General features: G+C 40.5%; 3 protein-coding genes across 9 annotated transcripts; 1 reads left to right on the top strand and 2 right to left on the bottom strand.

Moving 5' to 3' along the window:
* Window positions 1-4,193: 4,193 nt before the first annotated feature.
* Window positions 4,194-13,665, bottom strand: RWDD2B (RWD domain containing 2B). Its single transcript, XM_015133063.3, has 5 exons — window positions 13,519-13,665; window positions 8,849-9,075; window positions 8,694-8,761; window positions 8,216-8,578; window positions 4,194-7,113 (listed from the first exon to the last, which is right to left on the bottom strand). Exons 2-5 carry the CDS (start codon window positions 9,053-9,055, stop codon window positions 6,879-6,881), a joined length of 873 nt encoding a protein of 290 aa, XP_014988549.1. The 5' UTR covers window positions 9,056-9,075; window positions 13,519-13,665; the 3' UTR covers window positions 4,194-6,878.
* Window positions 13,666-19,342: 5,677 nt separating this feature from the next.
* On the top strand, window positions 19,343-49,811 carry USP16 (ubiquitin specific peptidase 16). 6 transcript variants are annotated; one of them, XM_077995035.1, is made up of 19 exons: window positions 19,343-19,426; window positions 20,363-20,425; window positions 22,493-22,594; window positions 24,903-25,081; window positions 29,439-29,542; window positions 30,861-30,964; window positions 31,853-32,037; window positions 32,897-32,992; window positions 33,582-33,712; window positions 34,344-34,431; window positions 35,476-35,554; window positions 36,880-36,971; window positions 37,331-37,387; window positions 38,274-38,450; window positions 41,522-42,185; window positions 43,647-43,741; window positions 44,968-45,054; window positions 49,124-49,280; window positions 49,388-49,811. In XM_077995035.1, exons 3-19 carry the CDS (start codon window positions 22,534-22,536, stop codon window positions 49,507-49,509), a joined length of 2,478 nt encoding a protein of 825 aa, XP_077851161.1. In that variant the 5' UTR covers window positions 19,343-19,426; window positions 20,363-20,425; window positions 22,493-22,533; the 3' UTR covers window positions 49,510-49,811.
* A 1,454-nt stretch (window positions 49,812-51,265) lies between these two features.
* On the bottom strand, window positions 51,266-68,947 carry CCT8 (chaperonin containing TCP1 subunit 8). 2 transcript variants are annotated; one of them, XM_015133050.3, is made up of 15 exons: window positions 68,788-68,947; window positions 65,327-65,417; window positions 64,511-64,590; window positions 62,658-62,807; window positions 61,980-62,160; window positions 61,806-61,867; window positions 60,048-60,185; window positions 58,503-58,681; window positions 57,324-57,390; window positions 57,162-57,249; window positions 56,962-57,077; window positions 56,332-56,403; window positions 56,089-56,253; window positions 55,382-55,501; window positions 51,266-51,493 (listed from the first exon to the last, which is right to left on the bottom strand). In XM_015133050.3, exons 3-15 carry the CDS (start codon window positions 64,586-64,588, stop codon window positions 51,416-51,418), a joined length of 1,494 nt encoding a protein of 497 aa, XP_014988536.1. In that variant the 5' UTR covers window positions 64,589-64,590; window positions 65,327-65,417; window positions 68,788-68,947; the 3' UTR covers window positions 51,266-51,415.
* Between the last annotated feature and the right edge of the window lie 2,116 nt (window positions 68,948-71,063).

Below are 71,063 nucleotides of genomic sequence, written 5' to 3'. Positions count from 1 at the left end.
CACTTTGGGAGGCCGAGACGGGCGGATCACGAGGTCAGGAGATCAAGACCATCCTGGCGAACACAGTGAAACCCCGTCTCTACTAAAAAATACAAAAAACCAGCCAGGCGAAGTGGCGGGTGCCTGTAGTCCCAGCTACTCGGGGGGCTGAGGCAGGAGAATGGCGTAAACCCGGAAGGCGGAGCTTGCAGTGAGCTGAGATCCGGCCACTGCACTCCAGCCTGGGCGACAGAGCGAGACTCCGTCTCAAAAAAAAAAAAAAAAAAGAAAGAAAAAAAAGAGAAAATAACCATAATAGTACTAGAGGAATATATAGGTGGATTTCCAGTTCAAAATAGCATCTGCTAGCAGCCTCTCCCAAATTCACACACACGCACAAACACACACACACACACACAAATTGATGAAAACATTGAAGAAGACAGAAACAGCATGACTAAAACTAAAACTGATGAAAAACAGATTTTCAGAATCTAGAAGGAAACTGTAATACTGAGTCTGGACTCAGGAAGTCAAGAAGGCAGGAAGGAGATACAGGTACATGTATATATATTTCCCTACCACATAAAACTGTGTCCCTTCTTGCTGGTCTAACCCCTACTCCCATCTGCCCTACAAAGCCCTTCCTTCCCACATATTCTTTGGAATTGTAGCTCTGTGATTAGCCAGTATTCACCCTCAACACTTGTTCACAGGTTGGCTAATGACAGTGCTTCCACAGCAGCATCTCATGAGTGCTGTTTATCATTTAAAATCCCACCTACCTCAGGGGTCTGCAGATAAGAATAGGATCCTCTTTGCTTCTACTTTCCTTAAAACAATAAATAATTCTTTTCAGGCTGCTGTCAACAGAATACACCTTCTGACATCTGTCCTCTTACCAGCCTCCTGGTCATACCCTTGTAGTCTCTAAACACTTAACACTTGGCTCTCCACCCTCATTCCAAACATCATCCTGGACGGTCTTTTTAAAGTCCTGATTAGGTTCATGTGGCATATCTGTCCACTGCTTGGCCTCTCAGTTATAAAAATCTTCATCTCTCATATCCTTTTCCTCTATTCAACTTCATCTGCCACTCCACAGTCACATCCTGATATTACTACTTACATTTTCCCAATTTCACCCCACTCTTGGGTCACGATCCCCTCTTGCCAGATTCCTCATTTAACTGTTTCCACCTAGACATTCTTCAAGGAAATCTTGACCTTGCATTGGCCCTTATATTTTCTCCTTAACACTAAGGACTCTTTTCTCTTTACTCCCTTCATTGTTCACTTTAGATTTCATGATCTTTTGTATCAGTCACTCTCTTGCCAATACCACAAAGTCTCTTGTACATCTGCTCCTTCAGCCTATTCATCTGGAGAAACCAAACACTACACAAAGCCAATTATTTGTTTTCAGCTTTTTTTTTTTTCCAGAGAAAAGTTTAACACTGCCTGGAAAACTAACAATGTAGTCAACAGAAGCTTTAGACCACTAAGAATTAATGATCCCATGCCTTAGTTGTGTCTTCATTACAGCCCAACAAATGTACCACACTTCTGTAATTTTCTAGGACTCCCAGTAATTATTTGAACACTTCTTCAAAACTCTGACCATTCTACCTTCCTCCTTGACTTAAACAGATGAGTTTTCCTCCAATTTCACAGGACAAGATAATCAGATTATAATCCTTATCTTTCCAACAGCAAACATATAAATTGGACTGATGATTATTATACACCGTTTAACTTAAATGGTTGTTAAAATAGTAAAATTCTCTGATACCCTCTGAAATGTTTTCATTGCCCTTGCCATTTCCCTAGGACTTCTCTGACCTTCCCCTGATTCCTGGCTAAAGTGTTAATTGTTGATTTATCAGTCTTCCAAAACCCCATTCCAGCCCTAGACATGTGGCTAGTCCAATGGATGGTGATCAGGTCATGTTGGTTGTTAACTACGTTGAATATCATCCCTTCCCATGAACTTTCCTTGCATCTTCAACTATAGTCCTCCATAATTCTGCTAAAAAAAGAAGTACTAAAAGACGGGGGCACGGGGGGGAATGAATGCACAAGGCTAGTCATTGCTGCACCATTTCTTTTCTTTTTCTTTCTTTCTTTTTTTTTTTTTTGACAAGGAGTCTCGCTCTGTCACCCGGGCTTCAGTTCAGTGGTGTGATCTCAGCTCACTGCAACCTCCGCCTTCCGGGTTCAAGCGATTCTCCTGCCTCAGCCTCCTGAGTAGCTGGGATTACAGGCGCCTGCCACCACACCTGGCTAATTTTTTGTATTTTTAGTAGAGGCAGGGTTTCACCATGTTGGCCAGGCTGGTCTCGAACTCCTGACCTCAGGTGATCCACCCATCTTGGCCTCCCAAAATGGTGCGATTACAGGCGTGAGCCACCACACCCGGCCTAATTTTTTTATTTTTAAAATTTTAATTAATTAATTATTATTATTATTATTTGAGATGGATTCTAGTTCTGTCGCGCAGGCTGGAGTGCAGCGGCACGATCTCGGCTCACGGCTCCGCCTCCCGGATTCACACCATTCTCCTGCCTCAGCCTCCCGAGTAGCTGGGATTACAGGCGTGAGCCACCACGCCCGGCCCTAATTTTTTTTTTTTTCTTTTTAAAGAAAACCCTACATATACACACATGCAAAAATAGGATACTAGAAAATAAAATGTAAAACCAAAATTTAATATTGTCTTTTTGGACATGGGATTGTGGGTGACTTTAAAATCCAGCTATTTCTACTCTTCCTATAATGATATATATTATGTGTAATCATATATGTAATACATATGTTTAATACGTTATATATAACATATAAATAATATATATAATTTGTTGGCGGGAGAAACGAGGGAGAGCAGGTTTTCAAAATCCGAAAAGCCAAATGCCCCCCAGTGGGGAAAAAAGCCTCGATTTCCGTAATTCCCTGGTTAAAATGGAGGAACACCTTGGACTTTGAAGGCACTACCTGGGTCCCAGGGTGCACCATTCCTCTAATCCCCCAGTTGCAGCAACATCTGGGAAGTCCCGAGAATGGGAATCGATGCCTCTTTTTCCGAAGACAGTAACCGTCAACAACAAAAAATAAACAAAAAGTCCAACTCGGCTCCAAAGCAGCATCTGGCTGGCCTGCGAGATGCCCACTCAGCAGGCGAGTCCGCAGCTTAGGACTCAAGCCCGTGTTCGGAAGCTATAGCCCAGATCCGAAAGGCAGCGCTCGCAGCTGCAGTGACCCGCCCCGCCCATAAGTCCTGGTGCTCACAGCATCCCGGAAACCCACGCCTAGTGCTTCCGGGCCACGTCGGCCCAGGAAGCGCACGCGCGAAGTATGGCGAGCTTCACTCCGCGCTCTTAGGCTTCCTGTGGGGCCTGCGAGTGCTCGGGAGCTGCCGGGGTCACAAGAGAAAGCCTAGCTGTCGATGACAGCCCCAGAGCGCCTGGGAGCCTTGCGATACCCGGGTGTCTGTAGGCAGCCAGCAGACACTTCCACGCTGATCTGGAATCTTCCCTCGCCCGGCTCTGCCCCTCACAGGGATGGCAAAGGACTTTACGACCTACATCCCTTCCCCGATCTGATGGCTTCAGATGGGCAGATTGTGTTTAAGTGGAATGCTTGTGGTGCCCCTTTGCTGAGTTTTTATGGACTCAGTTTTCTCAAGTAGTTCTAATAATCGCTGGGGGTAGGGGGGTGGGGCGGGAACGTAATTTCTGCATCTGCCCTTAAATACCTTTAAACCTTGGCTGCATTGTCGCTTTTATGGAATTTCACCAATGGTCTGTTATTTTTTAGTTTCCCTGATACACATCTTTCTTAATAACAAAATAAATAGCACTTTGGGAGGCCAACGCGGACGGATTACCTGAGGTCCGGAGTTCAAGACCAGCCTGGCTAACATGGTGAAACCCCCATCTCTACTAAAAATACAAAAAATTAGCCGGGTGCAGTGGCGCGCGCCTGTAATCCCATCTACTCGGGAGGCTGAGGCAGAATTGCTTGAACCTGGGAGGCAGAGGTTGCCGTGAGCCGAGATCACGCCACTGCACTCACTCCAGCCTGGGCTACAGAGCGAGACTTCCTCTTCAAACAAACAAACAAAAACAAAATAAAACAAAGCATGTGGCCAATATTCCCTGCCAGTACTTGTTTTCTTTAGAAAATGTAACTTTTAAACATAATTCGACTTGAAACGGTTTTTCAGGATTTATCATTTTTTATAGGTGATTCCAGTTCAAAATAGTTATTACATTAATATGTTGATAAATCGTCATTGCTGAACAAATTTTTTTATGTGCAATCATACAGAACATTTTATATTTAAGGATGTTTATATATCAAGTATATAATCATTGGTAGAAACTGGGCAGGGCGCGGTGGCTCACGCCTGTAATTCCAGCACTTTGAGAGGCTGAGGCAGGTGGATCATCTGAGGTCAAGAGTTCAAGACCAGCATGGCCAACATAGTCAATCCCCGTCTCTACTAAAAATCCAAAAAGTAGCGAGTGTGGTAACACGCACCTGTAATCTCGGCTACTTGGGAGAATGAGGTGGGAGAATCACTTGAACCCCAGGTGGCAGAGGTTGCAGTAAGCCAGGATTGCACTACTGCACTCCAGCCAGGGTGACAGATCCAGACAGAGTCTGTCTCCAGAAAAAAAAAAAAAAGAAACCTAAGAAAGCTATATTGCTTATACTCTTAACATTTCTAACATTTCACTACATTTATCCATTCTCAAAGGAACTTTCTCATCACAAGATTGGAAAATCTGTACTTCCCTGGCTTAGTATGACTTAATCATAAACGTCTAAATTTGACTGATGTCCCAGGAAATAAAACTTGTAAAACTACTCTGTTGCATTCTATGTGTTTATGTGACATTTGAGATCTGCATATTATGCATAGCAATCTGGTTTTTAATATGATGTACAGAAACTGAAAAAGTTTTAGCGGTTTAGTTGCCACTTTAGCTGCTTAAAGTAATATATGCATCATCTGCCCCCTTTGGTGGTAGGAATGTCAGATTCCATTCTCTGTAGGGTATTTCATACAAATCTGTTAGTCACTGGAGGAATCAGAAACTAGACACACAACTGGTCCATCTGGCTGTCTGGTGGCAGCAGAGGAACTGGGATTTCCAGGGCAACTGACAGGGCAATAGGAATGGGCAGCAGGGAGGAAATCTGGGGAGGTACATAAGGTTTAGGTCCAATACAAGCACTGTGCTTTAAATACCATTCTGACCCTCATTTATGTTTAATAACCTTTATATTTAAGATCTATCCACATTGCCTTCTTCCATTTTATTCCTTCAGATTTCTACATTGTATTACATAATATATGCTATCTTTCACTTACTGATTCATTTTGTGATAAGCATAGTTTGCCTCCAACTTTTTACTAACTTAATGCATTGTTTCTCACCCCAACTCCATTCCTCAACCAAGTCTGACTGGTCAAGAAATATGCAACACCTGGTATCAACCTGCGTGCTAGCAAATTAATAAATAATAAATGCTTTTGGAACCAATTTATGGAGGTCCTTAAAAACTGAGTGGTGTGTTTAATGGTAGGTCAAAATTTGGCAAAAAGAAGTATACGGAAAGCCATTTCCAGAACAAAAAAATGTCAGAATACAATTTGCCAAATAAATCTTCTAAATTACTAATTTGATGAATTGTTGACGCTTGTTAAAAAAGTTTAAGCCCTACTCGTGCCTCAGCCTTGTCTGAGGCAAGCCCAGGAACAGGGGCAGAGCGTGAGTATACAAAACGAGACGAACTGCAAACTCCACTTCAGAAAAACTTCACCTATTTATGTATCAAAAGGCTGGGGTAAATGCAAAACTAAAGCTCTGAAAAACTCTATTTGACAAACTAGCTTTCAACTGCTAGTAAAAAGCCTAGAAATTGGCTGGGCGTGGTGGCTCATGCCTGTAATCCCAGCACATTGGGAGGCCGAGGCGGGCGATCACCTGAGGTCAGGAGTTCGAGACCAGCCTGGCCAACATGGGGAAACCCCGTCTCTACTAAAAACACAAAAATTAGCCAGGCATGGTGGCAGGCCCCTGTAATCTCAGCTACTCGGGAGGCCGAGGCAGGAGAATCGCTTGAACTTGGGAGGCGGAGGTTGCAGTGAGCCGAGATCGCACCATTGCACTCCAGCCTGGGTGACAGAGCAAGACTCCGTCTATTAAAAAAAAAAAAAAAAAGCCTAGAAATTAAACAAAACTGGTTTTATTTCATAAGACGTCTAGAGATAGGCAGTGGCTGGTGTTGGGTCAGCAGCTCAACAACATGGCAACTGGCATCTTCGTGGTTCTCTTAGTCCTTCCTTCTATCATAGTTCAAATAACTCCTCCAGCTCCAGCCATCACTTTGGCGTTTATAAAAGAGGGGGAGGAGGTGGCCTAGCTGCATATGTTTCTTTAATCAGGAAGCAAAAGTTTTCCCAGAATTCCCAAGGCCAAAGCTGTGTCCTGAGGCCACTGAGAGTTGTTAGTTGCAACAGAGGCTGAAAGGGAAACAATTAGCTTTTCTGGGTTCTTTAGTGAAGGCAGGTAAGGGAGAAGGGGGTTGGGAATGGCTGGCAAATTGGAGCACCAACATCACCTTTGTGGATCATTTCTTTTTCAAAATGGGCAGCTGATATGTGAAGAAATATCTAACAATTTTAAGGTTGTAATTTAAAACTCAGTTCTGCTTTCAATCATGACATTTTTAACAGATGCATTTCAGCTATACTATTTTTTCTTGTCCCCCACTCCCCAACGTTCTAGAATGGAACTAAAATAAAATTACTTACTTAATCTTTCAAGAAAAAGTGGGAAAAAAAAATCAAAAGACTAACAGTGACAAGATACTTTCAACTACTCTTACTGTCATTGTCCTTCTACACCAAAAAACATCTGGAAAACATCCCCACATCCTTTGGCATTTAAGAACTGATAGAGCTGACCAAAGTCCATGTGGTTTCCCCTGGCTCCATTAACACTGAACACTTTTTCTTCAAAAATGGAAAATTTCCTTTGTCTTTCCATTTCATCATTTGTACCATCAAAAGGAATGTCTTCTCGATGGCGGATTAAAATTCTCTTCCAGTTTAATTTTCTGAGTCTGAAAAGAAATTTCCAAAGTAAACATTTTCAAAATGTATAGAGCACATAAAACAGAAGTTATAAAACAGACTTATCAATGCCTTTTCCTAGAAGTAGTCTACTTTTTAAAATTTTTATAACTTTTGTTTATTTAGTAGAGACAGGTCTTGCTATGTTGCTCATGTTGGTTTCAAACTCCTGGCTGCAATTGATATGCTGCCTCAGCCACCCACAGTGCTGGGATTACAGGTGTGAGTCATCACACCCCACCCAAGAAACCTACTTTTATCTCAGAGGGATTTATTTTAATCAAATATGATTCTGGTCATAATCCCATCCCCAAACTCATTTGTTGCCCTTACTACGGCCTTGTATCAGTAGTTTAGAAATGTAGGAATTACTGAATCCCAAACTATTAATGGATATTCTCAGAAATTCATTTAGGATATCAGTAGAGAAATGAGAAGACTAGTGGCAACTCTAGTGCTTCTAAAAAGCCCCTTACTTCATAGGGTATACAGTTTGCAGCATCACTAAGATAAGGGAAGGATCAGATCCATGGAAGTGGATGGGGTCATAGTGTCTTGGGCAGGAGCTCAATTCATTCAGCGTATATTTACAGAATGTCTCCTATATGTACTTGTCAGGTGAGGGGGAAAATGCTGACTACATGCGATTTCTGCCGTATCTATCAACTTGAGATTGAATCCCCATAAAGATACAACCCCCGGGACATACTTATCTCCAAATCTCTAATAGTCATGTGTTGCTCAACAATGGGGATACATTCTGAGAAATGTATCTTCAGGTTATTTTGTCATTGTACCACCACGATAGAGTGTACTTACACAAACCTAGATGGTACTTTTTTTGTATTTATATTTTTTCATATAGAAAAGCAAATGTCCCAGCACGATTATTGAATATCACTCTGATATTCAATAGTGGGAAGATCAAGTGCCATGTATCAGGTTTCTATATGTGCTCCATTATAATCCTATGGCACCACTGTTTTATGTGTGGTCCACTGTTGAGCAAAACATTACTAGGCAGCACATGACTGTATCTTGTTTACTATTAAAATTTTTGACATGACTTCACATACATATGTGAAAGCAAACCTTGACCAGAATTCTTCACAGGCACTTTGTGGGCCTTCCACACAAACAACACCAGGTTTTCCAGGCATGCTAAACCCAGACAGGGAAAGCTCCTTTGCCCACTCTAGAATATTCTTTCTTTTGCATTTGTTGTAGATATGATGGCTGTAGATCCAGAGTCTTGTGAAGATGAGGTCAACTGACTGGACTGTGCTTCCTGTGGGGGGTGAAGATGAAGTATCTCTGCTGACATAGCCAGACGCGTGTTCTCTAACCCACTCCGTGGCATTCAGTATACAAACATCTCCATGACAATGTTTTTGCAGGAATGCAGTCAGATCTGTGTTCAGCTGAGTCTGCTGGGATCTACTCAATATTACTGATCTAACAGAAAAGATATAAGAAAACAATTGTCTGGGAACAGAAAACAAATTCAAGAGTTGCTTTTATTCTCAGATTAATTTGACCTCCAAAGTTGGCCAGAACTTCTGTAACGTACCTGACAGTAATTTCAGGCAGAACTGCTGGGTATTTAAAAGGAAGAATACAGGCCAGAGAAAACATCGCCTGATTAAAGAGAAGAAGAAAAAGTGCACTAACCAATGTTTTAAGTCTCAACATGTTTCAATCCTTCCAAAAGCAAAACTGAATTACCATTGCTTCCTCAGATACATCCAGGTTCATATTGATAGTAAAGTAAACTTTTGAAGATCGCCCCTCCATTGTCTTCTTTTCAATACAATCTTTCAGTTCTGCTACAGCCAGTTGGTCATTTACTATGAGCTCATTCTCACCAGGGAACATACTGGCTAGCAGGTCTAACTCAGCAAGCTGGGCCTCCGCCTGCTCTATCTCAATCATTTTTGGACATGTGTAAGTTTCTAAGGAGGTAAAGACAAGAGAGACAATTTACATATGCAATCTTAGAAGAAATGAATACATCAACAAGGGTACTTACTAAAATTGTATTTGATTTCTTCGTAAATTGTACAATTTAATTAGTCTCTTCCCCATCACTCTACTTTCAGATATAATATACTAAGTCCTATGCTAAGACCAGCCTGGGCAACATACTGAGACCATCTATAAAAAAACAAACACAAAAAACTTTTAATAGTAAGTAGACACCACATTCTTCTGTGTCTAGATAGTTGAGCGGACATTTTGAGCTACCATAAATGGGCAATTTCATCATAGTAAACCAATTATGTAGTCAAAAAGCTGTATCAATAATGTAGCCAGAAGAGAGGACATAACTGGTTACACTGGAAACCTAGAATGTACAGAATAAGTCAGAGAGTTTGATTATCTGAACGGTCAGTTTCTTAAGTAAATATTGTTTATTAGTTTTTTTTGAGACAAGGTCTAGCTCTGTTACCCCAGCTGGAGTGCAGTGGCATGATCCCCGCTCACTGCAACCTCAACCTCCCACGCCCAAGCAATCCTCCCACCTCAGACTTCTGAGTAGCTAGGACCACAGGTACGCACTGCCACGCCTGGCTTCATTTTTTATTTGTAGAAACAAGGTCTTGCTATGTTGCTCAGCCTGGTGTCAACCTCCTGGGCTCAAGCAATCCTCCTGTCTTGGCCTCCCCAAGTGCTAGCATTACAGGTATGAGCCAATGAGCCACTGTGCATGGCATTTATGAGTTTTTCTTTTTTTTTTTTTCTTTTTTTTTTGAGACAGAGTCTCGCTCTGTCGCCCAGGCTGGAGTTTAGTGGCACGATCTCGGCTCACTGCAAGCTCCGCCTCCCGGGTTCATGCCATTCTCCTGCCTCAGCCTCCGGAGTAGCTGGGACTACAGGTGCCCACCACCACGCCCAGCTAATTTTTTGTATTTAATAGAGATGGAGTTTCACCATGGTGGTCGGGCTGGTCTCAAACACCCGACCTCAGGTGATTCACCTGCCCCCTCGGCCTCCGAAAGTGCTGGGATTATAGGTGTGAGCCACCTCACCTGGCCTCATGACAATGTTTTCTTTGCTAACCACTGACTTCGTATAATGTTATATCCCACTTTTGTAACTTGATATCGTAACAAACATTTGGTGGTGGTGTTTTTTTTGTTTTTGTTTTTTTTTGAGACAGAGTCTCGCTCTGTCGCCTAAGCTGGAGTGCAGTGGCACCATATCCGCTCACTGCAAATTCTGCGTCCCAGGTACACGCCATTCTCCTGCCTCAGCCTCCCGAGTAGCTGGGACTACAGGTGCCCGCCACCACGCCCAGCTATTTTTTTTTTTAATTTTTTGTAGAGACGGGGTTTCACCATGTTAGCCAGGATGGTTGAGATCTCCTGACTTCGTGATCCACCCGCCTCCACCTCCCAAAGTGCTGGAATTACAGGCGTGAGCCACCACACCCAGCCCCCCCCCCTTTTTTTTTTTTTAACAAAATCCTCATACATACTTAAAATCCCTGGACTTATTGGAATTCCATAGACGTATTTGCTAGTCTGTTTTGGAGTTGAGAAACACAGAAAACAACTTCTTGGGTGGTTATTAGAGGAAGCGCATTTACTTTGTTTTTTGTTGGAGTGGCTCTGTTACCAGTGTTTGGATTCTATTACCAGATTGCCAAGGTGCAACTCCAGGCTCTGCCACTTACCAACTGCACGACCTTAGGCAAGTGGCTTAATTTATCTGTGCTTTAGTCTCCCCAACTCCGTAACTGGGATGAGAGGGTTGCTGTGATGATTAGATGAGAATTTGTGGAAAGTGCCTGGCAACAAAGTAAATTTTATGTGTGCTTGCTGCTATTATTATTAATTTAAAAACCTTTTTTTTTTTTTGAGACAAGGTCTAGCTCTGTCACCCAGGCCAGAGTGCAGAGTTGGTTCACTACAACCTCTGCTTTCTGGGTTTTTTAGTAGAGATGGGGTTTTACCACATTGGCCAGGCTGGTCTTGAACTCTTGCCCTTGTGATCCACCCGCCTTGGCCTCCCAAAGTGCTGGGATTACAGGCATGAGCCACGGTGTCGGGCCGCTTATTACTATTATTATTATTGGTCATCATTTCTTTTTTTGTTTGTTTTTGAGACGTAGTCTTGCTCTGTCACCCAGGCCGGAGTGCAGTGGCACGATCTCGGCTCACTGCAAGCTCTGCCTCCTGGGTTCACGCCATTCTCCTGGCTCAGCCTCCCAAGTAGCTAGAACTACAGGTGCCCGCTACCATGCCCGGCTAATTTTTTGTAGTTTTGGTAGAGATGGGGTTTCACTGTGTTAGCCAGGATGGTCTCGATCTCCTTTATCTTGTGATCCACCCGTCTCGGCCTCCCAAAGTGCTGGGATTACAGGCGTGAGCCACCAAGCCCGGCCTGGTCATCATTTCAACAAATGTTTCTAAAGCACTTACGTTCAAGCATTGGCACTAAGATAACAATGAATGAAAGTAATAAAACAACTCTACTGGTGGGAGGATACCATGACATCAAAAACAAATTTATATGCCCAGCCCAGGTGCGGTGGCTCACGCCTGTAATCACAGCACTTTGGGAGGATGAGATGGGCGGATTACCTGAGGTCAGGAGTTTGAGACCAGCCTGGCCAACATGATGAAACCCCATCTCTACTAAAAATACAAAAATTAGCCAGGTGTGGTCGCACACGCCTGTAGTCCCAGCTACTAGGGAGGCTGAGGCAGGAGAATCACTTGAACTGGGGAGGCAGAGGTTGCAGTGAGCTAAGATCATACTACTGCACTCCAGCCTGGGCAACATGTGAGACTGTTTCAAAAAAAACAAAAAAGAATTTTTATATCCAGTAAATAACTGCTGTGAAGAAACCTGAAGAAAACAAGGACAAGGGAAACAATAAGGCAGCAGGGGGGTGAGACTGCACAAGGGGTCGTCAGGAAAGGCCTTTCTCCTAAGGTGACTGTAGGGAAGAGACTTTAAGGAACTGAAAAGGAGGCCATGTGTTTTTCTTGGCCAAGAGTGTTCGAGGGAAAGTGAACAGCATGTTCAAATGCCTTGAGGTAGGAGGGTGCTAGAGCAGCTGGCCAGCGCACAGTGAGCTGGGGACAGGGGGAATGAAAGAGTTTAGTAAGGAAAGGTGGGGCAGTTTATGTTGGGACTAGTAAAGCATGGCCAGAATTTTGAATTTTATCCCGACTGATACGTAAGAGCTACAAGAGAGGTTTGACTTACGAAGATCCCCACACTTGCTGCTACGGAGAAAAGTGAAAGGAAAAGTGGGGTAACCAGATAGACACCGCAATAACTAGGGAGAGAGGATGGTGGCTTGGATAGGATTATAGTGGTCAAGTTGGTAAACTTCAGGTTCTGGATACATGGAGAGAAAAGAGGCAACAGGATTTACAGATGAATTACATGAGACACGGAAGAATGACTCCAAGGCGTTAAGCTACTGAAAGTATGGATGTGCCATTTATTTGGACGGTGTGGTCATGGAGAGCTTCAGGAGAGCTTCATGGAGAGCTGAAGTAATGAAGCGCCTACTAAGACACTGTTAGTTAAATAGAGATGCCTAGCATGCAGTTAGATATACAGTTTTGGAGTCTACGAGAGACTGAGCTACAGATATAATTTTGGGAGTCAACACTTATTTGGAGCTATATATTTGTTTAAAGTCTCCCAGGGAGTGAGCAAAGTCGGGAGAGGGTCCTATCGAATTGTAGGTAGCAAAGATGAAATGGAATAGCGAAGAAGTACGGGACGGAGGGACTCTTGATTGGATAACTACGGGAGTGATGTCACAGGTCATTTATCTGCCAAACTATTTTCGCTTAAGAGATTTCAGTCCTTCCAAAAAACCCTCAAGATAATTTTATGACTCAAGATTTCAGCGAATGCTGTAAGGAAATAGACTGTAGCCGGGCGCGGTGGCTCACGCTTGTAATCCCAGCACTTTGGGAGAAAGGGGGATTGCTTAAGCCCAATTGTTCAAGACCAGCCTGGCTAACACAGGGAGACCTCGCCTTTACTATTATTTAAAATATATATATATATTTAAGAGAACGTAGACTGAAACTTGCTATTTCTGAGTGGAATAATATCTTTTCCTTGCAGATTTTTTTTTTTTGAAAAACGGAGCACGGTACCCCGCGACCCAAGCCACGAAGCTCTCAGGAAGAATGCCCAGCACGCAGCCACCCTCGCACCCTGATTGCCCTCGGGGCGAGGTCGCCGGCTGGAGCGGGGCTGCTGAAGCCGGGAAGCAACGCCGAGGTCCAAACCGACCGATGGGCGCCTGCAGTGAGGGGAGGCGGGCAGCCATGCCGGGAACGTTCCCAAAGTGTTGCGCCCGGCGCTGCAGCGTGGGAAACCCCCGTGACGCTCGCCACTGGCGCTGAGGCGAGACTAACCTTGAGTCGCGGCCCCCTCACTGCTGTAACCCGGGTTCCATGGCTGCACGGACAGCTCAATTTTCACCGGAAGGAAACCTCAAAATTCTAGTATACTGCGACCCAAAACTCACAAACCGCCTCACCTAGCGGCCTATCAGAAAAAACAAGGCGCACGGCGCATGCGCGCGCAGGGCCGCGGCCGGAAGCTAGAGCTGGCCGGTCGGGCGCCGGGTCCGCCAGTGTTTGTGTACGCAGCTGGAACGACTAAGGGAATGCTTTGTCCCTGCTAGGTACTTCTCAGTCGCAGAGTTTTCTTCTTCTTCTTCTTTTTTTTTTTCTTTTTTTTTTGAGACGGAGTCTCGCTCTGTCCCCCAAGCTGGAGTGCAGTGGCGCGATCTCGGCTCACAGCAGCCTTCGCCTCCCGGGTTCGGGTTCAAGCGATTCTCCTGCCTCGGCCTCCCGAGTAGCAAGGATTACAGGCGCCCACCACCATGCCCAGATAATTTTTGTATTTTTTAGTAGAGACGGGGGTTTCACCATGTTGGCCAGGCTGGTCTCGAACTCCTGACCTCAGGCGATCCGCCACCCCTGGCCTCCCAAAGTGCTGGGATTACAGGCCTGAGCCACCGCTCCCGGCTGGAGTTTTTCTTCTTAATAACTCTCCATGCCAACCCCGTTGTCATTTCCCAGCGGCTGCCACTGTCAGTCTATATAGTGGGCTCTTTTCAGGGACAAATAATCGGTCCGTTAATGCTCCTCAAACTCGAACGTGCCTAGGAATAGTTCGGGAATCCTGTTGAAATGCAGATCAAGATTCGGTAGGTAGGGGCGGGGGTCCAAATTTTGCATTTCTAGTATCTTCCCACACAGTCGTGATCCTCCTTGTCCCTGAACCATGGAGGAGGAGGGCAATTAGGGAGATCTGAGCCTGGATGCATGGTGGCCTTAGCTATCTTAGGTGTTCTCGCCCATTAACCAAGCTGGGAGGAACCGTGTGAATGCATATTTTTCCCTCTTAATAAAAGGGTAGTTTGAAGGAGATGCTGACAGGAGGGTAATTGGAAATGTTTTTCTTCCCAATCCAACTATATGGAATACACCTTATAATATTTATTTTAGAAGTGTCATGGATACGATTTGTAAACACTGACATTTAGCAATACTAAATATCACTGCTAGCTCTCCCCCCCCACCCCTGCCGCTTTTTTTTTAAACAAAAAGACGACAGTATGTATTGTAGGTGTTCATAAACTACATCTTCTGCATGGTGTTTCATGAGCATTTTTCAATGTAATAATTTATTTTTTCCTCCAACATTTATTATGAAAAAATTCAAGTGTAAAGCAAAGTCGAGAGAATTTTACAGTGGAGCAGATCTCAAAAGAAGGGGAAGGACGGATTTCCCCTCTATTTAGCAGTGTCTGAAGACATTTTGGGTTGTCACAACTGGAAGGATGCTATTGGCATGGAGTAGGTAGAGCCCAGGGATGCTCCTCAACTTCCTACAATGAACAGGACATCCCGTGACGATAACAAATTTGCTGGTTCAAAATGCTGATAAGTGTTGAGGTTGAAAAACACTGACCTGGAGAGTATAGAATTTTACTCTACCAGCTTTGTCACATATCTCATCAATCCATCTGTTTTCATACATTTCAAAGTAAACTGCAGACAGTACCTTCTAAGTATCTCTAATGTACATCATTCAAATTAGTTTTTGTTTTGTTTTGTTTTGTTTTTGAGACGGAGTCTCACTCTGTCGCCCAGGCTGGAGTGCAGTGGCGCCATCCCAGCTCACTGCAACCTCTGCCTCCTGGGTTCACGCCATTCTCCTGCCTCAGCCTCCCAAGTAGCTGGGACTACAGGCGCCCGCCACCACGCCCAGCTAATTTTTTGTATTTTTAGTAGAGACAGGTTTCACGGTGTTAGCCAAGATGGTCTCGATCTCCTGACCTCATGATCCACCCACCTTGGCCTCCCAAAGTGCTGAGATTACAGGCATGAGCCACCGCCCCGGCCCAAATTAAGGGTTTTAAAGGTAAAAATGAAATGTATACCTTAAATACACGAGTTTTTAAATGCATACACCTATGGAACTCAAGCCATATTAACGTATAGAACATTACCATCACCCCATAAAGTTCTTTCATGCCCTTTCTTAGTCCCCATCCAGTTCTCCCCAAAGGTAACCACTGTTCTGATTTTTTTTCCCCACCATACTTATTTTTCTTGTTCTAGAACTTCATATGGTTGGAGTCATGCAATAGATATTTTTGTGTAAGGGTTCTTTCACTCAGGGAAATATTTTCATCTGTTATCATGTGTATCAGTTTCTTTTGATTGCTCAGTAGTATTCCATCATATGAATATACCAGTTCCATTCTTGTTTTGATAGAAACCTGGGCTATCTTCAGTTTTTTGGCTATTATAAATAAAGCAGCTGCGAACATTCTTGTACAGCATTTTATTTCTCATGACTATTTCTTTTCAATAAATATTTATCGAGCACTTACTATATTCCAGGCACTTGCAGGTACTAATTATAGCCATGAACAACACAAAGATGTTGCATCTCTCAAAGACCTTATATTTGCACATTTCTGTGTATGGATGAAGAGGGCTAAACATAAAGGTAAAAATAAAAGAAAATTATGGGCCGGGCACAGTGGCTCACACCTGTAATCCCAGCACTTTGGGAGGCCAAGGCAGGCAGCTCACTTGAGGTTGGGAGTTCGAGACCAGCCTGACCAACATGGAGAAACCCGGTCTCTACTAAAAATACAAAACTTAGCTGGACATGGTGGCACATGCCTGTAATCCCAACTACTGGGGAGGCTGAAGCAGGAGAGTCGCTTGAACCCGGGACGCAGAGTTTGCTGTGAGCTGAGATCACGCCATTGCACTCCAGCCTGGGCAACAAGAGCAAAACTCAGTCTCAAAAAAAAAAAAAAAAAGAAAAGAAAATTATGGCCAGGCATAATAGCTCATGCCTATAATCCCAGCACTTTGGGAGACCAAGGAGGATCACTTGAGCCCAGGGTTTGAGACCAGTTTGGGCAACAGAGACCCCTGTCTCTACAAAAAATACAAAAATTAGCCAGATGTGGGGTCCTGTGCCTGTAGGCCTGTAGTCCCAGCTACTCAGGAGGCTGAGGTAGGAGAATTGCTTGAGCCTGGGAGACTGAGGCTGCAGTGAGCTGTAACTGCACTACTGCACTCCAGCCTGGGCAACAGAGTGAGACTCTGTTTCAAAAAAAAAAAAAAAAAAAAAAGAAAATTACCAGATAGTGGATAATTGCTGGACAGAGAAGTAAGGTGATGTGAGTGATCAGATGACTGTGTTACCTAGATTGCCCTGTAACTGGAAGGAAGTGACTTTTAAGGCATGTATAGAGGCTGGATGCGGTGACTCACACCTGGAATCCTAGTGCTTTGGGAGACTGAGGCTGGAGTATCGCTTGAGGTCAGGAGTTTGAGACCAGCCTGGGCAGCAAGCTTTTGCAGAGACACGGTGACTTCAAAAAATCAAAAAGTTAGCTGATGGGGTGGCACACACTTGCAGTACCAGCTACAGGAGGCTGAGGTGTGAGGATCACTTGAGCGCAGGAATTCAAGGTTACAGTGAACTATGATTGCACTTTAGTCTGGGCTACAAAGCCAGACCCTGTCTCTAAAATAAGTAAATTAAAAATAAGGTATGAACAGAATGACAATAAGATACCAACCCCGGAAGATGAAGGGGAAGAGCCTTTCAGACAGGAAGCACATGGTACAATGACCTTAAGGCTCTGTTTTAAAATGGGTGGGGGCAAAAAGCCTGCATTTCTGGAGCTTGGAGAATAAAGCTTTAAAAAATTATCTCATCCCACTCCTGTTCTTTCTTGCATGAGAGCTGGAGCCTATGCCCTACCACACATCCGTGGATATGCCCAGGATTTGACTTGAGCCTTGGAACTTTGCATAATAGCTGCTACTAACTTTTTGAGATAATATATTCGTGGGGGCTCAGTCCTGCCTCATCTAAATCACCAGAGACCAAACAAGGACGAGCCCAATATCTCTTGGACTTTAATGTCATAATGTTGTCAGAATAAAGTGAAAGATGAAACTAAGCTGGGCGCGGTGGCTTACACCTGTAATTCAGCACTTTGGGAGGCTGAGGCAGGTGGATCACTTGAGGCCAGGAGTTCAAGACCAGCCTGGCCAACATGCTGAAACCCCACCTCTACCAAAAACTACAAACGTTAGCTGGGTGTGGTGGGGTGGCATGTGCCTATAATCCCAGCCACTCAGGAGGCAGAGGCAGGAGAATGGCTTCAACTCGGAAGGTGGAGGTTGCAGTGAGCTGAGATCGTGCCACTGTACTCCAGCCTGGGCAGCAGAGTGCAAGCCAGTCTCAAAACAAAAGAAAACAAACAAACAAAAAAATTTATCTCAGCAGTAAAAAGCAAGAGAGCTAGTTTTCCCCCAAATTTAACCAAATGTTACTCTGGTGGTTAGTATGCCACCATCTTAAACTCCTTTCATCTGATTAGTAACAATAGACATTTATTTTATGACCAATTTTTTTTTATGGTGAATTACCTGTTTACATTCTTTGACTATTTTTCTATAGATATCTGCAACCCCCCCACCCTCGCACCCTTGGTAGGGATTACTATTTTCTCTACTAAACTAAGACTCCAGGGCAGAGAGGCCTATGTTTAATTCATTTGAGGGAAGGCTTGGCACAAAGTGTACCCTTACATATTTTCTTTTTTTGAGACAGAGTTTCACTCTTGTTGCCCAGGCTAGAGTGCAATGGAGTGATCTTGGCTCACTGCAACCTCTGCCTCCAGAGTTCAAGCGACTCTCCTCCCTTAGCCTCCCGAGTAGCTGGGATTACAGGCGCTCGCCGCCATGCCCGACTAATTTTTTGTATTTTTAGTAGAGACGGGACTTCACCATGTTGGCCAGGCTGGTCTCGAACTCCTGACCTCAGGTCATCCACCCGCCTCGGCCTCCCAGTGTTGGGATTACAGGCATGAGCCACCGCGCCCGGCCTCGCACTTACAAATTTTCAAAGAATGAACAGTAAATATTTGAAAATCCCCTCCTCTCCCGCAATTTATGTTTGACACCGTCTTTCAGTTCTGCTTTAAAAATTCACTCTCGCGGCCGGGCGCGGTGGCTCACGCCTGTAATCCCAGCACTTTGGGAGGCCGAGAAGGGCGGATCACAAGGTCAGGAGTTCCAGACCAGCCTGGCCAATATGACGAAACCCAGTCTCTACTAAAAATACAAAAGTTAGCCGGGTGTAGTGGCGTGCGCCTGTAGTCCCAGCTACTCGGAAGGCTGAGGCAGAAGAATGCCCTCCAGCCTGGGCGACAGACGGATATTCCGTCTCAAAAAAAAAAAAAAATTAACTCGCTGCGTTTTTTATTCTGACATGGCGCAGGAAGGTAAATTCAAGACAACTCACGTACTCAGTTTTAGAAGTCGAGAGGACAGAATTATGGAAACAGAAATTTAAGCGCTCCCCGTTAGTCTCCAAATGTAATGTGTTCCAGAAAGGTAACCATCTGGGGAACTCCAAGGCTCAGACCACCACCAGATGCCCACACTTCAGAGGCATTTATATAACTTCATGGTTATGTCAGAGACCAGAAAACCCATTGACAACCAAACCCCTAAGCCCGAACTTCCGGCGCAAGCCGCACGCAGGCGCAGATTTACTAGCGTCAGAGCCTATGGTCACGGGAGGTGGGGGTGGGGAGGTGGTGACCTAGCCACTTCCCATAATGCCGCGTTCCGGAAGTTGTTGCTTTCCAGGGGTCACTCTGGCTTCTGCTCCGTCGCTCTCAATTCGTCACCAGGAGGAAGACGGAGCTGGCTGCCCAGCCCAAAGGCCCATGAGGGGATGCAGTTATGGGCTCTGTCGCCGTGGGTGAGTTCTGGTCGCACTGCCTGGCAGTCGTCGCTCGCCTGACTTCCTGCGCTGGGAGAGCCCCTGTTTTCCGCCCCAACTTCGTTCTCTTCTTGAAGGCCCCACTCTTTAAGCACGTAACCCGGCTACTTCCGGTACTGCGATCTCATTGGCTGCGTGTCTTGTCAGTTCCAGAAGCTGGCCAATGAGATGCTGCTGCTGGCGCCCTTCTCGACCCCGTGGACCCCGGGGTTCCCCGGTGGGATCGGAGCAGTTAGAAGAGGAGGAGAGGGGAGGTGTGGCAGGCGCCGAGCAAGTGGGTGGGTGGCGCGTGGCAGGGACTACCCTATGGGTTGGGGCTGGGTTTGCAGCCGTGTTCTTACTGCTGGTAGGAAAAGCAGGATCTGTCACCTATCCAGTTGACTTCACCTAGGAGAGGACTGATCTACGCAAAACTTGAAAGCCACGTTAAGACCTGCTGACAAAGTTTTCCACACGCTTACATTTTTAATGGAACCGAGTAGGCAGGGGACGACTGGGAGGGCAGAGAGAGAAGAGACTTGGAAAAATATGAGAGCCGGCAACACTATCTTTGATTTAGATTTTGTACGGAGTCCTGCAAAGAGTCATTTCACTAGGACGCTAATACTCATCCGATGACACTACTTGAAAAGTGTAGTAAGCTTATTGATGTTTTAGAGCTGATGGAAGTCACAGTATTCTCTCCTCGTGAGTCATTAGTTGCCTTTACAGTTGTCAGAAATTTACTGGGGCTCTTTCCGCAGCACTGGAGTGACGCCTCTATGTCCTCTGCCTGCAGCAATTAACAATTCGTCTTTCAAGTTTCCTATGGAGTCTTGAGCTGCTGCAATCCTAAAACCGGATTTACTAGTGCTGTCTGTCTTCACTGCTGCAGACTTCTGACTTCTTATTCTTCACTCTTTTCTTTTTCACCAGAACTTGTTTGCTTCATTCTTATGTACCTACCTTTGCACCTTGTAATCATCCTTTATGCCTCAGGTACTATTCTATTTTTCTATTTAAATGCAAGAAGTATTTCTTCAGGACCTACTATGTACTAACATTATGCTAGATATTATAGGCAGTTCCAAAGCTATGCCTGAAACCGTTTATTTTTCTAAGAACTTTAGGTTCTGCTTAGAGAAATAAGATAAACCCAGATAAAAATTTAAGAAATTCACTAGAATATCTGATAAGGGGACAAGATGACTGGAGCATACCATAAATACTGGAGAAGTTCAGTGGAGAGGTTAATTTAGAGTAGAATGATTGTCTAAGTCTTCCTTGAAATGGAGAGCTTGCAAGATTGGTAAGATTTAGATAGATAGAACATTACGGCTAGAAATCAAAGACATCAAGGCGCGGAGGGTACAAAGTGTTTTGGAGTGGAGTACAAGAGACAGACTTGGCCAGGCACGGTGGCTCACGTCTTTAATCCCAGCACTTCGGGAGGCCGAGGCGGGCAGATCACGAGGTCAGGAGTTCAGACCAGCCTGGCCCAGAGTTCAAACCCCCGTCTCTACTAAAAATACAAAAATTAGGCGGGCGTGGTGGTGGGCTCTGTAATCGTAGCTATTCGGGAGTCTGAGGTAGAAGCAGCATTTGAACCTGGGCAGCAGAGCAAGACTCTGTCTCAAAAAAAACCAAAAAGAGACTGACTTGATTGGCAGGTAAAAAGTGGTGGTCTTGAAAACCCAAACATCTGCGTTTTACCTTTTTTTTTTTGTAGAGATAGAGTGTCGCTTTTTTGTTGCCCAGGCTAGTCATGAACTTCTGGCCTCAAGCGATCCTCCCACCTCGACCTCCGAAAGTGTTGGGATTATAGGCGCGAGCCACCGCATCCGGACAACACCTGCCTTTTAGCTCATTTTTGTTACCCTGTGTGATCTTTCACCATTTTTTTTCCTGAGTTTTCTCCTTGAGTGAAATGTCTCTGTTTAAAGTGTTGTTATCGAAATCCGATGTGATAATGTTTGTGAAAGGACTTTGAAGATCAAAAGTACTATATAATTATAATTTTAGTGGGTTTTTTGTTGTTGTTTTTGTTGTCGAGGCATAATAGAGAGTCAGAATTAGCTGAGCATTGGGGCCAAATTTATAAAGGCCTATGGTCCCTATTTATAAAGGCTAAAGTTTAGGGAGTGTGGTCTGGGAAACTGTTAAATGCTTTCAATCAAGAGAATGATATAATAAAAATAGCATAACTGGAAGATGAATGTAGTACTGAACTCCCACCCCGATTAGAGTGAGTTGGATTGGAAGCAAGAACTTGGGTGCTATATTTTGTATTTATTTCTAAAATCTATAATTCTAGATAGGTAGACCTGTATGTACTTTTAGCACTTTTCTTGTTTTCTAAGTTTGAATTGTTGACTAAGAAGGTGAAGATGTGATGTGCAGCTAGATTTGTCATAGCCTTCCAAAGTGGTTTTGTCAATAATGTAATAATGTGAATAGTCAAGAATGCAGTTGTAATCAATTTCCATTTAGCTGATATGCATAGGAAATCTTGGTGTGGAAAATGCACAACAGTGTATCACTTTTTGTATTTAGCTTTGAAGCTGTTTTGGAAAATTTCTAACTCCCTTCAGGAGGTTGTTGTCCGAATTATTTTTAATTTTTATTAGAGAAATTATCCATTTAATTTGCATAGACTGCAGAGCTAAGAAAGATAGCTTAGAAGGAAAGGAAATCAGTTTTCTGATTAAAGTGCCACCATTATTTCACATGTACGTAGTGAGGAGTCAGCTTCCTAAGAGTATCAAGTTCTGAGACTGTTCAAGACCTGTGTAAGAAGACCAGGGTTCTCTCCTGACCTTTTACATGTATTGAAAACCTCTTAAGCTTGCTAAGAATCAGTTTCCTATGATGTGAAAAACAGGGGAGATAACTATTCTATCTACTTGAGTTCCTATTGAAAATTAGATGATTATATGTGATTGGTCTTTATAAATTACAGTGTGATAGACACGCATAATATATGTGGCTTCATTATTTTACTGTCTCCTAGAGAAATATAAGACATACTTTCTTTTTTGTTCAAGCTAACTTTATCTTGTTTTCTAGATTATTATTTTGTGTCAGTAAGTAATCCATAAAGTGCCAACATGGGAAAGAAACGGACAAAGGGAAAAACTGTTGCAATCGATGATTCCTCTGAAACTTTAGGTATATTTCATTGACTGAATCTTTAATGTTTATATCTCTAAATGAATATGTTTTAAAATATGAAAATGGTATAAAACTGTACATTATTGTTATCTACATTTTAATGTAATGTTTATAATCTATATGTCATTTAACAGTCTTCTACTTTTTTTTTTTTTTTTTTTTTTTGAGAAAGAGTCTCGCTCTGTCACCCAGGCTGGAGTGCAGTGGTGCAATCTCAGCTCACTGCAACCTCCGCCTCCCAGGTTCAAACGATTCTCTTGTGCCTCAGCCTCCGAGTAACTGGGATTACAGACATATCCCACCACAGCCAGCTAATTTTTTTTTTTTTTAAATAGAGACAATGTTTCCCTATGTTGGTCAGGCTGGTCTTGAACTCCTGGCCTCAAGTGATCCGCCTGCCTCGGCCTCCAAAAGTGCTGGGACTACACATGAGAGTCACTGTGCCCAACCTTCTACAACATTTTTTTTTTTTTTTTCTGAGATGGAGTCTGGCTCTGTTGCCCAGACTGGAGTGCGGTAGCATGATCTCAGCTCACTGCAGCCTCTGCCTCGCGGGTTCAAGCGATTCTCCTGTCTCAGCCTCATGAGTAGTTGGGATTACTGGTGTGTTCCACCACACCCAGCTAATTTTTGTATTTTTAGTAGAGATGGGGTTTCACCATGTTAGCCAGGCTGGTCTTGAACTCCTGACCTCAAGTGATCCACTTGCCTCAGCCTCTCAAAGTTCTGGAATTACGGGCATGAGCCACCGTACCGGACCTTCAACAACATTTTTAATGGCATATTATTGCATTGACCAAAGATCATGGGTATTTCATAATTTATTTAGATAATTTTCTACTGTTACAGATTTAGGTAATCTTTAACTTTTTAGTATTATGAATGGCTCAGTAGTAAACAACTTTATAGCTAAATCTCTGTGTATATTTAAATATTTTCCTAATACACATATATAATTTTTTAATAGAAGGGTATCAACATTTTCAAGGCTCTTTTGATTCTGTTGCTAAATTGCCATCCAGGAATGTTTTACTAATTTCCAGGCCCCCTGGCAGCATAGAAAAGTGCCCATTTCCCTGAACCTTCATCAGCACTGGTTAGTATCATCTGTAAAAATCTGTGCTGATTGGATAGTTGAAAAAGGGTACCTTCTTTTTCCAGTTTGTATTTCTTTGAGGACTGAGATTTGGTAGTTTTTCCACATGATCTCAGTTGCATTTATATTTCTTTTCTTGGTGCAAGATCATTGGACATAAAGCTAATTATGCCACTTGACTAGTTTCTAAACCTCCAATGTTCCTGAAACAACTCAGCACTTTAGAGTGATTTGCAAAGCTCTTTACTTATCTTGGCCCCAACAGAGTTTTCAGCCTCAGGTTCAACTGCTCATTTTTACACATTGTGTAACTCCATCATCTGGGGAGACAGCATGCACTTTTACATGTTTTTGTTCTTGGCATTGGCATTTTCAGATTGCCCTTCACTCCCTGAGGTCACAGTTTAAAGTGTGAGCCGTGAAGTCAGAAAGATTTGAGTCTAAATTCTGGCATAGATACTCAGTAGTTATGAGGGCAATAAATCTTAGTTTTCTCATTTGTCATTGGGAATAATACTGTCTTCTAGGGTGATTGTAAGGATTAAATGAGATAATGTATGCAAAACATTTAACAAAGTTCATAGAACATATTTAATTAATATCAGCAATTTTTATTACTATTATTATCTTCTAGGATTGCACAGATATTACCTCCCCTGTGACACTTTTGGTGACTTTAGCCTTCTCTTCTTTTGCTGCTACACCATGTTTCAGAGATTTTTATACATTAATTTATTTAGCTGCCTTTCCTTCCGGAATGTGAGCTACTCAAAGGAAAGAGCTGTGACTTGGTCAATTTTGGGCTCCTGAGCGTCTAGCACAGTGCCTGCCCTGTAGTAGGTGTACCATTGACTGAATGAAGGATGTTTTCTACAAATCTTTAAAGATAAAGAGAATCATAAATATGATAAAGGTCCTTAATTTAAAGGGAATAGCCAAATAAATTGAAATGAATTTGTAGTGGGGGCAGTGGTGGTTATATTTAGGACTTTAAGAAAGCAAAACTTCACAAATTTGTATCAAATCTGTTTCTCACATATTCATCTCGTATTATTCAAACATCAAACAATTTTAAGTTCAGAATATCTAACAGTTACTTTACAGAGTAAATTTCATTTTTGAAATGTGAATCAAGGTTAAGTTTTGAGATTAACTGAAGAAAGTGATTTTTGACCTTATATATTCCTTCTCTATTATTTGTTTTAATAGAACCTATGTGCAGACACATTAGAAAAGGATTGGAACAAGGTAACTTGAAAAAGGCTTTAGTGAATGTGGAATGGAATATTTGCCAAGACTGTAAGACTGACAATAAAGTGAAAGATAAAGCTGAAGAAGAAACAGAAGAAAAGCCTTCAGTTTGGTTATGTCTTAAATGTGGCCATCAGGTATGCTTACTTTTAAGATTAATATGAGATTTTAGAAAACTCTTTGAACTTACTTCAGAAGGTATTACTTGGAAGTACAGTATGGGTAAAAGGGTACTAGTAACATAGATCGTGTTCTCTGGGGAACCAGTTCTGAGTCTAAAGTGTGCGTATAGGTGGTAGAATGTTCTCTGGTACCACACCAGTAGAAGTAAGGGAAGCAAGATTAAGCACAGGGAGAAGTTGAATGAAGAGGCAGTGGCAATGGCGTCTCAGCCAATCCCACAGTGATCTCTGCCTGAATTGAGGCAAGGAGCTAGACCTTTCTATCTGTGTATAGACCAGTCACTGGATATGGCCTGTCCCTAGAGCAGGAAGTAACGTTGGGCGAGGCAGCTCCCTTTTGTTGAGACCAATTCCTGGGGATGGATGGACTAGACTGTGAGCTCTCAGCCAGCCACATTCTCAGCACCTGGGGGAATGAGTAGTACCTTGATCTTTGGGAGTGAGGGCATGTCTGGCTGGCACATCATAGTGTCTGCTCTGGCAGCTCACAGTTACTACCGGGGTACTAAAGTCAGGGCCTCTCAGTTACCCTTAGTGGTGGCAAGTTAAGCTTATATGTTAGGAAATTGGGCTACTAGGCAGTAGTCATGAAGTCATGAGGCTTCAAGATGAGGCAGATAGCCAGTTGTTTTGTGTTTTTTTTTTTTTTTGAGATGGGGTCTTACTCTGTCACCCAGGCTGGAGTGCAGTGGTGCAATCTTGGCTCATGGCAGCCTCTACCTCCCAGGTTCAAGCAGCTTTCCTGCCTCAGTCTCCAGGTAGCTGGAATTACAGGTGTGCGCCACCACTCCCGGCTGATTTTTGTATTTTTAGTAGAGACGGGGTTTTGCCGTGTTGGCCAGGCTGGTCTCAAACTCCTGATTTCAAGTGATCCACTAACCTTGGCTTGCTCAAAGTGCTAGGAATACAGGCGTGAGCCACTGCGCCCAGTCAGGATTTTTTTTTTTTCATTACATGTTTTCGAGTTGAAAATCTTATTGAGGTTGTTATAGATCCATGTGCAGATCTAATAAATAATTCAGAGAAATCCCTATGCATTTTGCTCAGATGGTAACATTTTACAAAATGAGTATAATATCACAACCAGGATATTGAGATTGATACAACACACCAATCTCAATCAGATCTCCTGAGTTTGACTTCTCTTTTGTGCATGTGTATGTGTACATGTGTATTACATTCTGTACACTTTTGTCACCTGTGTAGATTATTCACCACCACAGTCATGATACTAAATAGTTGAACATCACAGGGATCGCTCATACCCACCTCCCTACTGCCACCACTCTCTCCAGCCCCTGGCAACCACCATTCTATTCTGTATTTCTAAATTTAGTCACTTCATCAGAAAGGTTATGTAAATGGAGTCATACAGTGTGCAACATTTTGGGATTGGCTTTTTCTTTTTTCTTTTTTCGAGACAGGGCCTCACTCTCTCACCCAGGCTGGAGTTCAGTGATATAATCATGGCTCACGGCAGCCTTCACCTCCCAGGCTCAAGTGATCCTCCCATCTCAGCCTCCCGAGTGCAGGGACTACACCTGCATGCCACTACTCATGGCTAATTTTTGTAGTTTTTGTAGAGATGTGGTTTTGGTATACTGCCCAGGCTGGTCTTAAACTCCTGGACTCAAGTGATCCGCCCACCCGGGCCTCCCAAAGTGCTAAGATGATAGGTGTGAGCCACAATGCCCAGCCAGGATTGGCTTTTTCACTCAGCATAATCACCTGAAGATTTATCAAAGCTGTGTCTATCAAGTTTATTCTTTTTTTAATCACCAAATGTATTTTATGGTATATATGTACCACAGCTTGTTTTTACTGTTTACCTGTCGAATGACAACATCTGGGCTGATCCCATTTTTTGGTGATTAAATAAAGCCGCTATTAACATTTGTGTACAGGTTTTTGTGTGAACTTAGATTTCATTTCTCTAGGATAAATGTGCAAGAGTGCACTTGCTGGGTCCTATGGCAATTTAATGTTTAGTTTTTTAAGAAACTGCCAAACTATTTTTTCACAGTGACACTACTTTTTGTATTCTTACTAGCACTGTATGAATGATTCACTTTTTCTTCATTTTTGCCAGCATTTACAATTGTCACAGTTTTTTATTTTAGCCGTTGTGAGAGTTGTATACCGATATCTCATTGTGGTCAGTTAAAAAAATCTATATGTTAGAAAAGAATGTTGTTTACTTATATTTGAAAGGTTTAATTGTAACCTTTTAAATACATATGGTGAGTATGAATATACTTTGCTATTTCAATTTTTCGGAATATATTTTGTGTTACAAAGTTTACTTGCTACCTTTTTAATTCATAAGAGTAAGACAAGTCAGTATTAACTTTTTTCCCACGAGATACTTTTGGCACTGTTAGCTAATGATTCTTAACTCTTGTGTCAAGACAACTGTATGTTTCAGATGTTCTCAAATGATGTTGTAATTTTCAAAAATAATATCAAATGTTAATTCATTTATTTTGGAATTAAATATTGAGTGGGATAAATTAAGCCAATAGTGTTTGGTATCATAGTTAAGGAATTAGAAACTACCAATGTATATTCCTTCTCCAGAGTATATATCTCGCTGCAGTGGAAACAGGACCGGTTGTTGTACTGTGGTCCAAAAGTTGATAGATTGGTTCCAGTAGATACACAGTGAAGGTATGTTTCTTAGCAGTGATCTGACTAGCTGGAAGCAGGAGTTTTGGTCATGTTCTTTCATGAATAAGCCTATACATCTTCTAGGTAAAAGTCTCCCATTTGCTTGTTTAAATAGTGCTTTTTGACCACCTCCTGTGTTCTAGAATATTTGATAATATATTAAGTCTATTGCTTTGAGCCTTTGGGATTTATAGTTCAGGGGCGAATGGATATAAATATCAGTAACGTTAGTACAAGGTAGAAAATAAGGAATGCCACTAGGAATTTACACCATGTTTTATATAATTTGTTTAAAGGAAGGAGACAGTATTTTCTCATCTGGAAGATAAGTATAGGCTTCTGGGAGGAGGTGGCTTTTGAGCAGGATCTTCAAGAGTCGGTGGGATTTTGTTAGGTAGGAGTGTTCATAAAGGATTCTGGATAAATAGAATAATGTGAACAAAATTGCATAGTTGTGAAAAGTGCTGAGTGTGTTTTTAGCTAGTCATTGGTATGTGAATAAGAGAATGTGGGAGTTAACACTGGAGAGATATGTTGGGGTCAGAGAATGTCAGGTTTGTTTATTAGGGGTTTAAGAGAGCAATTCATAATTTTTGAATTGTGTATGAACAGAGCTTTGTTTAAGGAACATTAAACTGAAAAAATATGCGTGTGAAGGAGGAGGCTAAGGTTAGGGGAATGTTTAGGAGACTGTTAAGGAATCCAAACCAGACTTCATGAGTGACTGCATTAGTGTGGTTTAATTTGGGTCGGAAAGTTGGAGAGGAAGAGTACTTTGAATGCATGGTTTTCTTTTTTTTTTTTTTTTTTATTTTGAGATGGTGTTTTCGCTCTTGTTGCCCAGGCTGGAGTGCAATGGTATGATATTGGCTCACTGCAACCTCTGCCTCCTAGGTTCAAGCAATTCTCCTGTCTCAGCCTCCTAATTAGCTGGGATTACAGATGTGTGCCACCATGCCTGGCTAATTTTTTTTTTTTTTTTTTTTTTTTTTTTTTTTTTGAGACGGAGTCTCGCTCTGTCACCCAGGCTGGAGTGCGGTGGCCGGATCTCAGCTCACTGCAAGCTCCGCCTCCCGGGTTCACGCCATTCTCCTGCCTTAGCCTCCCGAGTAGCTGGGACTACAGGCGCCCGCCACCTCGCCCGGCTAGTTTTTTGTATTTTTTAGTAGAGACGGGGTTTCACCGTGTTAGCCAGGATGGTCTCGATCTCCTGACCTCGTGATCCGCCCGTCTCGGCCTCCCAAAGTGCTGGGATTACAGGCGTGAGCCACCGCGCCCGGCCCCTGGCTAATTTTTGTATTTTTAGTAGAGACAGGGTTTCACCATGTTGGTCAGGCTGGTCTCGAACTCCTGACCTCAGGTGATCCCCCGACCTCAGCCCCCCAAAATACTGGGATTACAGGTATGAGCCACCGCGCCCAGCAAGTGCATGGTTTTCTAAATACTTTTTGATTTAAATGTTCTCAGTTGCCTGTGCATATTTAAGTTTTAACAAAATACTGATTCTGGAGTCTAACATTTTCTTTTCAAGATTGTTAAGAGTGGCAGAGTTTCATGAGCCACTTCCTTGTTTATGATAGATTTTGCATTCTCCCCTCCTGCTGAATTTTTATGGCCTTGAGGTTTATAATTATGATTTTTTTAGGGCTGTGGCAGAAATTCTCAGGAGCAGCATGCCTTGAAGCACTATCTCACACCAAGATCTGAACCTCACTGTCTGGTTCTTAGTTTGGACAACTGGAGTGTATGGTGAGTTTCAGTTCCTCTGCCGGTTGGGTGGAAATTATTTGAAATATTGGAGAACAGAAATGTTTAAATATGTTTAAGAAGAAAACAATTTAAAATTTTTGTAGTATGTTTTAAAATACCATCACTTTCACAAAGCTAAGAATGTGGTGTTATCAGAAGCTTCTACTTGGACGTTTGCACAAACAGAAAAATTGTAACATAGAAGACTTAAGAATCTTTACCCCTTTGTTTTTCTCGCTTGTGATATTATAAGGCATATAGTGGAGATAGGGACGCTAAGAACAAATTTCAGATAAACAAGATTGTAATAAAATTTTGGCTATGAATTTGCGTGAAAATAAATATCAGGCTTGTATGTTACAGATGCTGCATCGTAACATCATTAAAACAGATTTTTACCTCTTAAAAATCATTTTCACAGTAGTCTTCACTGAATGACATCTTTTTTTTTTTTTGGGATGGAATCTTTCTGTCGCCCAGGCTGGAGTGCAGTGGCGCCATCTCGGCTCACCGCAACCTCCGCCTCCCGGGTTCAAGCAATTCTCCTGCCTCAGCCTCCCGAGTAGCTGGGACTATAGGCATGTACCACCATGCCCAGCTAATTTTTGTATTTTTAGTAGAGACAGGGTTTCACCATGTTGGTCAGGCTGGTCTCAAACTCCTAACCTTGTGATCCTCCCGTGATTCGCATGCCTCGGCCTCCCAAAGTGCTGGAATTACAGGCATGAGCCACTGTGCCTGGCTTGAATGACATCTTGCAGTTGTAAATATTGTTACTTTTGTCTGGCTAACACAGTGAAACCCCATCTCTACTAAAAATATCAAAAAAAAATTAGCCGAGCGTGGTGGTGGGCACCTGTAGTCCCAGCTATTCAGGAGACTGAAGCAGGAGGGTGGCATGAACCCGGGAGGCAGAGCTTGCAGTGAGTGTAGATGGTGCCACTGCACCCCAGCCTGGGCGACAGAGCGAGACTCTGTCTCAAAAAACAAAAAAGAAGTTGTTATTTTTGTTAGTGTAGTTCTGTATTTTAAAATATATGTAGAAAAATCTTTTGACTTCAATGTTATAACCAGTAAAGTAAAATATTTGGGGTATTTCATCGTACTACTTACATGCAGCTGTAATTCTGGCAAATGTTGTTAATAATAAACCAGAGTAAATATGCACTGTCTTCTTCAGGAAAACAGAATTTTTATGTTCAGTTTCTTTAATAGAATAAGTTGGCATTACACACTTTGGATTCCAGGAATTATTATTTATCTCCCCCTTTTTAGTTGTCAGTTTGTCATTTTTCTTTCTGTGATTTTTGGGACACAGGTGTTACATATGTGATAATGAGGTCCAGTATTGTAGTTCAAACCAATTGGGTCAAGTGGTTGATTATGTTAGAAAACAAGCCGGCATTACAACTCCAAAGCCAGGTAAAATAATTTGTTTCTTTAATATATACCAAATGTTGATTTGTGTATCTGCTGATACTTAGATTTGTTATACTACCTAGTGTTACATACAGCTGAGTAACATTAGTTATGGTTGATTTCAAACTATGAAACTTTTTAGTTTCAGGTATTAGAAGGGATGTAATAAATGGTCTAGTCAGATGTGATGAAGGCCATAGACTAAGGTAATGACCAATAAGCCTGTTCCCATAACCCTAGCCAGGCTTACTATAGACCTGCCTTACACTGTTCTTACTGTCGTAATTTTGTAATAGCAAGATTTCTGTCTGTTTGCTGGGATAACATAAAAGTAAAGCATTTGTGATTCCTTTTAATGGTCAGATATTTCTTAGGTTCTTTCCATGCATAATTAAATTAATTGATATACAGCATTTGCTTTAAGCATGTTTTTTAAGTTTTTAATTGTCACAAGTATCTTTGTCAGAGCCAGAATTACTTGTTTTTTACTTTAGGATTGATTTTTGACCCAAGGAATTCATTAAAAAATTTATTTTATGTCCACGTTCTTGATTGTTTTATATTCTTAATTTCACAAGGTAAGATGTGTTCCATTTGTAAAGAATTTTTATGCAGTAAAAAAGGGAGATTTATACCAAAGCACATACTGTTTGGTTTCATTTGTCAAACTACTGCTTACTTTAGGTCTGAGTATTTGTTGTTTATTGGTTTTTTTTTTTTTGCATGGCAATTTACCTGTATTTATTTAAAATCAAATGGGTGGGTGGGTAGGAAATAATGTCTTTAGGTAAACTCACAGACTCTAATACTGTTTCCCAAGTATACGTCTGTATTTGATATGACCGTATTACACATTTTGCTAAATGTTTTCTTCTTCTTTTTTTAAAGCAGAGAAAGATAATGGAAATATTGAACTTGAAAATAAAAAATTAGAAAAAGAGAGTAAAAATGAACAAGAGAGAGAAAAGAAGGAAAACATGGCTAAAGAGAATCCTCCCATGAATTCTCCTTCCCAGATAACTGTGAAAGGACTCAGTAATTTGGGAAACACGTGTTTCTTCAATGCAGTTATGCAGGTACATTGTCATTTTTTTCCCTTTAAAAAAAAAAAACACGTCCTTTTCCTTATAGAATCTGCTACTTAATTCCCCCCTAAGTAATTTATTTTTATGTATCCAAAGAAAACTTTTTTTTTTTTTTTTTGAGACAGGGTCTCACTCTGTCACTCAGCTGGAGTGCAGTGGCACGATCTCGGTTCACTGCAGCCTCTGCCTCTTGGGCCCAAGCAATCCTCCTACCTCAGCCTCCAGAGTAACTAGGACTATAGGCATGCGCCACCACTCCCAGCTAGTTTTTGTATCTTGTAGAGATGGGGTTTCGCCATGTTGCCTAGGCTGGTCTTGAACTTCTGGGCTCAAGCAGTCCACCCACTTTGGCCACCCAAAATGTTTAGATTACAGGCATGGGCCAACTTGCCTGGCCAAAGAAAACTTAAGGAAAGTTTTATTACAGTAAGACAGTTTGGTGAGCGCTTGGGTACAGTGGGTTTGAAACAAATATTGCTGCTTCTTTCATGGAGCTTGCACTTGGGTGGTGGAAACACAGGATAACCTCGTACAGAAGCAAATATGTAGCTACAGGTGGTGGTAAGTGGTTGTGAGAGAATCATGGTAGAGGATTGGGGATAGCTACTTCTGATTGGGTGGTGGGAGAATGCCCCACCGAGGTGATGAATAAGTTCAGAAATGAAGTAGTTATGACCCAAATAGAGTTGGGAGAGAAGAGTCTGTAACTTTTCATTTTCCGAGTACAGATACAATAGAGATTTTAGTGTTGGTCATGATTTTCTTTTTTGATAGAATAGATACTTACGAAGTGTTTAAGTTGATTTGCCTTTAAATAATTTTTCTCTTTTTTTTTCACCCTACATGCTAGAACTTGTCACAAACACCAGTGCTTAGAGAACTATTAAAAGAAGTGAAAATGTCTGGAACAATTGTAAAAATTGAACCACCTGATTTGGCATTAACAGTATGTTCTTTAAACTTTTCTAATCTGTAACTTTCCTCTCTGAATGTCTGTTTTCTAAATTATTTTAAATAATTGGCACTCATGTCCACCGTTTTCGTTTTGTTTTACTTTAGGCTACTAAGTTAAACAGTTTCAGGCTAATAGAAGTTTTAAGGAGCCTTTGTATCTGTTTGCTCTGTGTGTGCTCTGATTTTCTGAGCTCGAGTGTTAAGCTTCCTTCTTGGGAACGTGTATATGTTTGTGAAGCCTTAGGCTTACCTTATTATTTTTAACATCTTTAAGGTGACTTAAGAGCTGTGTAATCAAATAAATATTGCCTTATCCATTTTTATTATTTACATTTTGCTTTGGCTCTTTCAATTCTTAGGTAGTAAGTGTTCCGGATAATCTAAAACTAAAATAGTAGAGCTGAATTCTGCATAAGGCAGTCTGTGACCAAACAGTTTCTGTATCTTTTGATGTACATTTTAAACTTAAATGGGGCAGTTCTGTCAGGAACATTGACACTGTATGTTAACTAATTAGATTTTAGTAAAGTCAATGATTCCAAAATTTGACTGAAGAAAGTAATTTCTTTTCCCATATTCAGGAACCGTTAGAAATAAACCTTGAGCCTCCAGGCCCTCTTACTTTAGCCATGAGCCAGTTTCTTAATGAGATGCAAGAGACCAAAAAGGGGATTGTGACACCTAAAGAACTCTTTTCTCAGGTCTGTAAAAAGTGAGTATCCACTTTGATTGTGCTTTCAGTGCCTCAGATGCTGAGAAATCATATTAATATAAAAATATAAAAATATTAATAGCATTACATTTAGTCAACCCTCTGTATACAAAATGCATAGTTTTTTTTCATTTGGATTTTAAAATATATTTTATGTGATAGTTATATCTCCCAAGGGTGTTAATGGACTAAACAGAAATTTGTAGAAACTAGAACTCTCTGGCCAGTTGCGGTGGCTCACGCCTGTAATCCCAGCATTTTGGGAGGGTGAGGCGGGCGGATCACAAGGTCAGGAGATCAAGACCATCCTGGCTAACACAGTGAAACCCTGTCTCTACTAAAAATACAAAAAATTATCTGAGTGTGGTGGTGGGTGCCTGTAGTCCTAGCTACTCGGGAAGCTGAGGCGGGAGAATGGCGTGAACCCGGGAGTTGGAACTTGCAGTGAGCTGAGATTGCCCCACTGCACTCCAGCCTGGGCAACAGAGCGAGACTCCGTCTCAAAAAAAAAAAAAAAAGAAAAGAAACTAGAACTCTCTGAGATTTGGAATATGATCCTAAGATTTTCTAAAAATAGCTTCAGATCTTAGTAGACTGAAGATTGCTTTTCTTTCTTTTTGTTTTTCTCCAGAGCAGTGCGGTTTAAAGGCTATCAGCAGCAAGACAGCCAGGAGCTGCTTCGCTATTTATTGGATGGGATGAGAGCAGAAGAACACCAAGTTAGCATGTTATAACCGTTGTATTTTATAATCTTATCTTCATAAGCTGTCTGTCTCATTTGATATCTTATGAGTTAAAACAATGAAAGCTAGATATTAAGGCCATCATACTTTTAAATTTTTTCTTACACCAGCTTTTTCAACTAGTATGTTTTCACCATTAGAATGAATCCAGAGAATTAGCAGTGATTCTCTTTCTCATGATGGCTTAAGTTTAGTTGATGTTTACAGCATTAATGTTCTTTAAAGGTTTTTTGTACTAACCAATGAGAAGAGCTGCCAAATATTGGAAAATGTTTCTCCCAAAATAGTTCCCAGGTGCAGCATACCCTTACTCTTATTCTGAGTCTGATTTAACACTGTTTTTTGAATCTAGAAAGTATTTTCATTTTGTAGGAGTCAGGGAACATTTGTTGCATTTTAAAATTTTTGTTATTTGCCAGGATATAAAATAATGTATTTGGGGATATGAATTAATGGGTACTCATAATAGTGATAATAACTAATATTTATTTTGCACTTATTTTATGCCAATCACTGTTTTCAGTGTTTTGTATTAATTCCCTTACTTTGTTCTCACAAAGTTTCTGCGAGGTGGATACTGTGATTTTTTTCCTATTCCATAGATAGAGAATCTAGGCTATGAAGAAGTTCAGTACATAGTTTAAGGTCCCCCAGAAATAATGGAGCTGGGCTTTAAGCACTGGAATCAGCCCCTGTGGCCCTCACGTAATCATTCTGCTTGTAGGACAAGCTATTTCAGTTTCTTTTCAAAGGAGGCGGGCATGTTCTGATAAGCTGTGGTTTGAAAAGGTTTAAGATCTTGAAATGATAAGATAATACCTTTATTCAATGGTTAGTGATTGCTTTGCGGCATAATTCCTTTTTAGGTCCTTGAATTAATTTTGAAAATGTGATTCTGGAATTATTTAGTAAAAATGGGGAGCTGTATCCTGATCACTTTCTTGACTTGATTACATATTTTCTAAGGAAAATAAAATTTAAAATTTAATAGTATATATATATTCATTTTATTACTTTTAGAGAGTGAGTAAAGGAATACTTAAAGCATTTGGTAATTCTACTGAAAAATTGGATGAAGAACTAAAAAATAAAGTTAAAGGTAATGTCTGACTTTTTGAACTAAAACACTATAGTTGAAATCTGTATCTTAGGACAAGATTGCTGGCACATGTATTTCCAAGTCCACAATTATTAATGTATAATTTCTCTTTATCAACATTGATTAGTAAAAATTATTCAGTATTCCAAAAGTGGACAATTTTAACCTATGGTGTATTCTTTTTATGTATTAAAGATAGAGCTAAGATGAATTACAGTTTTACTTTTCAAAAGCTTAAAATTATAATTAGCAGTAATACATGAATTGTATTTGTTACTGTGAGTTGTCAGTAGTTGGTATTAATCATGGAGCCAACTTAGTTCTTATTATGTGGCATGTAAAGATTTAGGACAGATCTGCCCAGTAGAACTTCCTGTGTTGATGGAACTCTTCTGTATCTTTGCTGTCCCGTATAGAAGCAACTAGGCACGTGTGTCGCCTGAAATGTGACTGGTGAAACTGAGGAACTACATTTTTATTTTTATTTAATTGTAATTAAATTTACATAGCCACAAGTGACTAAGGGCTACTGTATTATAAAGCAAAGATTTGAATCAACTCATAGCAACTCTTTGCCTCCCTGGTGCCCTTTAGAGCCTGGCCAGTAATGAAGAGAATTATCCCCGCTGGCATTTTCTGTCGTAAAAGTGTGGTTCTGCATAAATTGTCATTTGAATAATGCTTATAGGCTTCACGTATTTGGAAAATTGGCTGACCAAGTAGTAAAATTAGGGCTTTTAGTTAGATTAAACTTATCAAGATTATTTCTAGAAACATAGGAAAATAAAAGGAAGATTTTGTTTGAAACATTTTCCTGAGGTTTTTCTTTTGTTTTTAAAATATCAAAGGAGTTCGGTCTTAAGAGTTCACAAAACAAGTTACATGCATTTTCTCTCCCAGTTTGCTACTGTGGTATCTTTTATCAGTCTTGAATGTTAGAATGTTAGAGCTAAAACTAAGGAGCTAGACTGTCATTCAGCTTAGTCCGAGCTGTTCATTTTATACTAACAGAGAGAGAGACATAGAAGTCTCACTGACTTGCAGAGTTTACTGCCCACTGACTAGGTCTTGGATAAGGACTTTTTTGTCTTATTCCTAAAAGGTGATTGTGTTCAATTATGTTATGCTCAGAGGTGGAATTTATAATACTGACTTCTATCGCATAAAAATGAAATAATGGTGATTATGAATGGAGGAAGAAGTCTGTGGGACAGGAAATTTAAAATAAAATTTTAGAGTTAGATAGGTAAGTAGTTTTAGTTTTTCTTATTTAATTAATTATATAAAGGTAATTGGTAATTGATAAATTTTTTTTTTCTCCTTAGACTATGAGAAGAAAAAATCAATACCAAGTTTTGTTGACCGCATCTTTGGTGGTGAACTAACTAGTACGATCATGTGTGATCAATGCAGAACTGTAAGTAGATTGATGTGTACTGGGTTTATTCACTAATATTCATAGAGTAGTTTATCTATTGTTTATTTCAAAAACAGAAATCTCTACCTTCATAGGATATCTTTTTAAACTATTCAGATGTGCATGGTTCTTTGTGGGAAATGTCAGCACTCCTTAATTCTTGAAGAAGTTAAACATTTTGATTTATTTTCCCCAACCCAAAGTCCTCAGTGTTGTGTAATTTTTCATTTCAAATTTTCTTAAGCCTTTGTTTATTTTAAAACCCTCCCCCTACCCCCCATCCCACAGGGCAGGGAGTAGCTTACTATGTAACATTTACAGTATTTACATTTTTACATTGTCTTTTTTGATTGGTTAAGGTCTCCTTGGTTCATGAATCTTTCCTTGATTTGTCTCTCCCAGTTTTAGATGATCAGGTAAGACTATTGAGTTTATTTTATTCAAGTAGATTTATTTTCCTGTAAGATTTTACTGGGGGAAGCCCTGTTACTCTTTTTAAGTTTGTATATTACTGGCACATGCAGAAATTTTTCTTAATTTGAGGTAGAATAATTTTTAGGATTTGAATAAAGAACAGGGTAACTACTTTTAAAAACAAGGATGAGGAAAAGACGATGTATTCAGAATTCTGTACAAGTAATTACTTTGATTGGTTTCCATACAGGGAAGTGTTTTCCTTATATTAAAATTAATACTTATTTTTGTTATTTAAGACTAACCACGAATCCCTTGCACACCTAAGTTCATAAATGTTAAAGAGTATTATTTCATTTTAATTTGGTTCCTTTTAAGTAGTAGTAGGAAAAAAGAGATGTTATGAGTATTGGATAAATCATTATTCAACTTCGTATGAATTATGAGACCTTTGGCTTGTTACTTGGCAATTAGTCTCACCAAACTTTATTTTCTCTTTTTCTAAAACTGTCATATGCATGCAAAGAAAGAAAAGAATAAAAAAGAATACACTGTGGTGACTTATGTAAGTCACTTAGAAAATGTATTTGGAAATGGACATATTTACAGTGTGACACAGCATGTATCTAATAAAATTCGTTGTATTTCTATTACACTTGCATGTGGCATTGCCTTTTGCTGTTTTGTTGGTTTGCTTGTTTTCTGATTATGTGAAGATTGCTTTCTAGTATATGAGATAAATGAATTTTGTCTCGTCTATTTTCAAATATTGTGGAAAATAAAACCAGTATATAATAGAAGTAGAAAAATATTTACATAGCACGGATTTTTTTCACCGAACAGTAGTTGTAAAATTTTGTTTTTGACCTATGTTATCTGTATTTTAAGAGTGGTAAGAAAAGTGTCAATGACAAAAATCTGAAAAAGACAATGGAGGATGAAGATCAAGATAGCGAGGAAGAAAAAGATAACGACAGTTACATAAAAGAGAGAAGTGATATTCCTTCTGGAACAAGTAAGCACTTACAGAAAAAAGCAAAGAAACAAGCCAAAAAGCAAGCCAAGGTGGGTAATTAGTAGGAAAATCATATGCTTCTAATTTTATATTTTGAACTATTGAGTGTGTAGTCTGAATGACGTTGGTTAGACATGTCTGTTATTTTAGATACAGCACTTTCATTTGGCAGTTGCAGAATTTAGCTCATTTAGTATTCTCTGCAGGGAAATTGCTTTGAGTATATGTGAAGAAAACATGCTTTTTTAAAAAAATCCTGCATTGCTTGTAACAAGTATTTGTAGTAAATTTAATTAACTTAATTTTTTGAGTTAGTATATTGATGCTCACAAATTTAAAAATATATAAAGATAAACAATAAATCCCCCTTCCACCAGTGTTTTTTTTCCCCCCTGCCACCAAGACGGAGTCTTGCTATCACCCAGGCCAGAGTGCAGTGGCACGATCTGTGCTCACTGCAACCTCTATCTCCCAGGTTCAAGCAATTCTCGTGCCTCAGCCTCCTGAGCAGTCAGGACTACAGGCACATGCCACCAATCATAGCTAATTTTTATATTTTTAGTAGAGACAGGGTTTCACCATTATTGGCCAGGCTGGTCTCAAACTCCTGACCTCAAGTGATCCGCCCGCCTCGGCCTCCCAAAGTGCTGGGATTACAGGCATGAGCCACTGTGCCCGGCCGACCACCACTTTCCTTTTGTGACAAAGATAAACATTTTCGTTTCTTCTTACGTATCCTTCTGGAGTTTCTTTTGGAAAATATGAGCAAATACAAATATGCAGTCTTGGTTTTTTCCCCCCTTTCTTACCATACACACCATTCTGGATTGTATTGTTTGTTTATACTTAGATTCTTGGAGTCCTTTCCATTTTAGTATATAAAACTTGTTCATTTTTTTTTTTTTCTTTTTTGAGATGGAGTCTCACTTTGTCTCGCTTTGTCGCCCAGGCTGGAGTGCACATGGCGAGATCTTGAACTGCCTCCCGGGTTCAAGTAATTCTCCTGCCTCAGCCTCTCAAGTAGCTGGGATTACAGGCATGTGCCACCATGCCTGGCTAATTTTTGTATTTTTAGAAAAGACAGGTTTCGCCATGTTCGTCAGGCTGGTCTCTAACTCCTGACCTCAGATAACCTGCCCACTTCAGCCTCCCAAAATGCTGGGATTACAGATGTGAGACTCCGTTCCTGGCCCATTCTTTCTTTCTTTCTTTCTTTCTTTTTTTTTCCCACAGTTACATGATTCTGTTTTATGGATGTGCCATAATTCATTTAGCCATTTCTCTATTGATTTAGGTTGTTTCTAGTCTTTTGCTGTAATAGTCAATGCTCTAGTGAATAACCCTACACATATGTCATCTGTAGGGTAAATTTTGAGAAGAGAGATTGCATTTGTAGTTTTGGTTGATACTAATTGTCCTTCACAAAGGTTGCTCCTGACCCTTGACAGCTGTGTGTTATCAAACTTCCAGATTTTGATTGGTGTGTTAGATGGGAAATACTATCTCAATGCAGTTTTATTTTGCATTTATTTTAATATAAATTAAGCATATTTTTATATTTCAGAGCCATTTGTGTTTCATTTTCTTTGAAGTTTTTGCTTATATTCCTTTCTCATTTTTTATTCATGTGTTCCTCTGTTTTTACGGAAACATCAGAAAATGTTTGGGTCCCATCCTTTTGGCTGCCCTTCATTCTTCTGGTATTACAGAGTAGCCTCACGCGGGTTGTTCTTTCAGTTACAACCAGAAATGCTAACCCCTTTGGGTTTTTAGGCATTTCAGTAACAGGAATCTTGATGAAATGCCTTCTTTTCTTCTCTGTTTGGAAGTAGGTTGCAAGTGGCAAGAGTGATTTAAAGGGAAAAGTTCTTTACTCTCTTCTGTAAGTGCGGCTACCTTGCTTCTTTGTTAACTTCAGGCCATTTTTTTCTCAGAATACTTTTGTCCATTCCTCTGACCAATCTGCCCTGTACTTGTACATCCTTGAGTTTTCTTTCAGTTTGTTTTTTTTTTTTAATCTCAGTGAAACCTTGACCCAATAACTCATATGGATACGTTTATTTCTGTTAGGTGTGTAGTCAGACCCACCATATGGTATAACATTTGACTGCCTGGGTTTAACAGTCTTATTACTCTGCCTGGATTACTTCTCTTAGCACAGAGACCATGTCTTGCATATTTTATTTCTGTAATGGGGTGCTTTTTTGATGGTTGGTGATGGTTTATACCTGATTTCATTTAAATAACTTTTTCTTTCTTTTTTTTTGGGAAGAGTCACTCTGTTGCCCAGGCTGGAGTGCAGTGGTGTGGTCTCGGCTCACTGCAACCCCACCTCCCATGTTTGAGCGATTCTCTTTTCTCAGTCTCCTGAGTAGCTGGGACAACAGGCACGCACCACCCATGCATGCATTACAGGCACACCTGGCTAATTTTTGTATTTTTAGTAGAGATGGGGTTTCACCATGTAGGCCAGGCTGGTTTCAAATTCCTCACCTCAAGTGAGACGCCCTCTTCAGCCTCCCAAAGTGTTGGGATTACAGGTGTGAGCCACTGCACCTGGCCTAAATAACTTTTCTTCATAATTTATTTATTTATTTTTTTTGAGACAGAGTCTTGCTCTGCCACCCAGGCTGGAGTATGGTGTGCATGATCATAGCTCACAGTAATCTTGAACTCCTGGGCTCAAGTGATCCTCCCGCCTCAACCTGCTGAGTAGCTGGGACTACAGGTGCACACCAACGTGCCCAGCTAATTTTTATTTTTATTTTTTTTTAGAGATGGGGTCTCAGTATGTTGCCCAGGCTTGTCCCACACTCTTCAAGTGGTCTCTTGTGATCCTTTTGCTTTGGCCTTCCACAGTGCTAGGATTACAGGTGTTAGCCACCATGCCCAGCCAATTTCTTCACAATTTATTCGATCCTTGGTAGTAAAGGGAACTTTTTAGGATCAGATTGTGAGAGTGAACTCTTCCTTAGGAAATTATTTTTGATCGACAAGCAACAAAACTGGATATAGTACATGTGTGTGCTTTCTCTTTCTTCCTTTGTCTCTCTTCTTCCTTTTCTCCCTCTCTTTCTTTTTTTTTTTCTTTCTTTTTTAATACCTTATACTTTTTACCCAGAACCAACGAAGACAACAAAAAATTCAAGGAAAAGTTCTTCATTTAAATGATATTTGTACTATTGACCATCCTGAAGATAACGAATATGAAGCTGAAATGTCACTTCAAGGAGAAGTAAATATTAAATCCAACCATATTTCACAAGAGGGTGTTATGCATAAAGAATATTGTGTCAACCAGAAAGATTTGAATGGCCAAGAAAAAATGATAGAAAGTGTAACTGACAATCAAAAATCCACAGAGGAAGTCGATATGAAAAATATCAACATGGATAATGATCTGGAGGTTTTAACATCTTCTCCCACTGAATGTACTAGGAATTTAAATGGTGCCTACCTAACGGAAGCGAGCAATGGAGAAGTGGACATTTCCAATGGTTTCAAAAACCTAAATTTGAATGCTGCTCTTCATCCTGATGAAATAAATATAGAGATTCTGAATGACAGTCATACTCCTGGAACAAAGGTGTATGAGGTTGTAAATGAAGATCCAGAAACTGCTTTCTGTACTCTTGCAAACAGGGAAGTTTTCAATACTGATGAGTGTTCAATCCAACATTGTTTATATCAGTTCACCCGTAACGAGAAACTTCGAGATGCGAATAAACTGCTTTGTGAAGTATGCACACGGAGACAGTGTAATGGACCAAAGGCAAATATGAAAGGTACGTTAATGCTCTCACTGTAAGTAAAATTAATATTCAGGGACAGATTTTGCCCTGCATAGGTAGAGTGCTCCTATTCTAATTGTATCGGGATTTGGATGGCATGAATAAGTGTCCTCTTCTGTGTAAATATTTTAATAGAAGGATGGAAGAAGTAAGACTTTATTGAAGTGGCTAATACACTATGACATCCCAGCAGCAGTTAAATGGGACAGTTTTCTCCCTGACATCTCTCCCTGTGGGTAAATTATCCCCTTGGAATACAGTCACCACAGCATCCTGACACACAGTGGCTATTTTTTACCACCCTTACCTCCTTTGCACCCAGTATGCCACATTTGAATTTATCAGTGAACTAATGTGACATGCCCAGTGCAAAGCACTGGGAAGACAGTGCTTTCTTACAGTCTTCCTCAAATGGGAAAAAGAAACATACTGACAATTTCCATTATCTCCCCACTGCCTTTTTTTTTTTTTGAGTTTGGGTAAATAGGATGTGGAGGGGCCATGGATTCCTAAGGATTTTTACTAGAATTATTGAAACATTTTAAAATTGTAAGTAAAATTTTATTTATTTATATGTAGAGACAAAAAGGCTGTTTGTGTGTGTGTGTGTATGTGTATATATAAATCTTATATGTGTGTATATGTATATATATAGATATATATCAGCTCAGAGACCATACAAGAATAGGCTTACTTTTTGTGTGTGTGTGTATATATATATATCAGCTCAGAGACCATACATATATATGTGTGTGTGTGTGTGTATATATATATATGTATTTTTTTTTTTTGAGACAGAGTCTTGCCCTGTCTCCCAGGCTAAAGTGCAGTGGCCAATCTCAGCTCACTGCAGTCTCTGCCTCCTGGGTTCAAGAGATTCTCCTGCCTCAGCCTCCCAAGTAGCTGGAACTACAGGCGCCCACCACCATACCTGGCTAATTTTTGTATTTTTAGTAGAGATAGGGTTTCGCCACATTGGCCAGCCTGGTCTCGAACTCCTAACCTCAAGTGATTTGCCCGCCTAGGTCTCCCAAAGTCTTGGGATTACAGGCGTGAGCCATCGCACCAAGTCTAAAAAATATTTTTTATAGGCGAACATTTGCAAATTATTTGATATGATGGAATATACTAAACTTTGAACCTCATTAACCAAAATATTGTGTCTCTCCACAGTAATTCCACTTTTTTCTTTGATTGTAATCATTCTCAGTTATTACAGTATTTTGATTTCATCAGTCAGAATTTATGGACATTTTTATCTCGTATAAGTACTTATGAAATATCTTTGATTTTGCTTCTTACTCCACAAATTCTACAGTGTTTGTTATCTGGTCCTTCATAGAAAAAGTTTACTGATCCTTGCTTTGGATGTTTGAAATGATTTTATAGTAAACCTGAATGCTGTAGGGGTCCAAAATGATTTTCACCCTGTTAAAAATTTCTTCTTTTCTTTAGGTGAAAGGAAGCATGTTTATACCAATGCCAAAAAGCAGATGCTAATTTCTCTTGCTCCTCCTGTTCTTACTCTTCATTTAAAGAGATTTCAGCAGGTACTCCTTGTTACCCAAAATTTGTTTTAAATATGTAACACCTATTTTGTTTATTACCTATTTTATTCATTACTGTCTCAACATATTACTATGTTTCTTTGGTTTTCTGTTGTTTCTCAACTCTAATGTCAATGAAGTCAGAAAGGGAAAAAAATAGGGGCTAGGCAGAGGCGCATGTGAAGGTGGAGGCACAGTCTCCTCAGATTTCCTAGAATTCATGTTCTTCTTTTTAGTAAGATTGGCATCTTACTTTTATTTCAGGTTAAATAAAATAAAAGACTGGTGTATTACATATATCTCATGCTTAGGAATATTAGCTTATCTTTTCTGTTTTGTGTGTGGCATCTTATTTTTATGGACCCTTGATGAAAAGACAGTGGTGCCTCGGATTGTCATCATTTTGGTGACCTTGTCTTTTCTGGAAAACTTTTGCTATAGCTGTATAACTTCTAAACTGTGTTCCAGATTCCGAAAGTACTTTCAGTATCTTCAGAACGTTTTTCCCCTTGTGGTTGGTATGGGCTTGAGTAATTGGGTGGGCCTTTATTAGCAATTCACTAAGCTTGGTTCGAGCATGAGGCTGAGAGTGCATGTTTCACAGAAAAGTATTATGCTATCGCTGAGTTTTAAGCACTCAGAACCTCTGCTCTAATCTGGCATTTCTGGATGGCTGAAGCAGAAACATTGAGAATTTTCTCACAAGAACAGTTTTTTTTCTTCTTTTTGAAACAGTCTTGTTCTGTCATCCAGGCTGATATGCAATGACACGATCATGGCTCACTGAAGCTTTGACCTGGAGGGTCTCAAGCAATCCTCCCACCTCAGCCTCTATCGTAGGTGGCTACCACCATGTCCAGCTAATTTTTTAATTTTCTTGTAGAGACAGAGTCTCACTGTGTTGCTCAGGCTGGTCTCGAACTCTGGGGCTCAAGTGATCCTCCTGCCTCAGCTTCCCAAAGTGCTGGGATTACAGGCATGTGCCATCGTGCCCAGCTGGGAATAGCTTTCTTAATGTGTTGGTATGTGTTTTTTGTGTGATACATGTGCACTTAGCAAAAGCAAACCAACTTGGAACCAGTTAGTGGTCAGAAAGAATTGAGTCTCCAAAGAAAATTGAACTAGGACTTAATGTTGATATTCTTTTGGACATCAGAGGGGACTTTGGTTTACTTAACCTGTATTGCTTTTCCAGGAAAATAAGTCAATCTGTTATATTTCTCTTTTAGGCTGGCTTTAACCTACGCAAAGTTAACAAACACATAAAGTTTCCGGAAATCTTAGATTTGGCTCCTTTTTGCACCCTTAAATGTAAGGTAAGTGAAAGTGGTCTTTTTCAGGAAAGTCCTTTAAAGTCACATCATAGCTTACTTACCTAATGCTCCAGTAGCAACTCACTTAAGTATGAAGTTGATAACAATTACTGAGTAGAGTGGGTCTTTGATCATTGTACCTTTATAATTTGAAGATTAGTGATGAATCATTTTGAAGAATGGGTTATTTCAGTTAAACGTTTAGAATCCCCTTTATTATGGCACACATTGTCTTGTGAGCTGAAGGCATAAAACTAAAGGTGGGCACATCTATTAATGAATAATCTCAGTTTAATGTGGTTGAATATTAAGGCTGGTGAACATAGATCAGGGGTGGTATACACTTAACCCAGCATGTTGGTGGTTCAGGAATGGCTTTTTAAAGTAAACCGTGCCTCAACTATATTTAAAGAAGGAGTGAAAGTATGATGAATCAAGATGAAATGAGTTTTGCAGGCAGAAAGAACAGCAGGAGTAGAGGCAACAGGGTAAAATAGGATGGTGAGTGCCAGAGACTGGTAATGTATGTAGTTCTAGAGTTTACAGTACAAGGTATGGGGGAGTTGAGAAATGAAGCCAGAGAAGTGAGATAGGAATGAAGGTTTGGAGGGTTCCCATGGTGTAGAACTTGGACTTCATTAGGTATACAGTGGGGAGCCCTGAGGAGTTTAAAGCATTGGGTGGCATGGTCAGATCTGCATATGACATAGGTTACTTATTGACATATGGAGGCTGGATTTTAGGAGGGAAAGACTAGAGGTGGGGAAATGAGTTAGGTGGCTGTTGCATTAATTCAGCCAGTAGTTGATGAGGGCTTAAAGTTGGGCAGGAGATGGGGAGATAGAAAGACTACTTCAGGAGGTAGAATTAACCAGACTTAATGACTGATTGGCACTGGAAGGTGAGGCAGATGCCTTTTGTAAATGGATGCTGAGGGTGTCAGAGAAAGGGTTGAGGATGATTCCTGAGGCCTGGCTTGACGGATGGGAGTGCTGTAAATTGAGGTAGGAAATATAGGGAGAAAAGCAGGTTGAGAAAAGCAGGTAGAAAAAGGATAATAACTTGAGTGTTAGATACATTTGAGTGTCAGATATCTTTGAGAAATTAATGTGCTTAGTCTAGAAAACATTTGGATATACATATCTGAGACCTACAGCAGAGAGGTTAGGACGGGCCCAGGGCAAAGATTTAGAAATCAGTACATATGTGGTGGTTTAAAATATGAGAAGATGGGATCCCTTGTGTATAGTGTCTGAAGAGAGAAAGAGGAGATGGCCAATGACAGGACCCTCCTAAGTATCTGAGTGGAATAGGCAGGGGTAGAAAGTGAGGACGCCACAAACGATCTCAAAGAATCTCCATGTTGAAGAATTTGGGGCTGGGCGTGATGGCGCACGCCTGTAATGCCAACACTTTGGGAGGCCAAGGCAGTTGACTCACTTGAGGTCAGGAGTTCGAGACCAGCCTGGCCAACATGGTGAAACCCTGTCTCTACTGAAAATGCAAAAATTAGCCAGGCATGGTGGTGTGCACCTGTAATCCCAGCTACTCGGGAGGCTGAGGCAGGAGAATCGCTGGAACCCGGGAGGCAGAGCTGCAGTGAGCTGAGATTGCGTCACTGCACTCCTGCCTAGGTGACAGAGCAAGAAACTCTCAAAAAAAAAAAAAAAAAAAAGCTGGGCCAGTAGCTGTGAAGGGCATAATGGAAGAGGCAGCTAAGGACAATTTATAAGATTATAGTCACATTGAGGACTATGACAACGTACATGATCATATGTTATAGTTTTGTTTCTTAGCAGTAGCGGCTGTCTGGGTTTGGGGCATGGCAGGTACATTATAGGATTCAGGGTGAGGTTTTGTGATGAATTGGATATGGTGGCAAAGCTGGTGGTGAGTATTGGGAGGATATCATTTGTAAGTGATACATGTGGTTGAAGTTCCCAAATTTTAATGTGTATGTAGGAATCATACCTACAAATTTTGATCTGTAGGTCTGGCATGGGATCAAAAATTCTGCTTTTTTATTTTATTTTTTTCTGAGACGGAGTCTCGCTCTGTCGCCCAGGCTGGAGTGCAGTGGCCGGATCTCAGCTCACTGCAAGCTCTGCCTCCCGGGTTCACGCCATTCTCCTGCCTCAGCCTCCCAAGCAGCTGGGACTACAGGCGCCCGCCACCTCGCCTGGCTAGTTTTTTTGTATTTTTTAGTGGAGACGGGGTTTCACCGGGTTAGCCAGGATGGTCTCGATCTCCTGACCTCGTGATCCGCCCGTCTCGGCCTCCCAAAGTGCTGGGATTACAGGCGTGAGCCACCGCGCCCGGCCTAAATTCTGCATCTTTAATATAAACTCTCAGGTGATGCTGATACTAGCTGTTCATGGACCACAGTTTGAATAGTGATGGTCTAGACTACATATGGGGAATTGCATTAGTTAGTTTCCATGCTGCTGATAAAGATATACCCAAGACTGGGCAATTTACAAAAGAAAGAGGTTTATTGGACTTACAGTTCCACATGGCTGGGGAGGCCTCACAATCATGACGGAAGGCAAGGAGGAGCAAGTCACTCTTACATGGATGGCAGCAGGCAAAGCAAGAGCATGTGCAGGGAAACTCCCTCTTATGAAACCATCAGATCTTGTGAGGCTTATTCATTATCAAGAATAAGCATGGGGAAGACCTGCTCCCATGATTCAGTTACCTCCCAACAGGTCCCCCCCTACATGTGGGAATTATGGGAGCTACAACTGAAGATGAGATTTAGGTGGGGACACAGCCAAACCATATCAGGAATGAAGCCAGAAGTCTTCATAAGCAAGGAGAATATGAGCATTGGAGATCCTGTTAGGTTAAACAGTACAGAATAGGTGAGATGAGAGTTGAATAAATGGAAGACTTGTAGACTAAGACTAAAAATAAGATATATGTCCCTTGCGCTTAGGACTTTGAGACCAACCTGGGCAATATGCTGAAACCCCGTCTCTACAAAAAATTAATTTAGCAGGTCATGGTGGTGTGCACCTGTAGTCCCAGCTATTCCAGAGGCTGAGGCGGGAGGATCACTTGAGCCCAGGAGGCAGAGGTTGCATTGAGCCGAGATCACACCACTGCACTACAGCCTGCGTGATAGAGGGAGACCCTGTCTCAAAAAGGATTTTATGAAGTTGAAGGATCACTTGAGCCCAGGAGTCAGAGGTTGCATTGAGCCGATATCATACCACTGCACTCCAGTCTGGGTGACAGAGTGAGACCCTGTCTCAAAAAAAATTTTATGAAGTTGAACAATTCTGAGTGATGACAAGCCTAGACTTTAGTCCTGGTTGTGGCTGGCTAAAATGGAATGGCATTTAAAGTCCTGTGAGGATCATAGATGGATGGAGAAGTACTAAGTTCTTCAGTGAATATGGAGGCACAGATTGGGAAGCTGAGTATAGAGACAGTACTACTGAAGGGCAGCGATGCATGTTACGAACTTTTTACATGAGAACATAAATAGTTGTCTGAAAAGTGGCTCCTGGCCCAGAGAATGCCTGTTCCTATTGCCAGCCCTATGGCATATGGAGTCCTGAAAGAATAAGCAGACTGCACTCTCTAGTGGGGAAAGTGAACACTTGAGAGGTTGAATGTGCTTCTCACCAACTCCCTTGGGGACATTTAAAGATGTAAGGGGTAATTTTTGGCACAACCTAAAATGCTGTCCTGTTCCTGTTCAGGGCTTGTCTTTTAAACAGGGTATTCAGGGTTGTTAATAGCTAGGGTTGTTAAGGTATTTTGGAATTATCCTCAGGCTCCTAAAGAAACTGGCAAGTTGAATTAACTTATTTGGTATCTGAGCCAGGTAACTGCATCAAGTGGCCTATGGCTTACGGCTTTTCTAGCAGGGGAACGATGGTAAATTTATAAAACCAGAAGTGTCTCAGGCTGAGAAGAGGTATGGAGAAGACTAGACTCAGGAGTGATTTCTGCACTCTCAAAGTAATGGTTAAAGACCTTTGCATGGTGTAAACTTGCCTTGCCAATGACATCTGTGTAAACGGAACTAGAACTAACTTTTGGATTCTACTCATTTTTAAAGAATGTTGCAGAAGAAAATACAAGGGTACTCTATTCCTTATATGGAGTTGTTGAACACAGTGGTACTATGAGGTCGGGGCATTACACTGCCTATGCCAAGGCAAGAACTGCAAATAGTCATCTCTCTAATCTTGTTCTTCACGGTGATATTCCACAAGGTAAGATGTCTTGGAAAATTCAGGCACTCAGCAGATTATGGCAAAACCAAAAAGTAACCAACTTGAATCTTTCCATTTACGTTTGATTTTTCATTTCCTCTTGACAGATTTTGAAATGGAATCAAAAGGGCAGTGGTTTCACATCAGCGACACACATGTGCAAGCTGTGCCTACAACTAAAGTACTAAACTCACAAGCATACCTCCTATTTTATGAGAGAATACTGTAATAGTATCAAAAGTACTTTTTCTGGAAACACGTTTATGACTTTTATAATGGCTGAAATAACAATAAAAAAGTAAAGACTAATTAAAATCATGTTCACTTAACATTAAATACATGCCAGAAGAAATCATGTTTATTTAAATATTGAAGGGAAAAATACCTAAAAATTTACAAAGGTTTTGTATTGTCATGGTGGTTTTAATTCCTGCTTCGTTTCTGGAAAGCAAATCCTGAATTACTTAAGTCCTCTGTGTTTAATGTCTGGGTGATGGATCACAATACATCAATAAACTGACTTACCTAAAATCTTGTTTTATTACTGAGGAGATTTTAACTTCTACTGACTCACCCTACTAGGTAACACTTTAAAAAATGTTTCATCAGATGGGCTAATGAAGCTTCATTACAAGTCTGTTCATTTTATAAGAATCTATACTGACAGCAGAATATAAATGGGAGGAATGTTTCTTTGTAATCCTGATGCCAGTGTGCATAAGCTGGGGTACATAAGGCCTTACTCTGTATTTGCTCTGTGCTAGTGGTCAGCTGATCTGGGACAGATGTAAGACAAACTAGTCTCACTCCTATGAGTGTAATTGGGTACCAAACCCCTTAATACCAGCATACCAGAGAAAGCCTGCGAACTGTCCCAAGTCAGCCAGTGTTTGAGTTACATGCAATGCAAAGAGCTTAGGGACACCAAGCCTCTCTTAACTTCTTGAAAGGTTCTATATGAGGATGACTTCGACATACAATGAACACTTCTAACCTGCTGTGGCAGTAATGAGAGTTGTATCATTCCTAGCACCTGTTGAGTTTATGTAAGACCCAATCAGTCATATTGCTTCTAAAATCTCTTGGAAAGAATACTAAAAACAGGCTGGCATGGTGGCTTATGCTTGTAATAGCACTCTGGGAGGTCAAGGCAGTAGAAACCTGGAGCCGGGAGTTTTGAGACCAGCCTGGGTAACACACACAGTGAGACCCTTTTCAGGAGGCTGAGATGGGTGGATTGCCTGAGCCCAAGAGCGGAGGTTGCAGTCAGCTGAGCTTTCACCACTGCACTCCAGCCTGTGCGACAGAGCAACACCCTGTCTCAAGGAAAAATACATACACACACAATTTCAAACAGTATTGAGGACCTTATATAACCAACATGTATAGTAGCACATGTCCTATAAAATTCAGTATAATTATTTATAATTATTTATTTATAATGTTCTTGGCTTTTTCAACACTCCTTACTGATTGTAACAAAGTAGGATCTGCTTTATGAAAACTGACTTAATTTTGTACATGTCAGGAGATCTATTTTCAGTTATAAGCATTTTTTGGTACTTTGCTAAGTAGAGTGTCTTCCATTCAACAAATTATTGCTATTGAAACAAGTCATCTTGAGTAAGGCATTCCAGAGCTGTGACAAAAACACTCTGGAAATCTAGTCCAGGTGTTGACAGACCTTTCCTGTAGAGGGCCAGATAGTAAATATTTTAGGCTTTGTAGGCCCATTTGGTCTCTGTTAAAAATACTTAACTCTGCCACTCCCTTGTTAGAAAGCAACTGCAGACAATATGTAATGGTATGAGCATGGCTGTTTTCCAATAACTTACTTACACAGGCAGTGGACCAGATATACATGGGTAATAGGCCTCTACTTATATAAGTGACTTGCCTTAAGTCCCACAGCTGATGTGATTAACAAGGTTGAGAGGAACACAAGTCATTTAGAGCCAATAACCGTGGTCATTAGACAATAAGGCTTTGACAGTAACAATATGTTTATTATAACATCCAGCCAAGAATACAAACACAAAATACCTCTTAATTTAAGGAGAATAAGAAAACATCAGGCGATTCTTAGAGTACTACTACAAATACAGCCTTCACCTACAGTAAAAATTAAGCCAATTTCAATCATTTTGGTCATCATCCCAGTCTTTCTTCCCACTTGGAGGCTTGGGCCCACCAGCTGGTTTTGCCATGATGATCTGCATAAAAAAGAATCACACAAAAGTATGCTTATAAACTCAACCTTTAGAATGAAAAGAATGCTTCTACTAGCATGATTTAAGATTAAGCAGTCTTCTTGATATAATTATGTACTGCGTATAAAACACTATAGCAGTTTGCTAGCTCCCTTGTTAGAAATTCAATTGTAAACTTTCAGCAGCATGAGGTTTACTGCTTTTGTGGATAACTGCAACAAGATCCACACAGATTAGTGAATATTCCAAGACATGCACTTCAATAACTCAAAAAGCTGAAAGTGAAAATATGTGCATGCATCACTAGTATAAGTCGGTCAGTCAGTTTGGCACCTGATTTGCTATTTATATGTGAGATTCATCTTGCCAACCATCTCTGTCCCAATTTCCTTGCAGTTTAGGAGCTTTAGGTCCACCTGCCAGCTTTGCCATTATAATCTATAGTAGTTGATACATAAATATAAACAAAGTTTAACATTGAAATTTTCTAAAACCTGTAAATGAGAACCATTCAAGCATCCAGTTTTCATAAACAAAAATCTAAGCCCTTAGTTCCCAACTTAAAAAAAAGTGCCACAAACCTCACCTTACTTAATCTAAAATAAATGGGTTTTAGTTTTTTTTTTTTTTTTTTTTTTTTGAGACAAGAGGACAGAGTCTTGCTCTGTTGCCCAGGCTAGAGAGTGCAGTGGCGCAATCTCACCTCAATGCAACCTCTGCCTCCTGGGTTCAAGCAATTCTCCTGCCTCAGCCTCCCAAGTAACTGAGATTACAGGTGCCTGCCACCATGCCCGGCTAATTTTTTATTTTTAATACAGATGGGGTTTCACCATGTTGGCCAGGCTGGTCTCAAACTCCTGCATGATCCACCCGCCTTGGCCTCCCAAAGTATTGGGATTACAGGCCTGAGTCACTGTGCTCGGCCAGAAAACATCTTAATTACCATCTGCAAACATAAGCTGTGCACAGTGGCTCAGGCCTGTAATCCTAACACTTTGGGAGGCCAAGGTTTGAGGCCAGGAGTTTGAGACCAGCCTCGGCAACAAAGAGACCTAGTCTACAAAAACTAAAAATATATATATAAAATATATACACATATATATACACATATAAAATCAGCCAACCGTGACAGCACCTGCCTACAGTCCCAGCTATTCAGGATGCTAAGGCAGGAGAATCAATGGAACTCAGGATTTTGAGGTTGTGGTAAGCTTATTATGATTGTGCCACTGTACTCCAACCTGGGTGATAGAGTAAGACCTTATCACAACAACAACAACAACAAAGATACCTAAACCTGAAATTCTCAAAGTAACATGTTACTGATTGAGGGTAATTTCAGAAATTTCAGATTGAATTAAAGGCATTAAGCGTAATTTTAGAACCTAAGTGCACCATGATTTTAAAAAGTAACTAAAAGCCAGGTGTGGTGGCTTACACCTGTAATCCCAGCACTTTGGGCAGCTGAGGTGGGCGGATCACGAGGTCAAGAGATCGACACCATCCTGGCCAACATGGTGAAACCCCATCTCTACTAAAATTACAAAAAAAATTAGGTGGGCGTGGTGGCATGCGCCTGTAGTCCCAGCTACTTGGGAGGCTGAGGCAGGAGAATCGCTTGAACCAGGGAGGCGGAGGTTGCAGTGAGCTGAGATCACGCCACTGCACTCCAGCCTGGCAACAGAGCGAGACTCCATCTCAAAATAATAAATAAAAAATAAATAAATAAAATAACGAAAACAAGTAGTTCACAGATTTTAGTGGGCACCATAATCAGACAGAGTGCTCATTAAAACAGACTGCTAGGCCTCTTCCAGCATTTCTGATATCAGTGGGTCTGTAGTGACATCCGAGAATCTGTATTTCTTCTTTTTTTGAGACGGAGTCTTGCTCTGTTGCCCAGGCTGGAGTGCAGTGGTGCCATCTATGCTTACTGCAAGCTTTGCCTCCCAGGTTCACGCCATTCTCCTGCCTCAGTCTCCCAAGTAGCTGGGACTACAAGCATCTGCCACCACACCCAGCTAATTTTTTGTTTTTTTAGTAGAGATGGGGTTTCACCATGTTAGCCAGGATGGTCTCGATCTCCTGACCTCGTGATCCGACTGCCTCGGCCTCCCAAAGTGCTGGGATTACAGGCGTCAGCCATCGCGCCCGGCCTCCGAGAATCTATATTTATTTATTTTTAGTTTTTTAAAAGATGGAGTATCACTCTGTCAACCAGGCTGGAGTGCCATGATCTGATCATAGCTCATTGCAGCCTTTAACTCCCAGGCTCAAGTGATCCTCCCACCTCAGCCTCCTGCATAACTGGGATTACAGGTGTGAGCCACCATACCTGGCTGAGAATCTGTCATTCTAACAAGTTCTCAGGTGATGTTGATGCTATTTTGGGACCATACTTTGAGAACTAGTGAAATAGACATTCGCACAAAGATTAATCCAGCCCGTACTACATTATCCAATGCTTAAAGCTTGATGTGCAATTCCTTTTCTAGAATATATACTATACAAATTGAGGTTGATTATACTATACACTATATACACAAACTGGTTAGTATAGTTGGATGGGTTCTTTAGATACATACTTTACACCGAGTGCAAAGACTGGGGGAACAGATCAACCAACAACTTCCCCTACCATAAGATAAAGCAGAGTTCCTAGTTTAAAGCCAAAATTCAAAGTGCCTTTGTGACCAAGGGTGGTTGTTATTGTCTTGTTTGGATAATTGACATTCAGTTCCTAACTAACACAGTTGGAATTTTTGCGTACCTTATGCTGCAGTCTACTTAGCTTCTTCCGTCCCTGCTATTTTTGGTTTCCCCTTTTATTCTTAGCCACATTCTAATTTCTAGAAAATATTTCCTTAGATCTCTATTTATTTAAAAACTCAAACATATTCTTCCATTGAAAACCACCTAATAAGCTGATAGAAAAAACCCTGTTAATCTGGTACCCAAACATCTAGTTTCTGCTTATTTCCAGTGACTTGAAACTAAATATCCAGTTCTTTTTGGTCATCTCTTCCTATCATAGTTCCTCTAATAAATCTGTTACAATTAAAACCAACTGGTCCTTACTGTACTTAAAAGTTGAATTGTCTTTCCACTGATTTCTACTTAGGACTTACTCCAACTTTAATATGACATGACTTTTACCTAATGGATTTATACTGTCCCTCTAGCAAATTAAAATTTTCTATTAAGTACTTATAAATAGTCATTGCTTATTAATTACTTCTGGAATTTTGTGGGGGAAATGTATTAAGTTTGCCAGAAAATGCCTTTTGGAAAAATAATTATGATTTCGGGTTTACTTCTATATATGGAACAGTTTACCACAGTTCAAAAAAAAAAAAGTAGAAATATGATTTTTAAACACCTTTAACATCTTTTAGTACCTCAAGCTATAATTTGTCATAGCAGAAAAAATTTTCAATGCCCAGTCCTCTTATCTGCAGACAGCTAGAGACTCCATTTTCCTTCAAGCTGGTGGTCTGCAATGTCTGCTCGAGGGCTTTATGGTCCTTCCAAATTCCATGTTAGTACTATACATTAAATTTACTCTCTAAATTATTTGTACAAAGGGGTTCTAAGGCTAAAAAGTTTGAAAGTTATATTTAAATTACATTTATTCCACTGATTCCAACTTAAAATGGCAAAGGATTCTTTCAGTGGAAAGATGTCCATTTTAAATTAGTTGTAATATATTCAATACAATTTATAATAGAAGAAAAAAAATCGGAGGGGGGCACATAGTGTCTCTAATATGTGAGGAGTGAGGACTAAGAATCCTTTGAATTAGAACTATGCTATGTTCTAGTTCTAGGAAAATATACTATTAAATCATATGCAAATGAGTATTTTTAAAGATCAAAATTTCACTTTGCTCACCTGATCCACTCTAAGTACAGTGACTGCAGCATTAGTAGCGAGTTTGATAGCCCAATATTTTCCCAGGTAAGTATCTAGAATACCAGCTTCCAACATGTCCTTTACAGCAGGGACTTCAGCCTGTCAAAACACAATTTTCATCCTTTCATTTAAAATCCTCTTATGTGAAAATGTTTACACCTAACAAAAAGCCCCACATAGCTCCTTAAATAGTAATGGAAAGTAACCAAGCACAGTACTACCTTACAGAGTCATCCTTTAGTATGTGAGGATTGGTTCCAGGACCCCCAAGGATGCCAAAATCCATGGATGCTCAAATCCATTATATAAAATGGCATGGTGTTTGGATATCTATGCGCATCCTCGTATATACTTTAAATCGTCTCCAGATTAAATTATATAACAGTGTAAATAGTTGTTATACTGTATTTTTAAATGTCTTTAGTTTTTCCAAATATTTCAATCTGTGGTTGGTTGGATCAGTGGCTACAGAACTGGGCTGATTACACACTACAGAACAGAAGGCTATCAATAAAACAAGGAAAATGAAACATTCCTCCATCAGACAAACTATGTAAAAACTAAGAAAATAATCTGCTCCCAAATCAGAACACTGTTTCTCATTGATACTTCTTTTAAACTCACACTATTTTTAGGTTGTGCATTCCCCAAATAAAGCAATTTAAGTTCAGTGTTTTTTCAAATACCTCAATATCTAATCCAACATTTTTATTTCCTTCTTGATGTACTGCATAAAGTTTAGAGATTACTTCATTGGCCTTAACTCCAGAGTTTTCTGCCAGTGCACGGGGAATAGCTTCAAATGCCTCAGCAAACTTCTTAATAGCGTACTGTTCAAGTCCAGGACATGTCTACAAGAAAAATGTGTTAATTATTGCCTTTTATTCAAGCAATGGAAAGAAAGTCAATTTATACAGAAAAAGCTGTACCTCTCCGTATGATGTGATCTGTTTGGCTAATTCAATTTCTGTTGCTCCACCTCCAGGTACAAGACGTTTATCCTGTACGTAGTCCCCCCGCCAAAAAAAAAAAAAAAAAAACACACAAAAATTCACTAAAAAGCAGTTCGCAGTTTTCTCATCTTTTCACATTCCAGTAACCCCACCAAACAAGAGTTTTTATCAGTCATTGTTACTCAAATACATATTACAAATTTGGTAAAAGTGAGTGGGTGGGGCAGATTTTCTTAGTGCACAGTGTCTGGTGTATGAAAAGGACCAAAGTGAAGAATGGGAATAGCACCGTATCATTTTTGCATATCCACAGATATAGCACTAAGAACTGCTTTAGCAACTCAAAGTACATTACAATGGAAAACTACCATAAACAATGTTTTTAAAAGCTCTGCGTTGCTGTTAACTCCTCTGTAAAATCCTTTTTGGAAACTATCATATTCAATAGCAGTGGACACTTAGGTAAAAACAAAAACAGGTGCTTCATTGCATATAAACCACTCATTCTGAAGTACTCGTGATGTGCATGAGTCTGCCAACTGTACTTTTAAGAACATACAAAGTACTCAGACCTTACAAACTACTAAGATTATTGCTAATACTGACCCTTGTAAGAACTTTGAAAGTATTAACACCATCGTCTACTGCCCTTTCTATGTCATCCATCAGATTGTCTGTAGAGCCTCGAAGTACTATGGTAGAAATGGCGCCATCTTCCTTTTCTATCAAAAAATTAAATATATTTGGTGATTAAATACAAGAAGCTAAAGCCCTGCACTTAAACATATTTTACCATTCCTACATACCATGCTTAAAAACCACCACCTGAGTATCTCCAACTTCTGAGAGGCAAACACTGTCACAATGTCCCATTTCTTCAAGGACAGGAGGTGTCTGTAAGAAAGTGACTGTTGTAATAAAAATTCCATCATGTTCAACTATCTTTTAGTGTTTTCCAAAATACATACCAATCTAGGAAGAGCCGTAGCACCAACTGTTTTACACAGTCTTCGGAGATCCCATTTTGAGTTTAGCCTTTAAAAAACACAAAGACCTTAATAAAAGTTTTAATCCATTTGATTTTAATTTCAGATAGCATATAAACTTCAAATTAAAGAGGAACCTGTATACCAGCCCCCACGTCACATTCTTTTTTTTTTTTTTTTTTTTTGAGACGGAGTCTCGCTCTGTCGCCCGGGCTGGAGTGCAGTGGCCGGATCTCGGCTCACTGCAAGCTCCGCCTCCCGGGTTCACGCCATTCTCCTGCCTCAGCCTCCCGTGTAGCTGGGACTACAGGCGCCCGCCACCTCGCCCGGCTAGTTTTTTGTATTTTTTAGTAGAGACGGGGTTTCACCGTGTTAGCCAGGATGGTCTCGATCTCCTGACCTCGTGATCCGCCCGTCTCGGCCTCCCAAAGTGCTGGGATTATAGGCTTGAGCCACCGCGCCCAGCCACGTCACATTCTTTTGACAGTGGATTTTAACTCAGAACACGTCTGGATTGCAATGAACACTGAGGCCAGGAAGCTGCTGACTCTGAGTGAGTCCAGCTGGCCAATAGTACCACATCTTAAGTCTGTGTTGTATGGCATTGTTCTAGAATTGCGAGAATGGAAATCACTTTAGGATGCCAGTGGTTTATAGTTCTAAAACACCAGGGAAACCCTTACAAAACTCAACAGCATATAGAAAATTTTTGCTTTACTTTGTGCAATCAATGTTCTGTGAACAGGAGTGATTTATTTTGCACATTTTATTAGGTACTAGGGATGGTGGTAGGTAGAAATGGGTAAGTTGTCTAGTGTGCACCATAAATGTGTTCATGGATTAAAAGGGATCTTCCTGACTCCACACTCTGATGGGCAGTGCACCAAGCTTGTGTCTAGTCTCTTGGACAAGTTGTTCCTTTTGCCTGGAATGCTTTTCCCTCTTCAGATATCTGGTAATTGGTTCTTCAAGCTCTCAGCTTCAATTTATGTTTTCTCAGAGGTGTTTCCTGACCCCTCCCCAAACTAAGTCCTTCTGCTATTTGACCTAATACCTATACTTTTCCTTTATTAATAGTCGTCGTGGTCTATTTTGTTTAGTGTTTTCACCACCGAAAAAAACATTTACGACATAGGTAAAAAGAATTTGGCTTTCTCTTACCTCACTAACATGATGTTATATTTGTTTGCATAATGAAGAGCCATGTCTGCCACTTTGCCACCTGTTACTACGACATTTGCACCAGTATCAGCAATAGCTTTGACTTGTGCATCCATGAGATTTTCTTCTCCCTTACTAAAATTCATCAATTCTTCAGCAGTCTTTATCAACACTGTTCCCTGGCAAAACAAGTAAACATTCCCTTTAAAATCATTTCACTACACTGGTGTTCAAAGTTGTAAGATAACAGTTTACTGAATAAATAATTTTAAGGTTTGGCTAAAAAAAAAAAAAAAAAGAAGATAAATGTGCATATATTACGAAGCAGCAGAATACTAAATGCTTCTAGAACCTTCTAGATGCATCTGCTTTTGATAAGTACTTAGGTGGAAAAGTACTTCTAGTTATTTATTTTTGAGACACAGTCTTACTCTGTCGCCATACTGGTGTGCAGTGGCAGGATCTCGGCTCACCACAACCTTTGACTCCCTGGTTCAAGCGATTCTCCTGCCTCAGCCTCACGAGTAGCTGGGCTTACAGGCAAGCACCACCATGCCTAGCTAATTTTTGTATTTTTAGTAGAGACAGGGTTTCACCATGTTGGCCAGGATGGTCTCAATCTCCTGACCTCGTGATTTGCCTGCCTTGGCCTGTGCTGGGATTATAGGCGTGAGCCACTGTGCCCAGCTGAGAAGCACTTTTATTTTAAATATGTCAGGTAGGTGTCCTGGTGTTTGTCTTTTGACAAAGGTTAACTAGTATTAGCAAAACAACATTGTGGTTCTCAAACTTTTTCTAAAATGTGGACTTGGCGAGGCCGAGGTAGGTGGCTCATTTGCGGTCAGGAGTTGGAGACCAGTCTGGCCAACATGGTGAAACTGTCTCTACTGAAAGTACAGAAATTAGCCAGAGATCACTTGAACCCAGGAGGCAGAGGTTGCAGTGAGCCAAGATCGTACCAATGCACTCCAGCCTGGGTGACAAAGCAAGACTCTGTCTCAAAAAAAAAAAAAAAAATAAAATAAAATAAAATAAAATGTGGACCAAAAGACCACACCCAGCTCATGCTACAAAATTTAAAAACTGTCAACAACTTAGATTTCAAAAATTCTAGAGATGAAGTCAGTCACTATTGACTGTAAACACAAACTTCAAACTTTCTAACATGTATTTTTAGAAACATCCCTACCATTTTCAAATTACATTAGCTTATCTTGTTTCAGGATGCTACAGAATGTCAACTTTATTTTTGTGAAGAGCACACAAAGTACTCGCATTCTCATATTCTTTCACTTGCTGAATTTATAAGCTGTACCAGAAGGGCTGTGTGTCAGATTATAAATAATATGGCCACCATCTTTATATTTCAAGTTTAATGTTCAGTAGTTGAATTAGATATTCAAAGAACATAAATCTGGCATAAAAAAATAGGTAAGATCCTGCAAGGTTCAGTTTTTTAAAAAGTACTTACTGGTTTAAGAGCTAACTCAAACAATCTGGAAGTGCAACCCCAATTATTACTTTTAAGGTTTGAAGTCTACATACCTTAGTTTCTGTTATCGTGCCATCAAAAGGACAAGAGTACACTGCTATTTTTGCATCTTTGACAGATGTTACATCACCTTCGGTTTCCTTCTTAAAAACCATGCCATGCAATACTGAAGAGGAACTGATACCAGAGCCCTAAGGAATTGAATACCAAAACCATCAGTGATCTCATGAAAATAACATTACGGTCAAACTGTTGATTCTCCATATACCAAAAATCTCCCTTTCTAAAATAAAGTCATAAACCAAGACAGTGACTCCTGGGATAAGGGGTGGGGTGGTGGACATAAAGCACGCCCTTCTGCTCTAGTCAGAAATCACTGAGGGAATGAGCTACTGTTAGGAGAGGTCCTTCAGCGTACTGGGAAGAACCAAAGGCAGAGAACTGCTCTTAGCCATTCAGTTACCTAGTACTTGGTGCCAATATACTAGCCACAGCTGTCAGTACTGCGAATACAACACAGAACAAGGCAAAGATTCTGTCCTCACAAGGTTACAATTTAATGGGGAAAGCTGGCAGTACGTGGAGGGAGACAGCAAACAGAACACACGAGGATCTTCAGGGAAAGCACATGTACTTATGTTAAGCTAAATTCACATTAACAATCAGAATGCCAAATGTGCAAAACCAAAACCACTCCACTGATAGGTTTTACTCGATCAAGCACATTTTATAAAAAATAAACTTTAATATTTCAATACTAACATTAAAGTGTGAATTCTATCATTGAAGAGGGATAGGGCAATTTCCACCCCACTCAAAATGGTCTTCTAAGCTTATTATAATTCAGAGTATTATGAAGAACACAAAAAAATTAGTATTTTGGGCTGGGCATGGTGGCTCACACCCGTAATCTCAGCACTTTGGGAGGCCAAGGTGGGCGGATCATGAGGTCAGGAGTTTGAGACCAGCCAGGCCAACACGGCGAAAACTCTGCCTCTACTAAAAAACACAAAAATTAGCTGGGCTTGGTGACGCACACCTATAATCCCAGCTACTCGGGAAGTTGAGGCAGGAGAATCGCTTGAAACTGGGAGGCGGAGGTTGCAGTGAGCCAAGGTCACGGCACTGCACTCCAACCTGGGCGACAGAGCCAGACTATCTCAAAAAAAAAAAAAAAAAAAAAAAAAAAAAAAAAAAAAAATTTAGCATTTTGTTTATACATTGTTCTTAAACCCACAAGACATCACAGAAAATGACTTTATAAGGAGATAGTATGTCAATATCCTTTTAAACTTAAATAGGTAGTAGTATTATTACAACTTAGCAGTATTAAAATGTTATAAAATAATGCCTCGAAGGCCAGGCACAGTGCCTGACGCCTGTTAATCCCAGCACTTTGGGAGGCCGAGGCGGGCGGATCACCTGAGGTTGGGAGTTCGAGACCAGCCTCGCCAACATGGAGAAACCCCGTCTCTACTAAAAACACAAAATTAGCCGGTGTGGTGGCGCATGCCTGTAATCCCAGCTACTCGGGAGGCTGAGACTGGAGAATCGCTTGAACCAAGAGGCAGAGGTTGTGGTGAGCTGAGATCGCGCCATTACACTCCAGCCTGGGCAACAAGAGCAAGACTCCATCTCAAAAAATAAAATAAATAAATAAAAAATAATAATGCCTTGAAAAAAGTCCTAAGTGTCCAAAATCATGAAGTAACATTTAGGTTTTGATGAACACAATTTTTTTTTTTGCACAAAAAACAAAAACAACAAAAAAACTGATCTAGATATGTAGCATTAATGCATTTTCTACTTACCAGAATTTTACAGACTCTGATGTTATCAACATTGAAATGGCCGGAATCAGGAAAAATAGATACTGTTAAGAAATGAGACATATCAAAAGATTATTTTGGGACAACAGAGAAAATACCTAGTCATGTTAAAGACATTTTTATTTTGGATCTTTTCATTTACTGATATTTACTTACCGCATGCCTGAGCAATAAGCTTGGCCAGAAATACTTCATTACCATATTGTTTACTCATTATGGAGGTACGAAGTAGAGATGAGACTTCATCAACATCTCGAAGGTTTTTTGCAGAACAACATACCAAATTAGGAAGAATCTCATGAGCTTTTCTGCAGGCTATTTCATAACCTTCTATGACCTGAAATATAAACAACAACATTTCCTATTCTGACATGACTTAAAGTAGCTTACTTAGGTAACCGAATGCATATGGATGTTTATTTTTGATATAAAATGACAAAGAATATACTTTGGAATAATACATATAGTAGACTCTACTAGTTATGAATGGAGGCTTAGATGACAGCCCAAATTTGAATCTTAACTCTACCTAACTCACTAGCTATGAGATCTTGGGCAAGATTTTTCTAATTTTAATCTCTTTCTCATCTAAAATAAAGTGGGGAAAAAAAAAGAAAAAATAGATAAAATGAGATTATAAGGCCTCAAAAATAGGGTTTTTGTGAGACTAAAATGATACTGCATGTGAAGCATATGTACTGTAACGGCTGCTGGTACAGAGAAACTGCTCAGTACATGTTAGCTACTACTATAATAATGATTTTAGTTTATGTTTTAAGCAGGTGTACATGTAAGCAAAAATTAAGTAGGAGTAAATTATAAATGAACACTTGCCTCTGAAACTGACAGGCCAATCCTCAGAAGTTCTTCAGCTAATTCCAGCAGAGCTCCAGCAAATACCAGAACAAAGTTTGTGCCATCTCCAACTTCTTGCTCTTGCATATGAGAAGCCATTACAATCATTTTTGCAGCAGGATGCTGTACCTAGTAGGAAAGGTAATATCAAGTTAAACATCTGATTCTTAAAGCAACATAAAATTGTTCATTTCCCTTTCTTAGACTCCAATTTTCCTGTAGATTAGGTAACTCCATTTGATCACACCGCTATACGCTACTTATAGTGTGGTCACAAGAAAAAATCCAAGTCCCTTTATGCCGATCAGCACAAATGTATCACTATAAATAAGAATTTCAAAGTGCATCCTCTTTTGATGGCCTGTACATACAGTGCCACACATATGGTTCAGCATATCATTATATCTCACTAAATTAAAAAACAAAGTAATTACAACCACCAAACCTAAATATTTTTTTAAAATCCTTCAGGATAACTAAAATAGATACCACTTAACTTGGTCATGAGTCTCAGTATCTATTTTACCATATATTCTTGTTCTAAGGGCTATCATTTGTGATTTAAAGAAAAGGGGGAGTATAAAAGTTTTCTTAAAATGTAACATAATTTTACGTGGATTTTATTCTTAAGATTTAATTTTAGATATCTTTACAGAAACAAGCCAAGGAGTAAGAACTGAAAGCAGGGAGTAAACTATAAAAGTCAGCCCTGTGATTTTATTATTTTGACAGTATCACCACTATACTTTAATAACTCCTGATGTTAACTCCTGAGATCATCAGTGTGCAACATTAACATTCACAATGACAAATCCTTGTACAAGTGTTTTGTGGAGTTAAAATTTAACTTTAAACTTAAAAAAAATTATATATATATGTATATATATTTTTAAGTTGGAGTCTTGCTCTGTTGCCCAGACTGGAGTGCAGTGGCGTGATCTTGGCTCACTGCAACCTCGGCCTCCCAGGTTCAAGCGATTCTTCAGCCCCAGCCTCCTGAGTAGCTGGAATTACAGGTGTGCACCACCACGCCCGGCTAATTTTTTTTTCTGTATTTTTAGTAGAGATGGGGTTTCACTATGTTGTCCAGGCTAGTCTAGAACCCCTGACCTCAGGTGATCCGCCTGCCTCGACCTCCCAAAGTGGTGGGATCACAGGCGTGAGCTACCGCGTCCAGCCAAAAATATTTTAAGAGGTTAGAGAAATGCTGATTCTTCTATAGTTTCATTTAAAACAAAAGATTAAGTTCTAGCGCTTTCAAGGGCTAAGCTGCAGGAAAATTCCCTGAGGCTGAATATGTTATCTTTTAATTACAAGGCGGGAATGAGGAATGGCTCTCTCTGCCTGTTCAGGTGACAGATCTTCCTTACAACCCTGCTGGCAGGCAGTATCTATTTTATAGACTCTAATAGCAAAACTGGAGCTGAACAAAGTAGATTGCCATAAACTGACTGTTTTTATTTTCATAAAATCAAGTGGTTGGATCTTTTTAAAAACCACTGTTTTATGTATACGTTTTTGCATTGTGGAATAATTCACTTCAGAGTCACTCTATCGAATGAAGATAATGGTAATCAATTTCATATCCCAATTAGCAATGTATCACAACCAATCCCTCCACAAATTAATAACTTAAGAAATTTTTAAGATTTCAGTCGTTACAATGTTCAATCTAAAGAGGACTCTCTATAATTAGAACAACCTGTATAATAAATTTTCAAGTTGGAAAAACAGTCCCTTATCCAATCTGAAATAAGAGATTTCTTCTAGTTAAAGTCTACTTAATTTTGATGTCACCAAAATATTTCTTGACTTTTAAAGAAACAACTTACTTCTAGTTCTCTTAAAATAGTCGCTGCATCATTTGTCACAAACAACTTCTCCAAGTGGTTGATAACCATTTTGTTCATTCCTCAAAAGTAACAGTTAAAAAAAGAAAAAGAAAGCCATTATTAATCAAATCCTTACCCAAATACCCACGAAAATCTAGTAAAAAAATATAAATTTGTGTATTTAAAAAATAGCTTTGTAAGAAAACACATACTATCTATTCTTCAAGTTTATCTTATAGCCCCATGGGCATTCTCTGACCGCAGACCCATATTCTTTCTTTCCTTTTTAATGTCCTACAATATTTACTACGTAACATGCCAAATCTCACATTTTTGCCAATTTCTGTCTTCTCTTGCAACATGATTGTCATGCAACAAGTGCTCAACAGATATTAATATGTAAAAAGGCCAAAATAACCTATTTAGTATATTTAGTTGTATGTTTATTCCATGAAACTGTATCAATTATATTTAATTGGCGGTAGAAGGCAAGAAGAAGGAGGGAATTTTCTTCCTTAAACTACGTCACTTTTATATTCAGTGTTTGTCACAATGAACATTAGGTACTATCTTACTAGTCAAAGTGTTATAATTTTTCTACCCTCTCAACAGGATAAAAAGTAATATATTGATCCCTATTTTTCTAGAGATCTGAGTTGACTGAAAATTAGAAATAACTAAAAACTTGAACTATTAATTAAGCTATCAAATTAACTTCCAAAGCCATACTATAACATCCTCAGAACAAGTTTGAAAGAAGAGGTAGTACACAAAATTCTACTACTGTATCTTTACAAATATTAATTTAGAAATTACCATTTGGTCCATATGCTGTACGAGTGGTTTGGGCAAGCTCCTTGCAAGCTTGTATATTTCTATACACAGCCTCTTCTAATCCTGAAAAGTGCTGTTAAAACAAACAAACAAAAAACCCCGCTAATTAGACAGGACAGTGAAACAAGAATTTTCAAACAGAAGATATCTTCGCTTATATCTTGCTTCTAATAAAGAGGGAGCATAGCTGAGGTATTCGGCACAAGAGGGCTGGTTACAAATCTTAGCTTTCTGGCTTTTTAATTTGGGCAATTTTCTTAATATTTCTTCATTATAAAATGCGGTAATTATAATAGTACCTACCTCATAGGATTGTTGAGACAATCAAACAAGATTTATGTAAAACATAGCATTTGATATTCATAAATGATGCATACATTTCCTCTCTAGCTGAATGAATAGAAGTATAACATTTTGGGGGACTGCAGGTACCTACTTACACATCAAATCGTAAGACTTATAATTTTTTTATTAAAAATAGTGAAAAGTACAGGGAACCATGCTAAGGCTAATTAGAGAATGGGAATGAGGTACTTCAAGTCGAATACCTTTCCAGAGTTTATCGGTATTTTCTAATGTTGAAATGTGGAATATTTTTCTCATTGTGTTAGAATCTGGGCTTTTGTAAAGCCAGAAGTTCTTTAAGTATGTGCCACTGAAGTGTTTAGGGACTGAAGTACCCAGACTGTTGAATACTTTTTTTGAATTGCAACATTATCCCAATGTATACGTATTGAAAAAGTGAACTGTTCACAGTACTAAAAACTCTCACAAATTCCACACTAGATTTTTTAGAGTTGAGGTTTACTTGGGTCCTCAGATATATTTCACTAATCTACAGTGCATGAGAACATTTCTTTAGAGCTGTGCTGCCCAATACAGTAGCCACTAGCTACACGGGGCTAGTGAAAGCAATTAAAATAAATTTTCAAGTAATTAAAATTTAAAAATTCAGTTCCTCAATTGCAGGAGCCACACACAGTTCAAATGCCCAGTAGCTACATGTGGCTTGTGAATATCACATTGGACAGGCTGATACAGCATATGTCCAACACTGCAAAAAGTTCTATTACACAGTACTGCTTTACAATACAAGCCATGATTTTGTGATCCAAAACCAAGGTTAATAGCTGTTACATTTTTTTGAGAGAGAGAGTCTCTATCGCTCAGGCTGGAGTGCGGTGGCACGATCTCAGCTCACTGCAACCTGGGCCTCCCAGTTCAAGCAATTCTGGAGGCTCAGCCTCCTGAGAAGCTGGGACTAGAGGCGCGCGCCACCACACGAGGCTAAGTTTTTTTGTATTTTACCCCTGCCAATAGCCACTACTCTAAAAGCATCTTCAGCAATAAGAACTGTATTCCAGCAATAACACTTAAGTCTGAACTCCTGGCTTCCACTCTTCCTTCTTCCCCTCACTCCCCATTCTGTGAGAAACTACCATCTGATCAGATCCCATCATTCCCATACTTAAGACCTTCAAGGCCGGGCGCGGTGGCTCACGCCTGTAATCCCAGCACTTTGGGAGGCCTAGGCGAGCGGATCACCAGGTCAGGAGTTTGAGACCAGGCTGGCCAACATAGTGAACCCTTGTCTCTACTAAAAATACACAAAAAATTAGCCGGGCGTGCGCCTGTAATCCCAGCTACTCTGGAGGCTGAGGCAGGAGAATCGCGTGAACCTGGCAGGCGGAGGGTGGAGAGAGCGCCACTGCATCCCAGCCTGGGCGACAGAACGCAACCTCGTCTCAAAAAAAAAAAAAAAAAAAAAAAAAAAAAAAAAAAAAAACACCACAAACAACAAAAAAAACCCTTCAACAGTTTCCCATCCCGCTTAGGATAAAATGCAAATCCCTCTTCAGGGAAACAAGGCCCTACATATCCTGGCCCGTGTATCCTTGTATAGCTCCTCCTCTAAATTTACCATTTTCTTTGGTAAGCTTCAGCCCTATAACCTGTTTTCTGGTTTTTTTGAAGAAGAAGAAAAAAAACAGGTTCAAATCATTCCTTCCTCAGGGTCTTTGTACTAGTTAAGTACACCTAAATAAGAGGTGGGGGGAAACAGCCCAGGTTCAGGGGCTTCTCTCACTAAGCACAGAGCTAAGAGTTCTTCCCTAAATATCTAAGTGTTCTGTCTATTCCTGATCCTTCTTTTAGAGACATTTTAACCTCCTGTCATCCTCTACTATAGTACGGTTTCTTTCATCATTATTTGGAATTCTCCTTTTAATCATTATATCTGCCTTAGAAGCACATAAACTCTACGAGAAGTGGGACTTGTGTTTTTCACTGCAGTTCCTTCAGTACCTATTTATTGAATGAAATAGTTCAGTGTTCTGTAAAAATCTACTAGCATTGGAAATACAAATAATGTTTTGTGATACAAGAGTTTTCCAAAACTGTATTAGTGAAAAAAACCCAAATTGGAAGCTACTATCTCAGCCTGATTTTTTAAGGAAATCAGCCCATATTATTTTCAAAAGATGATGCCACCAACATTTACATTAAACCCTGACATTTACTTACTATAATGACATTATTTGAAGAGTGCATTCTACAAACATGAACCTAGTTGTATTAAACTGTTAATGCTCCCTGTACCTCGCATAACCTTAAATTCGACCACACTGATCTATTTCTTGAATTAACAAAATCTGGAGGACATACAGAGGAACGCAATTTGAATAGCACAAGAGACAAATTTATCAACAGTGCAGTAAGATATTTTTTAAAACTATGCTACTGAAATAACGTTCAAGACACGGCCATTAAACAAAACAGTGTCATCTGCACCACTGTATCACTTATCCTGCAGATTACAGGGTCAGAACTCAAAGACACCACCCTCTTGGTCCAATCTCCGTAATTTAAAGATCAAGAAAACAAAACCCAAGAGAGTTAGGTTTTAGACTAATAAGCCAGCTAACATAAGTTGGGACTGGAACTCATCTGGCTACAACGCATGGCTTCTGTCAACCAAGCTGAAAGCCCTGTTTCTCACTGGGAAAGAAGCAACCATGACCCGGCCCTTTTTCCCACACTCTCTTCTCTGGATCGCCTAGTTCTCCTTCTTCCCCATCCTATAACTCGCGAGCTATGTGTCAATCGGCGTCGCAGTTCCCAAGACAATTTCATCTACGTTATTCAATTTCACCCTCACAACCCCTTTTAAGCCTTAGCCCCATTTATGGATGGAGGCAAAACGCACGCGCGGCTTCACGTCCGTCCACCTTCAAGGTGTACAATGTCGATCGTGCCGCCCACCCCTCAGCCTTCTCCCGGTCGCGGAAGAAGAGAAGACACCTGGAAGGCCGAGTCCTTCCAAGATCACCTCCCTTTCTGGAATCTTCTCTCCCCTGGCCGCTGTGCCAGGGCAGCACGCTCAGCCCGTTAGTAGGCCCTCCTACTTCGCCGCGGCCGCCGCAGCCCTATGCTGACTCTCCCACCTCATTCCTTTCCTTCAGCCCTTACTTTCGCTCCCTCCTTGAGCATCTGGGCAAAGCCCGGAGCCTTGGGAACGTGAAGCGCCATGGCCAGGCTGCAGGAAGCCGTTCACGCGACCACTCGGAAGAAAGCGGAGGAAGCAAGGAGCACGCACAGCCTTCTGGGAAAGCAGCTTGCGGCCGTGTCTCGTTCTTCCTCGCTCTCCAGTTAGCCCGCCCTTTCCCCGCCGCGAGGTGAAGCATCGCGAGAAGAGCAACTTCTGTGACCAGAACCAAGCTGACGATCCCCGATCGGGTCGATCGATAGGGCGGGCCCAGGGAGCGCCTCGGGTTTCCGGCTCACGCACGCGCAGACTGCCCAAGCCGTGGGAGCTTGTTCCAGTCTGTGCTCCCTGATCGGACTCAGTAGTCGCGGTGTTAGATTTTTGCGGCTTTTGATGTGGAAGGCACACATCCTTAGCTTAATTTCCACGTAATATTCCAGACCCAGCCACCAACATCAGGGCAGGTGTGTGTGTGTGGTTTTTTTTCCCCGAGGCAGAGCATCTGCCCCATCCGCCAAAATTGCCTTTGGGCGTGCGCTGTGTGTTGGGCACCATAGGAAGCGCTGGGAATGCGCATAATTAAAGTCGTCACCACGGGTAGCGTAGCACACATCAAATGCTCACGTGTGCCAGGTTCTGTGTGATCTGCTTTACATGCGCCAGGTTCTGTATGATCCGCTTTCCATGGAGTATCTCTGTTAATGGTCAATCTTAAAAATTAATGAATTGTCGATTAAAATAACATTTAGTTTTCCTTCTACAAAATGGAGACAATACCATTTGATTTTTAATGGTATTGTTTCCATTTTATGGAAGGGAAACTGAAGTTCACAAAGGGTAAATAATTTTCCCAAGATCACAGAGCTAGTAAATATTACAGCTAGAATTCCTACCCAGGTCAGACTGATTGCAAAATGTATACATTTTATATAAATATATCTGATTTATATATAAATTTATAGATAAATATAAATCCCTTCGGCTTGGTGGCATGCACCTGTAGTCTCAGCTGCTCAGGAGGCTAAGGTTGGAGGATCTGCTTGAGCCTGGGAGGTTGAGGCTGCAGTGAACTGAGATCATGCCACTGCACTCCAGCCTGGGCAACAGAGTGAGGTCCTGTCTCAAAAAAAAAAAAATCTTTTTTTGCAAAAATGTAAATGCCAGTGATATGGTTTGGATTTGTGTCCCTGCCCAAATATGATGTGGAATTATAATCCCCAGTGTTGGAGGTGTGGCCTGGTGGGAGGTGATTTGATCAAGGGGGCGAACGTCCCCATTGCTGTTCTTGTGATAGTGAGTGAGTTCTCATGAGACCTAGTTGTTTAAAAGTGTGTGGCACCTCCCCACTCTGTCTCTTCCTCCTCCTCCAGCCTTGTAGGACTTTCCGGCTTCCCCTTCACCTTCCACCTTGATTGTAAGCTTCCCGAGGCTTCCCCAGCCATGCTTCCTGTATCGCCTGTGGAACTGTGAGCCAATTAAACCTGTTTTCTTTATAAATTACCCACTCTCAAGTAGTTCTTTATAGCGATTAGAGAACGGACTAATACAGCCACCTTTTTCCTTCTTGGAAAATAGGGATAGTTTTAATAAAATCATACATATTATTGTGTGATAAGGTTATTGTTATTTTTTAAATAATGTTTACAAATTTACCAGTTTTAATTTCTCATACAGCAAATATCGATACCTATAACCCACATAAACCAAAGGCCTTTGGGGAAGTCAATACTTTTTTTAAGAGTCTAAAGGTGTTCTGAGACTGGTACGTTAGAGAACTACTACAATGATCAGGCCCGAACAACAGAACGATCCAAGATTTTTCCCTCGATTAGCTAAGAAATAAATAAAAGCACATTCCTCTGACTCAGAGATAATGTTGCTTATAAAAATAGCTAACACAAAATAAAACTGAAAGGAGCTAAAATGACACCTGATTTTTTTTTTTTTTTTTTGAGACGGAGTCTTGCTCTGTCGCCCAGGCTGGAGTGCAGTGGCGGGATCTCAGCTCACTGCAAGCTCCGCCTCCCAGATTCACGCCATTCTCCTGCCTCAGCCTCCCGAGTAACTGGGACTACAGGCGCCCGCCACCTCGCCCGGCTAGTTTTTTGTATTTTTTTTAGTAGAGACAGGGTTTCACCGTGTTAGCCAGGATGATCTCGATCTCCTGACCTCGTGATCCGCCCGTCTCGGCCTCCCAAAGTGCTGGGATTACAGGTTTGAGCCACCGCGCCCGGC

This window comes from Macaca mulatta, chromosome 3, assembly GCF_049350105.2.
Source record: "Macaca mulatta isolate MMU2019108-1 chromosome 3, T2T-MMU8v2.0, whole genome shotgun sequence".
NCBI lineage: Eukaryota > Metazoa > Chordata > Mammalia > Primates > Cercopithecidae > Macaca > Macaca mulatta.
The sequence above is the reverse complement of the archived record's forward strand: the minus strand, read 5'-3'. Positions and strand labels throughout refer to the sequence as shown.

Bases quoted from the DNA above. Each gene is read 5' to 3' on its own strand.
- RWDD2B (XM_015133063.3), bottom strand. From the start codon at position 9,055: ATGATTGAGATAGAGCAGGCGGAGGCCCAGCTTGCTGAGTTAGACCTG. The intron at 8,762-8,848 runs GTAATTCAGTTT...CTCTTTAATCAG, and splicing joins ATGTATCTGAGGAAGCAATG to GCGATGTTTTCTCTGGCCTG. The intron at 8,579-8,693 runs GTACGTTACAGA...CTTTTCTGTTAG, and splicing joins CTGCCTGAAATTACTGTCAG to ATCAGTAATATTGAGTAGAT.
- USP16 (XM_015133051.3), top strand. From the start codon at position 22,534: ATGGGAAAGAAACGGACAAAGGGAAAAACTGTTGCAATCGATGATTCC. The intron at 22,595-24,902 runs GTATATTTCATT...TTGTTTTAATAG, and splicing joins TGATTCCTCTGAAACTTTAG to AACCTATGTGCAGACACATT. The intron at 37,388-38,273 runs GTAAGACTATTG...CTGTATTTTAAG, and splicing joins TCCCAGTTTTAGATGATCAG to AGTGGTAAGAAAAGTGTCAA.
- CCT8 (XM_015133050.3), bottom strand. From the start codon at position 64,588: ATGAACAAAATGGTTATCAACCACTTGGAGAAGTTGTTTGTGACAAAT. The intron at 62,808-64,510 runs GTAAGTTGTTTC...CTTTCCTACTAG, and splicing joins CTATTTTAAGAGAACTAGAA to GTACAGCATCCTGCTGCAAA. The intron at 58,682-60,047 runs GTATGTAGACTT...TTGTTTTGCCAG, and splicing joins GCACGATAACAGAAACTAAG to GGAACAGTGTTGATAAAGAC.